Below are 72,089 nucleotides of genomic sequence, written 5' to 3'. Positions count from 1 at the left end.
ACAGGGCAGACTAAACTACCAAGCCAATTCTTTACCAGAAAGGAGACAAGCTACCGGGGACCGGTTTCTGGCATTTCAGCCTCTTCGGCCCGGCTTGCTTGAATCCTGATGGAGCAGTGAGAAAGGGACTCATGTCTGAGTATACCCTGCCACACCTATAGTGGCCAAAATCGATTTACAAAAGGGGGTGGTGATGAACCAGGAAAACCAGAATAGGCACACTGCGATGATACATCATGTACATGACGCTTCACCTCCCACAAACCTAGTGATAGCATCTGAGGAGTCCCCAACAAAGGAACCTGATCATAATTATAATACAGACTTATTAGCAAAAATTGGAGACCTCCTACAGAAAACCCTTACACCCATACAAGCCACATTGACAAACTTAGAAAAAGCTATAGCCGAGCTCTCAGCTTTGATGAAAACTAAGCATAACTCTAACCGTATTCAAGAGCCACAAAAAGTACAAAAGCCCGGGGCGGCTAAGCTCAACCCCTGTACCCACTGTAATACCGAAGCCCACAACCATGATAGCGGCAAAAAAAAAGTAGTAGATACCCTACCCGTAAATACCCTACCTGAAAAAAATAGTACTCCTTGTAACACCACCACCACAGCCATGAAAACTAAACTACCCCAAACAAAACAACCCCAAATATATCGAGAGAGAGAGAGACAAAAACAGGGCGAAACACAACCAGTAACTCTTCCACCAGAAGCGAGCCCATTTGTTGTTATTCTGACCGGTGTTCCAGAACTGACGGACCAAAAACCTGAACCAAACTGGTCTTTAAAAAACAAGATACAACACTGGCTTAGTATAAATCGCCCACCACCCCCCTATTGCTCCACCAGAATTCTAATGGTTAGAAGAGCCCCCTGGGTTGGTCATGGTAAAAAAACAATACAGGGTGACTGCATTTTAATCACCTTTGAAGACCCTAGAATAGTGGAATACATCTGCTCAGGGGAGGACTTAAACCTAAATGGGGGGATAGGCACAAAGCGTCTCTTTCTTTTACCCACCTAGATTTCCGGATGGTCCCTCACAAAATGATGGACCCTGGTATACAGTGGGCCCTCGCTACCGAGGAAGAGAAAGGGAAGAGTGGATAGGGCAAGAACAGTGGAGAAATTATAGAGAACCACCACGTTGGGAGGGTTGGAATGGAATACCACTAACGAATATGTATAGTGGCTTAGAGTGTGTGGACTGACCATCACAGCCAGACGATCAGGCCCTCAAAATTCCAGACAACCCCCCAACCCTAGATAACCTTTCAACTCCTGATGACCCAGTTACTCTCGGTAACTCACAAATTGATAACAGCCCTAAAAATGAACCTCCATCTCTGACCATGATCTCCTGGAACATCGCGGGATTACGGCCAAAAGTTGAGGATGGGAGTATCATGCACCCTGTACAAAGACACCAAATAGTCTGCCTACAGGAGACATGGTCGCCAACAGAACTCCACCTGCTGGGATATAAGACGTACTTTTCTCCTGCACTGGTGGGACAAAAGGGTAGGCCAAAGGGAGGACTAAACATCTACATTGCTAATACCATCCAAAAAATAAAAATAAACATCATTGAACTGGAACATAATTTCCAGATCATTTCTCTCCCTACCCAAAAATGAGTCTGTTGTCCTCGTCAATTTCTATAATAATCTCGAGGAACCACAGCTCCAGAGAGTGTTGGTGCACTTGCATGAGAAATTAACCAACCTAAGGCAGAAACGAGGCACAAAGGGCTTAGTATCTATAAGATGGGCAGGGGACTTCAACCTACATCATTGTACCCAACCAGAGCAAAAATGTGCAGGTATGGTGACAGAGGAAGGTAATCCTCTTACTCACTTTTTCCATAATAACATTGGCGGAATAATGAATGATCTTCTATCAGACCTGGACCTCCAAATAGTAAACACCCCAGATGATAGAACTAAATCTCTAGAACCGACTTATGTGGGAAGGGGATTTAGTACAACGGTTGACTATATTACAATATCGGCTAGCTTACAAACTAGAGTTAACCATTTTGAAGTCTTACCCAACACTTTAAGTGATCATTCTATCCTTAAACTGGAATTGATTTTAAACCACCAACAATCCCTACCTGTGACAATAGCTAGTGCACTGACCCAGGATAATATAAACCTGGGCCAATGAAATGGGTACACAATAAAGTGGGGGAAGATAAACCCAGGGGAACTCACCAAAGAGCTGATAAAATCGGCATACCCTCAAATCAAGAAATGTTTAGATATACTGACAGAAGACGAGGAACTCCTTAGCAACTTCGCTCAAATCATGAAAAAAACCAAATCCCTGCTCACAGCAAAACATAAAGCTGGCCCCCATCGAAGTAAAGGATGGTTTAACCATGAATGCACCCAGGCTTACTCAAAGCTCAAAATAGCACTAAATAAAGACGAAAGGGACCCTCACATCATATCCGCACTAAGAAAGGAATACTTTGCCATCAGGAAAAAGAGAAAGGCGGAGCTAAAGCAAGCCTTGTGGGATGAACTCCACTCTAGTGCCCAGGAAAAAAATAGCCAGACATTCTGGAGAGTAGTGAGAGCCCCATTTTTGGTTGATGAAAAAATCCCAAAAATCGAAGTTGCCATAGATGAGGCAGAATGGGTATCACATTTCTCAAAAATCTTCCAAAAACAATCAATAGAACAAGAAACCGAAGATAGAAACTTAGTAGTCCCATCCTACCCCATCCAAATAGACTTTGAAATCTCCGAAGTCCTTCTGGCCCTGAAATCAAGCAAAAATGGATAAGGTCCAGGACCGGACGGAGTCCTGGTAGACTTTTTTTAAGCATAATACAGATCTCTGGGCCCCTATCATTACCAGGGTATGCACGGCAGCTGCAAAGAAAGGAATCCTGGAGTCTTGGACAAGGTCCGTGATGGTTCCGATTTTTAAGAAGGGCAATCGCCAGGACCCCGCCTGCTACCGCCCAATATCTCTGTTGGATTCACTGGGAAAGATAGCAAGCAGGATGATCCTGGAGCGACTTCAGAAATGGGTGGAGGAGAGAGGTATCCTGTCTGAGCTGCAATTTGGTTTCCGGGAGGGTTTCGGAACTGTGGAACAAGCCCTAAACCTCTCCATTATCATCGGAAAGTACATACATGCAAAGAAGGACAAACTCTATATGGTTTACGTGGATTTGTCCGCCGCGTTTGACTGTGTTTCTCATACCAAACTATGGTCCCTCTTGTCACAAATGGGGGTAAACCTGCCACTTCTGAACTTTTTGAGGGAAATGTACTCCAAACCCTCTGCTAGAGTCCGTTTTGGTACAAAGGGTGAGCTGCCAACGTCCTTTAGAGTAGAGCGTGGAGTCAGACAAGGATGTGTCCTGGCGCCTTTCCTTTTCTCCCTCTATACCAACAACTTGGAGGTTGAGCTTCTGAAGGGCGCCCGGGACCTTCCACAGGCAAAACAACGCCCGATTCCCGCTCTACTCTATGCGGACGATGCCGTCCTGCTGGCGCGGACCCCTCGTGAACATCAGAGGATACTTAACAGATATTCTCTGTTTATGGGTACTCTAGACCTCCACATAAACGTGAAAAAGACCTTCGTGATTACGGCAGGCGCCGGGAGAAAACACCCCAAAGACTTAACCCTCAAAAACCAAAAAATAGAGTTCGCAACTGAATACTGTTACTTGGGTATTACAATAGACAACAAATTGTCCTGGAAAATTGCAGTGGAAGCAAGGAAACATTGCTTTAAGAGAGCAATAGCGGCTCTGGTGCCTTTTTCACAAAAATTGGGAAAACAACCGCCCCTGGAACTGCTAGCAATCTACAGAGCCAAATGCCAATCAACAGCACTAGATGGAGCTGGTGTATGGGGTCATATGAATGTTTCACCCCTGCAAATTGCAGAAAACAATTTCTTGAGGTTCCTTCTGATGGCCCCAAAGCAATCCTCAACGTACGCATGTCATGCTGAACTAGGCGTCCCATACATTGAAGACCTGGCAAGAATACAACAATTACTCTTATGGCGCCGCATCTGGACTTCAGAAAAAAATGCCCTCACCAAGACGATAGTGGCAGATTCTATGACACTAGACCATGCTCTAAGAATAAAATGGCTAGCTTACATCAGGAACTTTTTTATTGATCTTGGGGTAGAAAAATACTACTCCACTCCTGAAAAAATCAGTGAACTTTCAAAAAAACAATTAAAAGCCCTGGGACATTTGGAAAATCTGAGACTACAATCTGAAGCAGGCAAACCGTCTGTTCAACAGGCTGTAATGGTTCAATCCACTTTTTCTATTCAGCCTTATCTAAATCTTAAAATCAGTATTCTCAATCGTTTTCTTCTGACAAGATTTAGATTAAACTTATTTCACAGGCTAGTAGCTTTCCCTGTAACAAACACATGGGATTCGACTTTACCCCTGTGTCCCTGTGACGAAAAGTCAGTACAAACCACTCTACATACAGTCTTGTTTTGCAAATTCTATCATGAACATCGCAAATTCTGGTTATTGACTCTGTTAAAATCTTGGGGACTCAGGCAGTGTCGTCCCGCCATGTTGTGTTTACAGCTTTTGGACACTGAAATCACCTGCTATCATGTTCTTAATCTTCTGAAATGCATATATAGACACAGAAAAAACCTGTAAAGTAATTTCCTTAAATTCACAGTATTGTAAATAATTTGCGAAACCTATTGTACGTGAAATTATCCTGCATTTTAAAATTTACACGTTTAAATTTTTTATGATGTATTAACATTACTTTTATGGATTTCTAACATTGAAATTCCGAATAAAGAATGTATTATTATAGTGAAAGTGATGGATAGTGTAGGGGTATGATTTACTATTTTAACTCCAGGAAGGTGCAGCAGTAGGGAAAGTGATGGATAGTGTAGGGGTACGATTTACTATTTTAACTCCAGGAAGGTGCAGCAGTAGGGAAAGTGATGGATAGTGTAGGTGTGTAAATTACTATTCTAACTCCAGGAAGGTGCAGTAGTAGGGAAAGTGATGGATAGTGTAGGTGTGTAAATTACTATTCTAACTCCAGGAAGGTGCAGCAGTAGGGAAAGGGATGGATAGTGTAGGTGTGTAAAATACTATTCTAACTCCAGGAAGGTGCAGCAGTAGGGAAAGTAATGGATAGTGTAGGGTATGATTTACTATTCTTACTACAGGAAGGTGCAGCAGTAGAGGAAGTGATGGATAGTGTAGTGGTGTAAATTACTATTCTAACACCAGGAAGGTGCAGCAGTAGGGAAAGTGATGGATAGTGTAGGGGTATGATTTACTATTCTAACTCCTGGAAGGTGCAGCAGTAGGGAAAGTGATGGATAGTGTAGGGGTATGATTTACTATTTTAACTCCAGGAAGGTGCAGCAGTAGGGAAAGTGATGGGTAGTGTAAGTGTGTAAATTACTATTCTAACTCCAGGAAGGTGTAGCAGTAGGGAAAGTGGTAGAAAGTGTAGGTGTGTAAATTACTAACTAACTCCAGGAAGGTGAAGCAGTAGGGAAAGTGATGGATAGTGTAGGGGTATGATTTCCTATTCTAACTTCAGGAAGGTGCAGCAGTAGGTAAAGTGATGGATAGTGTAGGGGTATGATTTCCTATTCTAACTCCAGGAAGGTGCAGCAGTAGGGAAAGGGATGGATAGTGTAGGGAGGTAATTTACTATTCTAACTCCTTGAAGGTGCAGCAGTAGGGAAAGTGATGGATAGTGTAGGGGTATGATTTACTATTCTAACTCCAGGAAGGTGCAGCAGTAGGGAAAGTGATGGATAGTGTAGGTGTGATAAATAAATAAAATAAAGATAAATAAACATTTTAACACAAAATCTTTTCTTTCTCATTACAGATAATGTCATCTGACAAAACAGTAAGATACATCAAATCCAATAAAGGAAACAGACTACTGAAACATGCAGGATATATATAATGTAAGGAGAGAATAAGTGAACCCCGAAGGCATTGGAGGTGCGTGCAATATTTCTCAAGCCATTGCAAAGGCGGTTACTCTTGATGAAACAATCATAAGCACAACTGAGCACAACCACTCTGCCTCTGCGATGGACGCGCTGCTCCGGCCTGGAGCCCAGCATCCTTGGGAGGCCCCCGCGACGTACACGCTTCATAATTGTGGCGGAGGGAGTGGGGCACCTGCAGGGCTACCCAGATCGCTGCTGGTGCCGGTGGAGCGGCGATTGCTGAGTGCTCCTGATCCCCGCCGAGGACCCAACATGGCGGCCGCCCGTTGCCAGCTCGGGCTGTAGAGCAGCGGGGAGGAGGAGCGGAGACCGGGGGCGAGTCGGATGGGCGCTGTGCACCCGAGCCGTGTGTGGGGCTCCTGCCGCGTCCCCCGCTGACACCTCGTTGCTGGTGTCTGTGGAGCGGCGCTGGCTGGCTGCTATCGGTCCCTGCCGGGGACCCATCATGGCGGACGCCCGCTGCCAGCCCGGGCTGAAGAACGGCAGGGAGGAGAGCGGAGACCGGGGGCGAGTCGGACAGGCGCTGATCACCTGAGCGGTATGTAGGCCCCCGCTGCCACCCGCTGTCGCCCGCCGAGACTCTTGCCCCCCCCCCCATCCCCCTTGCTGACCACGCTGTGTAGCCGGTGCCTGACTTTAAGATGGCGCCCTGGGAGACACGCTTTCTCTGACCGGCAGACACAGGCTCCGGGAACACGAACACGAACGCAGAGGATAGTGCCCTGGTGGACTCTGGAGGACTTTTCTCGTGGACTAGACCCTCCCTCCATACCCTGCATCCTACCCACCCTTCATCTATGCTGTGAGTGCTGCTGTTTGTTCGGACAGTTTTCGCTGGACTCTAGCCCTTCCCTCCAGACCCTTGCATCCCACCCACCCCTCCTCTATGCTGGTACTAGTGTAGTGTTTGCAGTGGTCCTTTGTACTCTCTACCACCCCTATATATTACCCTTAGAGTGTTTCCAGTCACATCCCTCCTGTCAGGATAGAAGACAACTCTAACGACTAGTATCCTATGTGATTATTAGATTGTATCCATGTGTATCCCCTCCCTGTGTTTAGAACTATAGCTTTAACGACTAATCGCCTGTGGAACTGTTGGAATATAGCCAGGTGTTCCCCTTCCCCCGTGTGAAGAGATAACCCTACTCACTAGAGCAAAAAGAAATGTGTTCCTGAAATGTGTAACGTAACTGATTCTATGTAAAGTGCCTTGTAAAGGGGCAGCTGACATTCCAGGAGCCTAGTCCCGACAGCTCGACGACTTCGGAGGGTTGGAAGAGGTCCCCCGCTACACGGCGGAGGAGGGCACTGGACATCGAATGCTGTCTTATGTAAAGCGCACTGATAACCTAATCGGTTCAAGATCCTGAAATGTGCAACGTAACTGATTCTATGTAAACTGCTGTGATAACATGTAACGGAACTGGTGCTATGTAAAGCGCTCTGATAACCTAATCGGTTCAAGTTCGCGCTATAGAAAACTCTAAAAATAAATAAAATAAATAAATGAGATGAAAGATATTGCAAGCACCTCCAATGATACCTCATTCTATTTTAAGGGAGGTAGCTCAGCATGTCCCCAGTCATATAGCTAGTAGTATGCTTATAATTCCCAATTTGAGAAGAATAATTCAAAGACAAAAGCAGGCAAGTAACACAAATACAACCACTCCAAATACCTTTTCTGATATTAACATTCCACAAGAACTATTTCTTTTTCTAATGAACATTTCCTCCTGCACAACAACCAAAACCCTCAAAAACGTATACTTATCTTTAGTACACCCCGCAACCTTGTAAAATGAGAGAATAGTGAAATTTGGATGATGGATGGGACGTTTAAAAGCAAGCCCCATCCCTTCACTCAAATTTACACTATTCATGCTAAAATTAACAACAATGTAATCCCCTTAGTGTACAGTTTGCTACCTGACAAACAATCTACAACCTACACTGAGCTTTTATCAGTGATTAAAAGCAAAACCTCCAACAAAAGTCCTAGGAAAATCATTATTGATTTTGAATTTGCAATGATCAATGTGATCACCAAAACGTACACAGATACCCAAATTCAGGGATTTTTCCATTTTTCCCGGGCATTTTGGCGTAAATTACAAAAAAACATCCCTGGTTATAGATTATTCTAAGGATAGCAAACTACAATACGAACTAAAAAAAACGAACTGCTCTTTGCTTTGTTCCTCCTGAAAGTGTAGACGAGTACTACACTGCAATTACAGAATCTGAATTTTTTACTGAAAACGAAGACAAATTGGCACCCTTACTAAATTATTTTGAGGACACGTGGATTGGGCATCTAAGCAGGTCGGGTCGCAGGAGGAAGCCACGTTTCCATGTGGAGAGTGGAACTGCTACACGAGCTGTTTAGAAGGAGAAACAAAGACAAACAATGCCATAGAGGGATGGCAAAACTCCTTCAACCATACTATTGGAAAACCTCACCCAAATTTCTATCATTTTTTGGAAACTTTGAAGAAGGAGCAAAGTCTCCAAGAAATGAGAATCTCCCAAACATTAACAGTTAGTCTAAATCCATGAATCTACCAAAAATCAAAATAAATGTCTGAGAGACTATTGGCTATTTTACAATTTTCGTTGTGTGTGGCTTTAGACTACCTGGATAATGTTGCGAACATACTACATTTCTAACAAAATTAAAAACATTACTTTCCTGCTTTGCCCTAAATTTATATGACATTTCAATCTAATTGGCATTTTTCTTAATAAAAAAAATCAAAATAATAATGTCGGGTCACCTTACCTGAAGATGTCTTCTATCTTCTTTTTTCCCAAATTATATCCATAGAAAAGTGTAATCCAACCAGAAAAACACTCCATTTTTTTAAATAGTTATTTTTCCAAAAAATGCCCATGTTCTGTATTCTTCATTCCATTCTTAATATTTGAGTACAGCATTCCATGTGTTTTAAAAAAAGACAGTCCAAGATCGAATTCCATTTTTCAAAGTAAAAAACAAAATGTCCTGGCTGGCATGAGTCGGTGGGGTGGGGAAGGGGAGGTGGGTGTCACACGAGGAGGGTTAATTTGAAAATAAACGTACCTTTCCGGGTTCCGGGTCGTGCTCCTGACCTGCTCTCCTGCTGTCCTGCTTGAACAGGAAGCAGGCAGCCTCTCTCCCCTCCCCTAAGCCAAATTGGTCGGGTAGCCGACCAGCCAGGCGCCAATGAGGAGGCCATTTTCTCCATTTAGGCTGCATTGCAGCCTACATGGAGAAAGGGCAGAGTGCGCATGACTGGATTGGTCAGCCCCAACAGTCAGCGCCCTCAGCAAATTGCAAACCACTCCTCCCCTGCCCTAGAGCAGACCCGCCTACCCCCAAACAAACACTTCTGCTTTCTCACAGTGCGAAAGCAGAAACATAAAATGGTAGTTTTACCCATTTACGTGCAGTGAGGCGATGCTCCTCCGCCCTGGTGGAAGAGCAGCCCCTGCTCCAGTCCGTGATGGACATTGTCATGTCCAGATCTTATCCACAAAAATGTGCAAAGAAGAGACTATGGGTCTGACTACAAGTTTGGCGGTCAAACTGCCTGAAAATTGTATACTCGCCTGCCAGTAGCCCACAATGCTGGTGATCTTTACGAGTTAACCGCTGGGCCCGCAGTGTGGCTGCTGCGGTGGGCAATGGTTTTCCACATCTATCAATGCATGTGTGTACATTTCCATTGCACATGTGTTGAATGCAAACATATGCATGCTACATGTGGAAAAATGAAACGCACACAAAGGAGTAGGGAAAGAAAAATATATAAAGACAGTGGCATGTGCTCCCTGTGAGAAAACTGCTCTCACTCACAAAATTGTGACATGCTTTATCAAAGGGCATGCTACAAACACCCCTGCAAAAAACAATGCTTGGGGTGGAGCAAAAGGGAGGGGAAGACAGTGCAAACAATGACATTTCTTGGGATCACCGAAGAAAAGGTGCAGCCAGTGAAAGTTTAAAAAAAATTAGCTCGGGTGTGTACCCGCTCTCAACTTTATTCCGGGGCCATCTGGCTAGGTTTAAAAACGTGAAGGATGGAAGTGAAAGGCAAAAATTAGGATTCCTTCACCCCTCCTTACTGCCAAGCATTCAACCTGTTTCTGCTGTTAAAGGCGTGCCCATAAAAACAGGTCACTTCGGCATTCATCAGGACCCTCCGGGCCCCAAAAAGGGATGTCTCCTCTGATCCTACCTCTGGTATCTGTGGAATATGTTCCTAGTAATGCAGAGATACCTTGATCAACACACAATTCGTGGTGGAGTTTAATAGATTGAGTCTCTAGAAATAGGGAGGTGTTGGGGAGTGACCCCCTGTAGTCAAACTTACGTCAAGGTGGGTGCACTGCTCTGACAGTTTACAAATTCTTGCCACAAAGGTGGAAAAATACCACCTACCCGTTGCCAGAGTCCAGCCCATATGTGGCCAGTCCGGCAATGGTTATATGGTACAAAAAAATGGACATGCCTGTAGATCGCCCCAAACATGGTCGGATTCTTCGGGGGGAAGATGGTGCTGTGAAAGGGGGACCTAAAGATAGGGACCCACGTCGACCTTTGTCTGGAAGAATAGGAGAGGAGTGAGGATGCATCCCAAATCCTTAGTTACTGCAGACTCGAAACTGGTGGTCAGACCACTGCAGTAGGCTTGTCAGAAAGCCAACTCGTAATATGGACGGTGGTGGAGCTCCTCAGTATCACCCTATGGCAGCTGCCTTTCCCTAACGGCGACTCCAGAGGTTGGCGGTGGGCTGCTGGTGTTGGCACTTTAGCAGCGGTCTTTGGAAATGAAATCCGCCATCTCGGAATACGGAGGTTGGACAGTCGAGCTTGTCTCGATCGGATCGCCGGTACAGCAGGTCAGGGACCGCAAAACTCATAATAAGTCCCTTAAATTGGAATAACTTACATAGTTTGTATTATCTTAAAAAGTGCCATCTTTGCAGTTCTTGAGGGTTGATTGTTTCTTTGTGGATAGTGAATGTACACCTCTGCACCCTAGCAATGCTTCCCCCTTATAATAACACTATTAGGTTGAAATCAAAAGTGCATTACACTCAAAGCACAACTCTCAAATAAGTTTTCGGAGTAATGAAGGGGCACAAAAATTATATTTTACTTATTTTAAATTTGTGAAAAAGTAGGTCAATTTACAAACTGAGATACTATTAAAAAATATCTAAAAATGTTGCATGTATTGGACATTTGTTAGCTATTCATTTTGGTCTTGATTTGCAAAGATTCGTGTATGAGGAGAGTGACTTAGTTTTGTAGTACTACTGATTTCAAATTCCGGAGTACTACACAAGTAAGTCACTGTAAAATCTTTAGTAACTGGGCTCTTTGGGGCCACCTGCGTGAAAGAGCAGGAATGCGCCATATTTCACATCATCAGCTCATTCCTGCCGTTTCCTTGCACTGGTGCACAATGTGCTGCCTAGCGCTAATTCAGGCAAACTTGGACTGTTGTGCAAGGGTGCCTACGTTGGAGACAGGATTGTTTTTGTGCAGGAAGGGGCACCTTCCTGCAGCAAACAATCCTGAGGCATTTTCTACTTTCTATGTGTGCCGCAGAAGGCAGCACACAAAGAAAGAGGGAAAAACTAGGAGAAATACAGATATTTCTCCTTGTTACGCCTCACCTGGGGAGGTGTGGCATTTTGATGCATTCCCAGGTCACCAGTAATGGTAAATCAGGGAATGCGCCAAAACACAAGGGTGGGTGCATGGGGTCACCCATGCATCACACATGGAATGACCCCCTGGCCATGGTAATACAACACAGCCATTTGTGCTTCGTTACTCTAGATGTAGCAGGCCATGTAAGGTGACCTTGCGTAACTTGATAAATCCAACTTAGTAGTTGCGTCGCGTGGTGCAAGGGCGACGCAACTCGTTGATAAATATGCCCCTTTGTATCTAATTTTCAGGCTGAAACCTGAAAAAAAAAGTAGCTGAATATCTATCCATAATTCTCGTTTTTGAGTCCCTATCTTCCTCGCCCCAGTCCTACACACATCAGGAAAGTCCTCCCTCAACTTTTATATAACTGGGATGAAGGCTACTTTCTTTTATCACCTAGTGGTTGTAGCCCATCGTCCCTTTCTATACTCGGGCTCGCCACCATTAACCATAGTCCCTCCTCCCCTGCCCCGCCTTCACCACAAACATCTAGATATTTCTTTTGTTTCCATTCTGAAAAAATTACCCATGCTCTGAGGTGAACATTTTCCTTCCCATCTTGATTTTTTGTATTTGTGCCCACTTGTTTTCTCGGGTACCTGAGAGATGAGCAAACGTTGCTTTGGCAATCACATGACAGAGGAGCATGAGCCGTGTGAAGCAAGGCGGCTCTGTCTTCCTTAATTGGTGTATTTTGCAATTGATGTATTTTGCAACTCTAGATGGGGAACTTGAACTAAAGAGGTGGGAGGTGCTGCAGTACCCCCAGATACACTTGTAAGGGTTTCAAGCAGGAAATGAGAAATCAAAAGGGCTCTCAAGTGTTTTTTACTCGGAAGGCGTTCCAACTCACAAATAAAATAATAAGATTGACAATCTTGAAAAGAGAGGAAGCAAACTTTTTAGTAGGTTCAAAACAAACCAAAACGCATTGATTTAGCATTTTATGATGCACACAACGTTAAAACTGATCTGTTTTATTATTTTTCTCTTTTAATTATGTCATTTTTATTTAAAATGTCCAAAGTTACAAACCCAATGGCATTCTACTCTGTGCCATAAAACGCAAACCTAATATAATATTATATCATGGTGTCATTTACCCTCTACCTTTTACTGACACTATTTTAGAGTGCTATGTAAAAGGTTAAAATGTGCAGAAATCAGATTTCTGTATGGTACTACCTAGCTAGTTCTGTGGTAAAACCACTTGCATGAAGTAGTTTTCAAGCATCGATGTTGAGGTAAAATAACATCACAGCATGCACAGAATTTTTACTACCAGAAACATGCTGCTGGTAAATGCAGAGGTACAAATTATACAAAAGCATACAGTAGCAGTGCAATGTTGTCTCATGTCTCAGTTTTACCAAATATGCTTAGAGCCTCATTTATGAGGTTTTACTCTAGGGCAGCATCGCAGGCCTCCCTGCTGCGCTGCCCTACAGTAAAAGGAAAGAGCAGGAACGCACCATATCTATCAGATACGGCGCATTCTTGTCTTTTTACCCTGCACCGGCGCAGAATGGGCTGCAGTGAACAAACGCAGGCACCATTGCACTATGGTGCAAGGGTGCCTGCATTGCGGGAATTATTATTTTTGTGCAGGAAGGTAAACCTTCCTGCTCACAAACAATCAGAAGAGGCTTTTTCCCCTTTCAATGTGTGCTTCAGAATGCAGCACACAAACAAAAAGGTAAAACGAGGAGAAATACAGATTTTTCTCCTTGTTGTGCCTCCCTTATGGGGAAGCATACGTTTTTGGCACTGTCTCAGATTTAAGATGTCTTGTAAATCTGGGGCAGTTTCAAAAAGCCATGGATGTTGCTTGGAACGCCCCCAGCAACACAAAAAGTGATGTTTCGGTGGCTCAAGGGGCCTCATAAATGAGGCCCTTAGTTGTGAGGTAAAGCACCACAGAAAATGTATTACCGCTACAGAGATTAACCTTCCAATTTAGTGCTCTGTCTTTAAGTGAGCAGAATAGTTTTTCTTTCCCCCATATTTTTGAAAGTTTAATATGGTACATTATTATTTGACCTCTTATTGTGATGGCTGCAGAGGAGCTCTATTAGCTCAATGGACTGAGCAGCAAAGCCAGGATGCCATGGTCCTGGGTGCAAAGGGAAAAAAACACAGTTGATGGACAGAATGCAGAACAATGTCTTACATTCACCCCAGTACAAAGATCTGGGCCTAAATCCATCGTTTTATTGCACTCCACACCACCCTAGGTCAGACACTGGCTATATGCAAATCAGCCTTGACCCTGTGCCTCATAGGAACAGTCCAGCCCGAACTACCAAGCCATGTCTTTCCTAGACCGGAATCAAACATCCAAGGACCGGTTTCTGGCTATCAGCCTTCTTCAGCCTGGATAGCTTGACTTCAGAGATGTGGAGAGCCTGGGACTCACGTCTGAGCATACCCAGCCCACTCGGGGTGAAAATTGCAAAAAACACAGTTGATGGACAGAATGCAGAACAATGTCTTACATTCACCCCGGTACAAAGATCTGGGCCTATATTTTTGAAAGTTTAATATGGTACATTATTATTTGACCTCTTATTGTGAGGGCTGCAGAGCAGCTCTATTAGCTCAATGGACTGAGCAGCAAAGCCAGGATGCCATGGTCCTGGGTGCAAGCAAGGAAAATAGCCAACTTTCCTGCTGTTGGGGTACTAAAATACAGCAATTTTCTGGGCTCAATGGCACCAAAGGACTCTGGGACTCGGTGCACTGTACCTGCTGCACCAATGGTAGCTAGGCTATGGGGTTCACACTAAATTCGGTGTCTAGGCATTGGAGAGCGAGAAGCGCCGGACGACAGCGGCGCAAACCCATGTGTTTATTAGTGGATTAACCCACTGTCTCCGCGGATATTCATAATAGCTACAGAAAAAAACAATATGCAAGAGTGATTGCTCTGACCGCTCATCGCAAGGTGAAGGACCAGGTTTTATAACCTAGCGGCGCCAGGGAAAACGCCCGATGCCTTCGAGTTCCCCTGTCTCGGCAAACAGAGACACGGGACGCTTCTTGATGACGTCAAAGACCAAAGTTTATTGGCTGCAACCAGGAACAGAGGTCTACGAAGCACAACACGGGTGGTTTGCTAGAGACTGCACAAATTCAATGAGCGGAGCATGGTCTTTTATGCCAAAAATAACATTCCAAAGGTGGCATCGATTACATACAAATTGACCAATCAGTTTGTGACATTTCAAACATATCGTATAACGACAATCCCACTTTCCGTTGTCCAGCTCACCAGAAATGACCAAGCACATTCCAATTTCTTGTTCGATCAGGCCAGACAAACCCATCATAAAACCCTCAACCTAAATCAGTAATCATGTCGTAAAGGAAGGAGCAGAAACAGATTGGAAGCAAGATAGAAAGGTGGGTGCAGTGTACTGTAAACTTCGGCACGTCCTGCTCTTTGATCTTTATCTGACCAGCTGCTTAACAAGGAACTGGCTCAGCGAGGTCAGCCTCGGGCAAGGAGTCAGTTCGGCCAGGTCATTCAGAAGTCAGCTAAGGTGTACGTGTCTCAAGGACTCGTTCGGCCGTAGTCATCGGCCTATGTGAGGGCAGCCACACAAAATGGCTGCCGTACACAAAATGGAACCCGAAGGTTCGAACTAAATCCCTAAATACATAGTGTTCTCATTGATCGATTAATGCGAAAACACTCGTACATACCGCACTCGTGATTTGCGGTCCGCTGATACCAAAATCGTTTATTTCCGACGACCTTATTGATCGGGTTCGGAACCACCAAACCTTAGACCCTCGAACTACGGAACTACAGACCCTCCTTTTGCCCTTACATAGGCAACAAACCCAAACTCATGTCAGTCTGAATCTAGATCTATATTCATCAAATCATCGATATGTTGCTGTAGCATCATCCTAGTACTTATTACCTCTCTCCGGACAGGTCTCCTTGTACACGAAGTAGCACAAAGGCCACAAATAGCAGGAGCACACTGTACACAGAGACAGAACAGGAAAAGTATAGCTAAGACCATCCCAATGACCATCAGAATCTTCCATCCCCAAGTGGATATCAATCCCCATAACCATCCCATCAACGACCAATCTCCTTTATCCAAATGGACAGAATCGGAGATCTTATGAAGCTTGGAAATGGCCTGGAATACTGTTGGAGCGTTGTCTGGAATGAAAACGCAGCAGCTCGATTGAATCAGTTTACATACTCCACCTCTGTCTGCTAGTATGACATCAAGGGCAACCCTATTCTGAAGTGTCATAAGTCTATCCGACTGGAACTCAGCAGTCAAGTTACTAAGGGCACTGGCAGTTTTGACTATGGTGGACTCAACCACTCTCGTCAACTGGCGAATATTCCTGCTGTTAGCCATCGGTCCCCAGAACGGCAGAAAACACTTAAAGAAATCTCCCAACTCTTGCTCTGCAGTGTGTTCCTGACTGAAGACACCTCTAGCAACTCTTGTCTTATGGTAATCTGCCGCAGCTGTAAAAGTGGAAGGCAACAGGAAGGAAACAAAACATGTGCCCGAAAAGTCGGGGGGCAACCATGTATATGCTTTGTCGTAGCAGACAAAATAAGTACCCTTAGCAGCTAGAAATGCTGGGGAAGACTGAGACGTAAATACATAGGTGTAAGTGCAAATGCTCTTCCCTAGCTGAGCTCTCGGATTCTTGCCATTACCCTGCAGACAATAATGACCCTGATGGGGCAGTATCCAAATCGGTGGAGAACTCTTCGCTCGCTGGTTAACACTCAGACTAACTCCATATCCAGTAACGTTCCAACCAATATATGCTTGTGTCTCATCTCTCGGAATAGTCTCATACGAACTAATCCCTCTAATCATATCGACTATACCCTTGACCAGAGCACTATTCTTTGGGTTGTCTTTCACTGAACGTTGGAGATAGACACTATGGGCATAGATAAACATCGTTATGTAAGCCCAAATAGAACCATTTAAGCTAAAAGGCAAACCCAAGTACGGAATACCTTTATCGGTCGTATGGGGCATTAGACCACAAATCCAACAGTTCGTTGTATTCATCACTAACTGGTGTTGGTGCAAAAGTTGAATAAAGGAATTATTGGCAAATTCCAGTCGTCTAACTACCTCATGTTCAGGCAAAAAATGAAAAGAATGAGAAGAAATAGTAGGTGGAGGTGTAGGTTGCACAGTGGGAATAAACGTCACTTTAAAAGAGAATGTCACATAACCAATTAAAAATATCATTAAACTCAATAGCAAAAACAAACCTGGTATTAAAAATCTTTTCTATGTGATTAACTTGCATATCTTATTCTTAAAATTCATTGTCCTTACAGGTCTCTCCAACTTGAAGAAATCCATCCTAACTAAATATGCTGCTCGCAATGGTAGGGTGTTCTATGCTAAGGAATGCCTCTGGCAACTCCCTTAGGCCAACCAGAACCTTCGACCTAGTGTCTCAGGCTTGCACTCCAGAGACTTGGCACTGCGACCCTACAGCTGAACCCGGATGGCGGTTCGAAAAACAAAAATGAGTAAATCCTCGGTGGAGAGTTAACCTGCAAACAGAAAAATCATAAAAACTTTATTTATTTCTTTATTAGTCCCATGACTCTTGGTCGCAAATTATAACGATCTTTTCCAGGCAATGTTGGATCTTTGAACAAGAGTTCAGGCTCAGTAGTGTTCAATCGATTCAAAGGAGGCACAGTTTCTTGCAAGAGATCGTCACTTTCTTTCTCAGAGTTTGTTCCAATCAGACAGGCATCACTGAATGGCAAAAATCGTGGCACAGTTTCTGTTTCAGAGTCTGGGAGTCCTTCCTGGACCCACCAGTCATACGGTAAGGGCAATGGAGCCCGCTTGCAATGTACGCCGTGGATCCAGTGTTTCTTGCCTTGCACTCAAACTGCAGAACGTGTAGACAGGAGCACTAGATATGGTCCTGTCCAGCGGGGCTGCTCGTTCTTGCTCCGCTGAAAGTTCTTCACAAAAACCCAGGCACCGGGTTTAATGGCATGACCTGGATCTTCGGAAGCCTGTGGCAGGCTATCGTAAACCTGTTGGTGTAAAGCACTCAGTTTAGCCGTCCGTTCGTTCAAGTAATCAAGCAACACAGGATACTCGAGGTCACTAAACTTTGTTGGTCTTGGTACACCCCAAATATTTGCCGGGTGACCAAACACAACCTCATACGGACTCAAACCCATTCGCGAATGCACAGTCATCCTTGTGGACAGGAGCGCTAAAGGCAAAGCATCTGGCCACTGTAAACCAGAGCTCGCTTGGATTTTGGCTAATTTTAACTTCAAAGTGTCATTATAGCACTCGACTAAACCAGCTGATTTGGGGTGATTTGCAGCGTGGAATTTCTGCCGAATTCCTAATCCCTCACATACTCTCTTCATTACTTGACCCACAAATTCACTCCCATTGTCACTCCAGATAATTCTCGGCAAGCCAAATCTAGGGAAATATTCCTTGATTAGGGCTTTTGCTGTGGACAAGGCAGTATTGTCCTTCAAAGGATAAGCTTCCACCCATCTAGAGAAGGAGCAAACAACCACCAAGACATATTTCAGGTTGTTGCACCTCTCCATGTGGATGAAATCTAGCTGCAAAGCCTCGGATACGTAGGAGGAGCAAAATGACCAGCTGGTGTTGGAGTTCCCTTACCAGGATTGAACATCAAACACTCCATACAGTTCTTAACCAAATTCTCTGCACATTTGGGAATCCCACATTCTGCCAAACCGGAGCCAACAACTTACAAATCCCTTTCACGCTGATATGTGCCATCCCATGAGCCATTGTAACAACTGGAAGCACATACGCGTCAGGTAACAACCATCCTTGATGCTCGGACAAATCAGTCCAACAACCATTCGAATCCAATCTACCCTTACTTTCTCTCCATTCATTCAACTCTTTCTCTGTAGCTTCAGCTTGGATGGATTTCACACTCTCAATCTTATCTTCACACATACTCTTCTCTGGAACCCATCTTGCCGGACCTGCAACATACATTCGACATCACATTTCTCGCAGTTTCTTTCGCAACTTCATCCGCAAATGCATTTCCGCGACCAACATCATCCGTACCTTTCTTATGGGCACTGCATTTCACAATCGCTACTTGCAATGGCAAAGTAAGTGATTCAAGGAGTTCATTCACCAACTGCCCATGTTGGATCTTCGTTCCATGCGAAGTCAAGAACCCACGTTCACACCACAAACGTTCAAAGCTATGAGCCACACCAAACGCATACTGGCTGTCAGTATACACATTCACTCGTTTACCTTTCGCCAACACACATGCTCTCGTTAATGCAATCAATTCTGCTGCCTGCGCTGAATTATGTGGTATACGTGCAGCTTCAACAATCGTATGCAAAGTCGTAACAGCATATGCCGCAGTCGTATCACCATTCGGTAGCTTAAAACAGGAACCATCAACCCACAAAGTACCATCACACTCTGGAAGAGGAGTATCCCTAAGGTCTATTCTCCCTTTCGTTTCTTCCTCAGTTCTCAAAAAGCAATCATGTTGTTCTTCAATATCATCTGTCTCAACTGAAATTGGCAACAACGTGGCTGGATTCAACGTGTTGCATCGTTTAATGTGCACATGACTCGCTAACAACGTCAACTCGTAACCCGACAGCCGAGCACTAGTTAAGTGCTGTGTCTTGGTACGGTTCAACAAGGTATCCACTGCATGTGGAACTATTACTATGAATGTGTTGTCCATAACCAAACCAGCAGACTGTCGAATTGAAACAGCCGCTGCCGCCGTAGCTCTCAAGCAATCGGCAACGCTCTAGCTACCGGATCCAAAGTCGACGAAAAATACGCACATGGACGTTGCTTATCGCCAAATTGCTGAGTCAACACTGATAATGCACATCCCTCTCTCTCGTGGACATACAATGTGAAAGGCTTACTGTAGTCGAGAGTACCCAACACAGGAGTCGAACACAACGCATTGCGTAATTCGGAAAAGCTCTTCTGACATTCGTCAGTCCAAGGAATAGGATTTGGGGTATCCTTAACAGTAAGAGCTATCAAAGGCTTCGCTAGCAAAGAAAAATTAGGGATCCACTGTCTACAGTACGACGTAATACCCAAAAACGCACGTACTTCTCTCTGTGTTGTAGGAACACTCATTTTCGCAATAGCTTGAATTCTCTCTGGGGTCAGTTTCCTTCCCTCCTTCGATAAGAGGTGACCTAAGTAGGTTACTTCTTGTCGACAATATTGCAACTTGGAGAGAGAAACTTTGTGATGAAAATCAGACAAGTGGTGTAATAACGACAAGGTGGCTTCCCTACAAATCTCTTCATTGTCAGCGGCGACTAGCAAATCGGCAACATATTGAATAAGGGCAGCACCATCGGGTAAAACCAACAGATCAAGTTGTGTTTTCAAAGCTTGGCTATAGATCGATGGACTCTCGCAATAACCTTGAGGAGCGCGCTTAAAGCAGAAACTTCGTCCTCCTAAAGAGAATCCAAAGACATCTCTACTTTCCACGGCAATCGGGATGCTGAAGAAAGCATTCTTCAAGTCAATCACCGAAAACCATGTGGCTGTAGCCGGAATAAGAGTCAACAAAGCAGTAATATCAGGTACAACAGGAAATTGTGGAACAACAATCTTGTTCACTTCGCGAAGATCGATCACAAACCTATATACAGGAGGCTGTGAAGAATCAGTTCTCTTCAGAACAGGCAAAACGGGACTATTGCACACATTACCTCTTGTTTCCTCAATCCCACCTTTTTCGACCAGATCATAAATAATCGCCAAAAGTGCTCTCTCACCATCACTCGAGATACGATATTATGGAATGCGTGGTAGCTTAGCATTCGCCTTCAGCGTCACAACGTATGGAGGAATCTCTAAAAGACCTACATCATTCGGACCAACAGCCCACAATGAATCTGGTAAAGAAGACAATTCAGGTGGAAGTCTGTCTTTCGATATGTACATCGAAGAGATCACTCTCTCACCCAACGTAAGATGTACTCCTGACGGAAAACAATACAACGTCGCATACAATCTCTTCAATAAATCCAATCCCAACAAGTTCTCAACACAACCTGTAGTCCAAATGAGGGGTGCTTCAAACTTACGAGGTCCAATAGAAAGACAACGGTGCAGAAATCAGATTCGTAACCGGGGCGTCAGAAAAACCTACAGAAACGTTCTCAAAGCCAGACAAAGGTGCGCCAGGGAGTTTAGAGTGTATTATAGAACTCTTCGTAGCACCAGTGTCTAACAGAAAAGGCTCTGCACACCTGATGCAATCACTTCAACATAAGGTCCACTCTGATCTACTGGAACTGAAACAACTCCCTCTCTTTGTCCATGGCTGTCCTAACAATCATTACCATCCACTTCCTCACCTTCGACATAGTAATCATCCGTATAGTACTGTGCTGTCCTACCAGACGAACCCTGCTGTTGATCAAAACTATTCATTGAATTCTGTGGAGGCAAAGTATGTCCTCGACCTCTACCTCTACGCACTTGTTGAGCACCTCGACCTCTTACACCAGAAGCACCATTCGTGCGCTGTAACAAAACCGGACAACTATTCTTAAAATGGCCCTCTTCTTTACAATACGCACACTGATTAGGCCCATACGGAAAACGCTGTTGAGAAGACTCGTTCCTTTGCGAGTTTCTCGAATATTGCTGATTCTGCCGATAATCGCGTTGATTATTAGTACGAGGTGGATAAGCTTGTTGTAGAAGAACTTTAGTCTTCAATACCTTAGTCTTCTTATCCGCTTTCTCTAATTCATCTTTGCACCTATTTTCATAGTACTGGGCTGTAGCTAAAATCTGGGCTGACGTGGAAACAGCCCAAGCACTCTCAGAATCTTTCAGCTTCGTACACATTTCGGGAAGCAGATTATGTACAAATTTGTCGACGAACAATCTCTGGCCACCCTCAGTAGCCATATCCTCACCACTATGATCCACAAAGGTCTCTTCAAACCGCGTGAAAAAGTCGCACACCGTCTCGTTTTTTTTCTGCTTACAAGCAGACAACTTGTCCCAATTAACACGCACTTCAGGCATCAAAGTCTTCATATAATTAATTATCCTACCAGGAAGTTGAGTAATGAGATCTTCAGGCTTAGCACCTCCAACCTGTATATCATTCGCAGCACTAATATTAACCCATGTATCACCTAATTCTTGGTCATGATCCGTATGTCGAATCGTACTCCAAATGGGCTGTGGGACAACATTTCCAAACAACATATCTATGTCTGCTAAATTCATGATGCACAAACCCACAGTCTGAGTGAGCTCTTTGTAATATCCTGCTGGAGTTTTGCGCGGATCAGGCAAAGACTGCTTAATTGCCAAAACTTCAACACGCTTCCAAGGAACATGTACCCATACTCGTTGAAAATGTACAACAACAGCTGGATTAGCATTAGGGAGAGGTGTGGCGCCGCGGCCAGGGTGACTGACTCCAGAATCTGGGGATCACGTTTCGATCCCCAGGGTCGGCGGCAGATTAGCCCAGCACCATGTGACTCTGGGCAATAGCTTGCTTAATCTTCCCGACGACCCCCAGCGCCTAGAGACCCTTACGGGTGATTGTGCGCTTTACAAATGTGGATTATTATCAGCAGGTCTCCAGACTGGAGGAGCCTCACGCATCGGATATTGACGCGCTTTTCTCCTAACTAACAAATCAGGCTCAAATAATCGCTCAGAAGGAGTGTCGCTACGAAACGCCAAGATAGTCGCAACTGCTCTTCCAACATCACTCGGACCCACAACGGTCCCTTCCGCAAATTCTGAACGTATTCGGTACAACTCATCAGGAGCTTTACCTACTTCCTCAACCCATTGTTCATGGAGGAATCCACACATCATCTCAAAGACGTACCGCTGCTTTGGTGCTTCCCATTGAAGGAAGACATCCATTACACCCTCAAGATCATACTGAGAAGCGTACATAATCCACTTACGCGCCAAATGGTCCAAAACTGTACCTTCATGTATATCAGGCAATTGACTACATGATTGTCTACGCTCACTAACCGGAGACATACCCAATTGTCCCAACAAAAGAAAAAGGAAACCAGAAAAAGCAGCAGTCATTTTCTATCTAGCAGAAGGAGAAGGTGAAAGAATAAGAGAAGACGGAACAATAGTAGAAGAAAGTCGGAACAGAAGGAGTATTATAGGTAGGCGTAGGAGTAGCAGACGGAGAAGGAAACAAAGTTGCTGCCCCTGAGGAGGCTGCGCCAAAGGAACAGTAGCCAACGGAAGAGGAGCTGGCTGTGGAGGAATTGCAGGTGGCAAAGCAACCGGAGGCTGCACAACTACAACTGGTGGCGGTGGTGCCGTAGCATCCTGTGCATAAGGAGGTGGCGAACTCAATAGATGCGACATTAAAGGATCTTTCACAAGATCTTTCTTTTCTTCCTGCTCTGTACATGGCAAAACTGGGTAGCATTTGTCTACCGCTAACTTCCTAACCCTGAGCATCTGCTCGCTCTCTTGCTCTTCCTCATTATCCCTATACGCTATAGCAGCTTGCACCATTGACAAACCTCGTTCTCGTTTATTCTTCTTCGCTAATTTAATTTCTTTCTGTTTGGCTTCTTTGTGCCATATGCGAAAGGAGTCAAACATTGCCGGCCGGGCTTTCTTCTTGAACAGTTTAACTTCGAGATTATCTAGAATCTCAGTTTCAAAACTACTATAACGGGGCCACTGTAGGACACCGTCTTTTCTCGTATATTTTACCCAGATGTCATTATAACTAATGGTACCTACACCATGCTTCACATAGAGATCATATGTAGGAGTTCCAATCGGAGGAACCGGACACGAATCCTCTAACCGGGAATCCTTAAAACAACCACAACTAAATATCTTTCCAAGTCTGCTAAAACCAGGCATCTTGCTCACTAGTCTAGCTTCAAACTACAAGGGAAATCTGAAAACGATAGTCTCGTGAATACACGAGTCCCTTGGCTTTGGGGCCTGCAGGTAACAAATCAAAGCGATCCACTAAAGGATACCAAAACAAACTAAGGACTGGGAGACGCTCCACTCATACTTAACTGAAATGTCGATGGCGTCACCAGAAGACCCGTCAATCGTCTTGCTCTACAAATCGTCTAGGGCTCCAAGACAGGGCGACAGTCAGGGCAGCAGTCCTTCGTAGCTGTCGGAAAGCGGGGAACCTCGCAGCAAAGACTTTCGGACCACGACGACATACAGGGGTCGATGAAGTGGTTGGCCTTCCTCCAGAATTTCCACACGAAGCTCTCCACGATCTTCGGGCTTGGACCGGTACTGCTGAAGTCGCCCCACGTGGGCGCCAACTGAAGGACCAGGTTTTAGAACCTAGCGGCACCAGGGAAAACGCCCAATGCCTTCGAGTTCCCCTGCCTCGGCAAACAGAGACACGGGACGCTTCTTGATGACGTCAAAGACCAAAGTTTATTGGCTGCAACCAGGAACAGAGGTCTACGAAGCACAACACAGGTGGTTCGCTAGAGACTGCACAAATTCAATGAGCGGAGCATGGTCTTTTATGCCAAAAATCACATTCCAAAGGTGGCATCGATTACATACAAATTGACCAATCAGTTTGTGACATTTCAAACATATCGTATAACGACAATCCCACTTTCCGTTGTCCAGCCCACCAGAAATGACCAAGCACATTCCAATTTCTTGTTCGATCAGGCCGGACAAACCCATCATAAAACCCTCAACCCAAATCAGTAATCATGTCGTAAAGGAAGGAGCAGAAACAGATTGGAAGCAAGATAGAAAGGTGGGTGCAGTGTACTGTAAACTTCGGCACGTCCTGCTCTTTGATCTTTACCTGACCAGCTGCTTAACAAGGAACTGGCTCAGCGAGGTCAGCCTCGGGCAAGGAGTCAGTTCAGCCAGGTCATGCAGAAGTCAGCTAAGGTGTACGTGTCTCAAGGACTCGTTCGGCCGTAGTCATGGGCCTATGTGAGGGCAACCACACAAAATGGCTGCCGTACACAAAATGGAACCCGAAGGTTCGAACGAAATCCCTAAATACATAGTGTTCTCATTGATCGATTAATGCGAAAACACTCGTACATACCGCACTCGTGATTTGCGGTCCGCTGATACCAAAATTGTCTATTTCCGACGACCTTATTGAACGGGTTCGGAGCCACCAAACCTCAGACCCTTGAACTACAGAACTACAAAGGACAAGGAGAAAGATTACTAGACCAGTCATTTCGCTTCGGGAAAGTTAACAATCGATGAAAAATGTTGAAACAAAACCGGATTAGTAAATATTTCTCCTAGTCTGTATTAGTGAATAATAGATAAGGCTGGATCCCACGAGAGGTCTGAGCCGCTAAAAGATGGACGTTTGAAGGCTTGGTAATCTCCTTGGTTAGTCGAAGCTCACGCAGATGGGATAGGCATAGGGTTTTCAAGTTTGCCCGTGTTATATCTGCTGTGGTTTCAGGGTGTAAAAAATAGGTTTCTAGATTTACATCTGCTAAGAGGTTGCACACATAGACCAACCATGGGATGGATTTCCGATTGTCGAAAGCTAGGCAGTCTGTAATTAGGGAGCGGGTCAGTTTGCATTAATTTGTTCGCCATATACGGTGCCATAGGAGTATTGGCTGGATAGCAATGGTGTCCGATAAGTAGTCCAAGCCTAATTCCAGGTGGCAACCGTAAGTCTGAGAACTTTTAGGGACAACCAGGTATCTTAGAAAACCATTTTGCACATTTTTGCAAGGTATCAGTTGCAACGTAGCCCCACACCCCTGCTCCATATGTTGCCTCTGAGCAACACTTTGCCTGATATATTTGGAGCATCTCTCGGGAAGGACGTTGCCCCAGGTTCTGTGCAAACGATACCAACGCCGTAGTAGCTCTAAGGAATGACAGTTTCCTTGCCTGTATGGCTTGCTGCCAGCTAGACTTATTATCAATCAGAATGCCCAAGTAGGGATAAGAGTTTGTGCATTCCAACTTAATGTTATTGACGTAAATACTTTTGGAGTGCTTTGCTCTTTTCCCTATAAGCATTACATATGTTTTTTAATATTAACGTTAAGGTCTAAGCTCGCCATGAAGTGGCAGTATCTATTAAGAAGACATTGTAGCTGGAGGGGAGTCCTGGCCATGATGACTGCGTCATCCGCGTAGAGTAACGCGGGGATTGGACGGTGGTCTATCGAGGGCAGATCTTGGCTACCTCCTAACATGGCCGCTTCCAAACCATTTGTGTAGAGGTTAAAAAGAAAGGGAGCCAGAACACATCCCTGTCTGACTCCCTTTACCACACAAAATGGTTTGGTAAGCTCCCCACCTAGGCCATATCTTACTTTTGCCGTGGCGTCTGAGTACAAGTCTTGCATACAGTAGACAAGAGGGGGATCTACACCCATGTTCAAAAGAATTTTCCACAGCTTGCCATGCGAGACACAGTCAAACGCTGCGGACAAATCGACATAGGCCAAATGCAATTTACCTTTCTTTGCCCCTACATATTTACCCATTATTAGTGAGAGATTGAGTGCCTGTTCCACCGACCACAACCCCTCGCGGAATCAATACTGTAAGTCTGATATTATGTGGTTATTGGAGATGAGGCGGGGCTAGCAGCTGGCGAAGATGGTCACAGCCTAACAGGGCTCCCGACCCCCGCCCGATAATCCGTCCTTTTCTCCTGCCACAGCTCTGGGATCCCCGCCGAAATCCGGGTGAGCCCAGAAGACACTCCTGTGCCTGCTCCGGTCGAGGCAGCGGGCCGCAACCGACACTGGAAAGGACACGGACCGGCGACGGAGCCTCCGACTACCCGATCGCAAGATGGCGGCGATCCCGTGGACTGCGATATGCCGATCGCTGACCCGCTGGCCCATCCACCCCTGAGGCCTGCCAGCGAGGGCTGACCTGGCAACTGGCGAAGACCGGAGGAGCGAGCGGCTGCCGTTGGAACCCCTGACCCGGAGCTGCGCTCGTCACCACTTCGCGGCCCCAGAGAGGCTCCTCCCCGCCCGGAGGAGGACAAATTGACGCCCCGGCTTCAGAGGGCCCACAGCGGCCGGAAGCACCGGGAACCGGGCTGGGCCGCTGTTCTCGCCTTCCCTGGCCGCCTGGGTGCATCGAACTACAGGGGCTGCTGGGGCGCCGACTACGAGCAGCGGCCCCCGCCCACGGCGATGCTCCGGAACTGCGGCAGCGCGTTGCGCTTTCTGAGCACACAGGCGCTGCTCCTCCCCGCCCGGACAACTGCTGAATCGAAGCCCCGGCTTTCAGCGGCCTGGGGCGGCCGCGGCCGAAGGGGGCCACGTAGGAGCTTCGAGACTAGCCCTGAAGGGAGGAACGCCGACGCGGGTCTCTGAAGCCGAGACCTACGAGGACGGGCTGAATCAGATCCGCCTGCCCACTGCCATTGCCTGAGACTGGAGACGCTGGGGACACCAGCCTAACGACCCCACCGAGCAGACACGAGCCCCACGGCGGGAAACACACACACAGAGGAGGGCCCCCCCGAGTCTCCGTTTGGAGGAGAGGACGCCCATCTGATAAGCCGGCGCCGGTGGGCGAACTGCCCTGAGTGTCAGCCCTGCCTAGGGAGCCACAAACTGCAAAGCATCGGGGTCCCCGCAGACTACAGCTGCTCTTTGGCTACCAATAAGAGGGCCCGGACCTGATCGGCGCAGGGCCGACGCCGGTGAGTGACATACTGGGGGACCCCTCCGGGTCTAGCCTCCGGTGCTGGTACGCAGCGGCCACCGGGAAGCGGGCAATTCCGCACACACCTTGAACGCTGCCTTGCCCCCACGAATGCCGAATTGGGCACACATCATTGGTGGGAGTGCGGAGGCGACATCACCTGGCGACCCCAAGGGTCAGGACAATAAGGAGCGCTGGGAGCTGCCCAGAGGAGAGTGATAAGAAGCGGGGGCCTGGATATCTGGGGGCTGCGGTGGGACTGAGGCCCTGAGTGGGAAACTACGACTGCTACTGAGTGCACCGGCCTGTCGGCCCCTACTGACCGCGAGCTGCTTACCTTGCTAGTACGCGTGCCAACTACCGCCCTTGGTGTTGAAAGGGCCCAGGACCGCGAGCACCAGCACAGAATGGGGGAAACCCAAAGGCCCGAAGGGAGAAGGGGGCACTAGCTCAGAGGCTCCTGACGATACACTACCGACCCCACCAGGCCTACAAAAGATGCAGGACCGAATCCTAGAAGCTATCGCCGCCACAAAAGACGCCCTACACCAGGACATAGCTCAAGTGGCCACAAGCCTGGGTCTACTGCGAGCGGACCACGGGAAATTGTCGGACAGGGTCAAGACCGCGGAAGCAACCCTGAAAGAGCTGGTTCCTGCGCAAAAATCCGTGGAAGGCCGTTTAACGGAAGCCCTAGACAGAATACAAGCCCTCGAGCGGCGGGCGGAGGATGCAGAAAACCGCAGCAGACGCAACAATGTACGCCTCATGTGCCTTCCGGAAAAAAAAGAGGGCCCTAATATTGTGGACTATCTGACGACCTGGCTGCAGACGGAAGTGGCACCTAAGGGACTCTCTCCTTTCTTCACCATTGAAAGGGCACACCGGGTACCAGCCAAACCACCCAGTCCGGGACAGTCACCTCGACCAGTAGTAATCAAACTACTACACTACAAAGATAGGGACTGGCTACTGCAAAGAGCGAGAATAGCGGGCCCCTTCCAAGTAGACAATTGCAGGGTGACGTTATTCCCGGATTATACCTTCGAGACCCAGAAAATACGAGCCTCTTTCTTATCCATCAAAAAAGAACTGAGGACGGAGGGCCTGCAGTACTCGCTACTCTTTCAGGCCAGGCTGAGGGTGGTAGTAGATGAGAAGTCCCTGTTCTGTCCTACCTCAGCGGACGCATGGGCCTGGTGGGACACATACAAAGCTGGAACTGATGGGGCGTGGATGAGAGAGGATGAAGAGCGGCTGCAACAACCGTTGAGAAGATCTCGAAGGGTGCGGGGACGCAAACGAAAGACTGGGAAACCAACGGTCTCGCAAACATGTCTCCTTCAGTCACACCACAACTCTCCATTGGACGAACCACAGCTGCGTTCACTTTATCTACAATAAGACCACAACTCACAACCATCCTCAACCTACTCTGCGAAGAAACTGGAACAAAATCACCATCGACCAGATCTCCTCATCGCTTCTTCAAAACCCCCCTGCCCACTCCTCAAACCCCGACCAAGCAGCCATTAACCTCACCCAATGGCTATCCAACAGCGCCGACATCCTAGCACCGTTGAAAAAACGTCAAATCAAACTAGGCAGCAAAAACGCCTCCTGGTTCAACGATGATCTTAAGAAATCGAAGAAACTCTGTCGCTCCCTCGAGAAGGCCTGGAAAAAAGACCCAAACACCAGCACCAGGGACGCCTTCAAAAACGCCACCCGCATACACCACCAACTAATCCGATCTGCCAAGGAAGCCGCATTCAAAGACCGACTAGATAACAACGCCCACAACAGCAAGGAATTATTCAACATCGTCAAAGAATTTACCAACCCCTCAGCCAACTCGAACGACATCACCCCCTCTCAAGCCCTCTGCGACTCCCTAGCTTCGTTCTTCCACAACAAAATCGCAGACATCCACAACCGCTTCGACAACCGACCCGGAGACCAACCCACCCAACATTCTGCAGGACCTTCACCCCCCTTGAACATCCTTAATGACTGGAACCCAATCTCCACTGAGGACACTATCCACCTGATGAACTCCATCCACTCAGGATCCCCCACAGACCCATGCCCTCACCACATCTTCAACAAAGCAGACTCCATCATAGCACCACACCTCCGAGACGTCATCAACTGCTCCCTCAACTCCGCCACCTTCCTGGAAAGCTGGAAACACGCCGAACTTAGCGCCCTTCTTAAAAAACCCACAGCTGACCCCACCGAACTCAAAAACTACCGCCCCATCTCGCTCCTTCCATTCCCAGCCAAAGTCATCGAGAAAGCTGTCAACAACCAGCTCGCCGCCTTCCTCGAAACCAACAAATCCCTCGACCCCTCACAGTCCGGCTTCCGAGCCAAACACAGCACGGAGACCGCCCTCATCGCAGCAACGGACGACATTCGAACTCTACTGGACAATGGAGACACAGTCGCCCTCATCCTCCTCGACCTCTCCGTAGCCTTCGACACAGTCTGCCATAGCACCCTTCTACAGCGCCTCAGAAACATCGGAATCCAAGGAAAAGCACTGGAATGGATCACCTCGTTCCTCACCGGAAGAACCCAGAGAGTTCGCCTCCCACCATTCAAGTCAGAGGCCACTGAAGTCATCTGCGGCGTACCACAAGGATCCTCACTCAGCCCCACCCTCTTCAACGTATACATGAGCCCCCTCGCGGCCATCGTATATATTTACAACAAGGGATGGTGAGGGACAGAGTCTCTGAATTAAGCAGAAAGCTCTCACCCAGTCAAGAGATCAGGGCTAGATCCAACACCGTTTTTTAGCTCACTGCACCATCCCAGTTTCAGAACCTGGCTGTATGCAAATTAGTCTGTTCCTGTCCCAGTGCATGATGGGAACAGGGCAAACCAAACTACAAAAGCCAATTCTTACACTGGGAAGGAAACAAGCTCCCGGGGACCGGTTTCTGGCATTACAGCCGTCTTCGGCCCGGTTTGCTTGAATCCTGATGGTGCAATGAGCAAGGGTCTCACATCTGAGAATACCCTTCCACGCTTAGGGTGGACAAAAATATTTACAACAAGGGGTGGTGAGGGACAGAGTCTCTGAATTAAGCAGAAAGCTCTCACCCAGTCAAGAGATCAGGGCTAGATCCAACACCGTTTTTTAGCTCACTGCACCATCCCAGTTTCAGAACCTGGCTGTATGCAAATTAGTCTGTTCCTGTCCCAGTGCATGATGAGAACAGGGCAAACCAAACTACAAAAGCCAATTCTTACACTGGGAAGGAAACAAGCTCCCGGGGACCGGTTTCTGGCATTACAGCCGTCTTCGGCCCGGTTTGCTTGAATCCTGATGGTGCAATGAGCAAGGGTCTCACATCTGAGAATACCCTTCCACGCTTAGGGTGGACAAAAATATTTACAACAAGGGGTGGTGAGGGACAGAGTCTCTGAATTAAGCAGAAAGCTCTCACCCAGTCAAGAGATCAGGGCTAGATCCAACACCGTTTTTTAGCTCACTGCACCATCCCAGTTTCAGAACCTGGCTGTATGCAAATTAGTCTGTTCCTGTTCCAGTGCATGATGGGAACAGGGCAAACCAAACTACAAAAGCCAATTCTTACACTGGGAAGGAAACAAGCTCCCGGGGACCGGTTTCTGGCATTACAGCCGTCTTCGGCCCGGTTTGCTTGAATCCTGATGGTGCATTAGCAAGGGTCTCACATCTGAGAATACCCTTCCACGCTTAGGGTGGACAAAAATATTTACAACAACAGGGCAAACTAAACTCGCGGCCATCGCACGCCAACACAACCTCAACATCATCTCCTACGCTGACGACACTCAACTGATCCTCTCACTCACCAAAGACCCTATCACCGCCAAAACCAACCTACATGAAGGAATGAAAGAAGTAGCCGAGTGGATGAAGCACAGCCGTCTGAAACTGAACTCAGACAAAACAGAAGTCCTTATCTTAGGTACCTCCCCCTCCGCCTGGGGTGACTCTTGGTGGCCAGAGGCCCTTGGAAAAGCACCCATCCCGACGGACCACGCACGGAACCTGGGCGTCATCCTGGACTCCTCATTCTCTATGAACAGACAGGTCAGCGCCGTCTCATCATCTTGCTTCAACATTCTTCGCATGCTCAAAAAAACATTTCGCTGGATCCCCACCGAAACCAGAAAAACGGTCACCCATGCACTGGTTACAAGCCGCCTGGACTACGGAAACACCCTATACGCCGGTACCACCGCAAAACTCCAGAAAAAACTCCAACGCATCCAGAACGCATCAGCCAGACTCATACTAGAAATCCCACGTAAAGACCACATCTCTAGTCACCTGAAAAACCTCCACTGGCTCCCCGTCAATAAGAGGATTACTTTCCGCCTCCTAACCCACGCACACAAAGCACTTTACGAACTTGGACCTGACTGCCTCAACACACGACTTTCCTTCTACACCCCCTCCCGCCAGCTACGATCCTGCAACCAAGCCCTTGCTACCGTACCTCGCATCAACAAAACCACCATGGGAGGTAGATCCTTCTCCTACCTGGCAGCTAAAACCTGGAACTCACTCCCCACTCACCTTCGTCTCACTCAAAACCACCTAGCATTCAGAAAGCAACTTAAAACTTGGATATTCGACAAGTAATTCCCCACCCTTCTTCAAGCGCCTTGAGACCCTCTGGGTATGTAGCGCGCTATATAAATCTTTTGACTTGACTTGACTTGACTGAACGGAGGGCCGCACTACAGGCAGTTATTGACTTATCGGGCGCTGTCTTGACTCAATCGGAGCGGGCCTCGGGCTCAGAGGCCCGGGCAACGGACTCAGAAACAGAACTATCTGAATTTGGCAGCACAAAAAGCCCGGAGATCACACCGCAAACTTCGGGGGAGATTGTCGAAGGCTAAGAGTGCTCTGCCGTCCCAGTTCTACCCTTTGCTGATGGAACTTGGCTGACTTAGCGGCCGGAGCAGACAGATCTTGGACGATAATGTTGTGAGTAACACTGTTTTGGGGGCGGGGGAATGGGACTGAGGTTCAAGAACCCGTAGCCAGTTCGCGCCTCTTAGGGCCCATAAGGCCTCCGCAGTGAAGACTGCGGATTAGGTGGGTAAAAGGGCACGGTTGCCCACACATGGTTTGGATGGGAGCGACTCTAGCACAGTTAGGTCCTGTTCTGGGGGAGGGAGGGGGGCCTGAGGCAGTTGGGGTAGCCCGAGGCACAGTTTAGGGAGGGGGGAGGAGGGTTGTTTTTGCGGGGAGGAAGGAATGTGTCATCATAAGCGACCGGGGATACAGACATATTGCACAATACCACACTGCATGGAATAATGACTATTACAGGAATGATAAAGTGTGTGACCTGGAATGTGAGAGGGCTGCACACCATGACCAGACGACACAAGATACACGCATATCTAGTCCGCAGGGGGATCCATATAGCGCTGCTGCAGGAGACACACCTGACGAAACAGGAGGGAATAGCACTGCAGCGCAGGTGGAGGGGACACTTGTTTAATACTACATACTCGGCCTTCGCTAGGGGGGCCTTAATTTGGGTAAGGGCGGGTACCCCGTTCCAGGTCACTCGGCAGGTGGTGGATCCAGAACGGAGGTTTGTGGCGGTGGAGGGAACCCTCAGAGGGCGCCACATAGTACTTTGCAGCACGTACGCACCTAATCTAGATCAGGCTGCATACTTTGCGCGGCTCTCTGGGGAACTGGCTAGCTACCTTGCAGGCCCCGTTCTGTTGGGGGGGGGACCTTAATTCGGTAGTGGATGTTGACCTAGATAGGTCGCACCCTCCCTTACACTCGTCCCCAGTACGCAGACTGGCGAAGTGCAGGTTAGACGGGCAGGAACAGTGGGGATTAACTGATGCTTGGCGCACACAACACCCACTAGGGCGAGATTACTCATTCCACTCCAGCCTCCACGACCTCCACGTTCATATAGACGCCTTCTTGTGCTAGTCGCTTGTGCTCCCTGCAGTAGCCCACACCGAATACCTAGCGCGCACGATTTCGGATCATAACCCCCTATTATTATCCCTTGACTGGATGACTGAAATCTCTAAGGTCCCGACATGGCAGCTCCGACCAGACACACTAGATGACCCACCATTCCGCGAGGCGTTGGGGGACAGAATCAATCAATATTTTATGGAGAATGAAGGGTCCACCGACTCCAGAGCCACGGAATGGGACGCCCTTAAGGTGGTGATACGAGGGCACTGTATCGGAAAATTCACGGGGGCCCGCAAAACGTTGTTAGATGACTTGGATAGAGCGGATCGCAAGCTGCGGGAGGTTGAGCTAGCGCGCCCAGACCGGCCTGACCTCCAGGGGGACCTCTGCGCGGCAAGAGAGGCGGTGGCGGTAGAACTGGAACGCCTTCGCAGTTATGATTATAAGACTTATCTGGTGAAAACGCACGCTGAGGGGGACAAGGCGGGGACCCTGTTGGCTTGGCTTGCCAACCCCACCAGACGCAGCCACCCGATTCTGGCCATTTCAGAGGGGGAAGGCTGCATGCGCACCACGCAGTTAGGGATCCTAGATAGCTTCAGGACCTATTATGAACAACTATACAAGAGCGAACTCGGTGACAAAGAGAGGGATATAGCTGCTTTCCTAGAGGACCTACAGCTGCCGCGACTAGACCAGGCCCAGGCGAAAGCCTTGGGTGGCCCGATAGAGCTAACGGAAATTAGAGGCGCGGTGAAGCGAATGGCCCGTAATAAGACCCCAGGTCTGGACGGCCTACCGATTGAGTTCTATGGGCGATACATTGATCAACTAGCCCCGCGGCTTCAAACCATTTATGCCGAAGCTAAGATTAACGGACGACTACCATGCTCCATGCGTGAAGCTTTAATGATTCCCCTACTGAAACCGCGGAGAGAGAGTACCGACACTGCGTCCTACCGTCCGCTGTCAATGTTGACCACCGATTATAAGATTCTGAGCACGGTGCTGGCAAACAGACTATTGCAACACATGCAGACTCTGGTCCATAAGGACCAATCCGGGTTCATTCCCAAGCGCAACACCAGCCACAATATCAGGAAATTGACCCGCCTATTGGGCAGCCCACTGCCGGAGGCAAGACCTCCCCTGGTATTGGCAGTAGATATAGAGAAGGCTTTTGACAGCCTGGAGTGGAAATACCTCTATAGGGTGCTGCAGTGCTTTTGGCTCGGGGAGGGCTACATATGATGAACGAAAGTATTATATACTGAGGCGAAAGCAAGAGTGAGAGTAGGCACCCTGATATCGGACCAATTTGAAGTGCTCCGTGGCACCAGGCAGGGCTGCGCGCTGTCTCCACTGCTGTTTGCCTTGGCAGTGGAACCTCTTGCGGCGATGGCTAGGAGGGGCGACTACTATGAGGGCCTGGCTCACAGTGGAACTCGCCATTTTATCTCGCTGTACGCGGATGACCTCCTCCTTTTCTTGGAAGACGCCAATGAGGCAGTGTCGGGAGCGGAAAGACTCCTTGCACGCTTCGGGGAGATATCTGGCCTGAGGGTTAACTGGGCCAAGACCTGCCTGTTTCCCCAACGTAAGCATGAGATCCAGGCCTTCCTCCGGCCATTACTTAGATGGGAGCCTGACTGCTTGGAATACCTAGGGGTACATATTTACCATGGAGAGGCAGACATGCTAGGAGGAAACGTCGGACGCTGTATCCGTGTTTTAAAAGGCAATATGTCCTTCTGGGCCACTCTCCCGTCATCAGTAACGGGCTGCATATCTCTGCTCAAGATGATAGCCTTACCCCGATTGCTGTATTACTTCCGGACCTTGCCTGTTTGAGTCCCGGCTGCGATTTTTCGACAGCTGCGATCAATGATTATCTCCTTTTTGTGGGGCACGGGCAGGCGAAGAGTTGCACTATCCACCCTGATCTGCCCGAAGGACGAGGGAGGCCTGGCTGTCCCAGATTTTGAGCTCTACTACCTCGCGGCCCAGCTCCAGACCCTAACGCAAGAAATTGCAAGAGTGTACCGCGGACCAGAGCAAGACCGAGACAGCGGCATCCCCCGACATGTGCTAGCCTTCATAGCCCTGCGACAGAGGCTACCACTCAGAGACCTGTCCTTAGAGGAGAGAACTCTCCGCCTGTGCTGGAACCTCTCGTCGAAGCGTGCGGGGATTAAACACCCATACGCGCCCGAGATCCCTCTGGGCATGATGACGGGACTCCCACACGGGGGAGATTGGTCGCACCTGCAGAGCTGGGAGGAGGCAGGGTTGCAGGTGGTGGGAGACTTGTTCGAAGATGGAGCATTGGTCCGGTATCAGACGCTGCAGGAGCGTTTTGACCTCCCACGAGGCGACTACTTATTGCATGCGGCAGTAGTGCGAGCCATACAGGGGCACTGGGGTATGGGGCTAGTGGAGCCGCCGACAGCCCAGGCCAGCCAGTACACTATGATGTCGGCAGGCACCTATAAGGCGGTCACGTGCCTATACTCGAGAATGCTGAGGGAAACACTGCAGCCGCTGGCTACTCTGAAGGCCAAATGGGAATTGGACCTACAGATGGAGATCCCTGACACCACGTGGATGCAACTGGTGGGACGGGCTAGGAAGAGCACGAGGAACGCACGTTTCCAGCGAATCCACTTTTATATTCTCCACAGGGACTATCTTACTCCGAGTAAAATACAGAAATACTTTGGGGCGGAGGAGGCCGCTTGCCCACGCTGTAATACATTGGGAGCGGATCTGACACACATGCTCAGAGAGTGCCCCCACCTACAGGAATACTGGAGGGACATTGGCGACACCTTGAACGAAGCAGCACACAGGGACCTTCAATATACTATGGCGGTCAGCATTTTACACTGGTTTCCGCATACACCTAAAAATAAGATGTCGACCAGGTTCATCGATATGGGCCTCCTCTTGGCCAAACGGGAATTGCCAAAGGGGTGGAAATCGAAAACAGGCCCGACACATCGGAGATGGCTCGCTGAGTTCTTGAAATGGGCGGCGAGCGAGAGCACGATTAGGTACCAGTTAGCACGTAGAAGAGCAGACGAGCGGGCCTTGGAGGCAGCTATGGAATGGGAACTCTTAGTGCAAGCACTGCGAGATAGCACATTAGATGAGGAGGAGGATGAAAGAGACGCGACAACTGATGCCACCAACGAACACGGGATGACAGCACCAGCACCAGACACGCTCACACAGTAGACAATTGAGACCTCTTGCTTGCAGTCATACAGACCCACATTCCTGACCGGGAGCGATTGGTGACACTTGGGGGGGGAGGGGAAGATCTGAAGGGAGCGGGGGGAATCTTTTACCAGTAGTGTAGTTGAGCGTTTCATTTATAGACACTACAGGAAGGGGGGTGGATAGGGTCAAAAATTAAAAGCAGACAGTGGATCCCCCCACATACACCGTACAGTGACTGCCGATTGTGAGGACTGCACCGATTTGTGATTTTTGCCGCCCGACCTCCGGGTTGTGGGCTGAAAGGCTGTGTACAATAGGCGGGGATATGATAACGAGATGGGGGATCTCACACTAATGATACTTATCCTGATTGACATATTATGTGATTGGATCTGCAATAAAAACGGTTTAATTAAAAAAAAATGTGGTTATTAGATGCCCAGTCCTGGAGTCTTTGGAGGACTAGATGCCCGCCACTTTACCTGCTGCGTCAAGGAGGTAAATAGGTCTATAACAGGCTGGATTACTGCGGTCACCTTTTTAAATATGGGGAGCAAAATTGAGGTTGTCCATGATTTAATTGGGCCTATTTTGGTTACAGCTTCGAAAACCCTGGTAAGGATTGGGGACCATAGGTCAAGATTGTATTTAAAGATGTCCACAGGCACCCCATCAGGTCCTGGAGCTTTCCCGCATTTAGAAGCCATCAAGGCGGTAATTACTTCCTCGTGGTTCAAGCATAGGTTTGGCGTGGGAGTTAAGCAGTTACGAGAATCACCCCTCCCTGCTGGGTCAGTGGACTGATGTTTAGTACCCTCTGTGTGCCCGAAGATCCTAGAAAAGTGGCTGATCCAAGCAGTTTCGTCCACTGCCACTTCTATTCGGGGGATTGAGATTGGGTCTGTTAAAAAAGGGGCTTTAACAGTACGCCAGAAGGTAGTGGTATCCTTCAGTACGCAGCTCTGATGCAATTTATTCCATAACCCTTTTTTAATGTCTAGTTTACACTTTTTTAAGACCTGATTGTAATCCCTTCTTAGTTTAATAATTTCCTCCTTCTCCATGACAATCCTGCGTAGAGCTTTTTTTAAAAGAGAGTAAGCTCGCCTGGTGGCGGTATTAAACCAGCCCTTTTTAGGGTTCTTGTTACTTTTCATTTTGCGTAGCAGTTCATCCTTAATTGTGTTACTAATTTCCAGGAAACTGATCAGTATCTGGTCAGGTTGAGAGTCCAAGATAAGGAATACTTCCACTTGCGGCAGTGTTCGTCTCAGCACTTTGGCTGTAGTTTCAGCAGGATCAATTTTTTCCCCATTTTATTGAGTACCCATTCAATTTATCTACCCTCAGTGCGTGTTGAGTTAATAGCGTGGGCAGATTATGTTTTTTACGCGAATCAGATACTATTATACTCGTAGTGTTAGGGAAGTGATCACTACTAGCATTGTTTCCTGTTCTGAAACTACGCATTTGTTCTTTCATGTTTTGGGAGACTAGTACGAAGTCAATTAGGCTGGACAGGCCCCTACCATTAAAAGTGGGGGAAAATCCAACTGGAGGGGCTACAAGCTCATTTGCAAATCCTAGCTTCAAAATAAAGAGAATTTCAGTTAAGCGCTTCCCTATGCTGGTGAGTGGAAAGTGAGTTAGATTAATCCCACTCTCGTCCGTTATTCCGCATTTTTTAGTGTCACTTTCCTTACATAAAGTTATATTAAAATCCCCTCCCCAGACCACATTAAAAGGTGTACCCGTGTGTTTGTTCCGTTCTTCCATAAGGAAAAGGTCCATTTTATCCAACACAGAGAGTACATCTTGGTGCGTTAGGTTGTTATAAAAATGTATTATGTAGTAGACTGACGTTTCATTAGGTAGTATTTTGAGGATTTGGAAATAAGGAGCCTGCAATAGCTCTTCTATGCCTGCGCTTGGAAATTCATTTGAAATATATATTAACAACCCACCTTTTGCTCTGCCTGAAGCAGAGGGTTGGGCAAATGAGTTAAATGTCTTGTAGCCTTGCAGGTGAATAGGAGAGGTCACCCAGGTTTCTTGAAGACATATGATGTTGTATTACCTTATTACAGTTAACCAGGAAGGGGAATCTATCTTTGAGCGCAACCCTGCCACGTTCCAAAATATCATATTAAGGTATATGTTAATATATATTGGGTCTCCCAGGTTTAAGTTTTTTAGTGGTACGCCTACAGTAGTTCCCGGAGATCCACACTGGGAAAGCGCGGAGTAATCCGCTTTACTAGGAGGCAAGTCTACAGGGACTAAAACAGTATCCAAGATTGTGAATTTAGGAGCCCCAGGTATATTGTTGTTAATTATGGGCTTACATATGATTTCATCTTGGATGGTACTATCAGCGGGAAGTAAGTCAGACACACTTCCTGGGTGGCAGACTGGTGTTACCAGTCATTCGTTATCGTCTAAGCCCGATAATGGACTGAATCTGTTCTGGGTAGCAACAACTTGGGGCCAGATATATTGGCCATATGGATTTCTCCGTGCAGCAGGCTTCGGGTTGTTCCTTACAGGGGGGTAGAATGTTAATCCCTAACGGGTCTAAAATATGATTAGCACCTATTTCCAGTATCTCTTTTACCAAGAGAGGGGAGGCAAAAGTTATTACTATGCAGTCCCCTCTAAGCTCCTTTTCCTTAGTACCTACCCACTTCACCCTTTGGATCATCTTAAATTCATCAAACAGGTATCTACTTAGGCCTACCCGAGTACTTAGCCAGTGCAGGGATTTATTTTTTTAAGGCGTCAGGGGATTACTTTTCTGTGCCACTTTAATGAGGCACATTAGCCATAACCAGCACGTACGGGGTCGCATCTGGGGGCAAATCTAGATGCTGATAATCTACATTGAATTGTCTCTGGTGATTAGTTTGGTGTAATGGGTATTGCTGTTGTCTTGTAATGCTTGTAGAGGGTGGGTTAAACGTACCATCGTAGAGAGCTAGTGGGCTGATTGAATTTGCTTTACCTTGTGATACGATCATATTAGATGGCCTGGTTGTTATGGGTAGTCTGTCATTTGTTCCTACAAGGAAATTGCACTTAGCGCTAGGATGAACGGTTTGTGTAAAAGAGTTCTTCTTGGGGGGCGGGAGCTGGCTCTGTACGACCCTTGGGTTTGGGTTTATGGGGTTAGTCGCTGGTTTGTTCAATGGCTCTAGTGAATTTGTTAACTTTGCAGTGATAAGTTCCTCAATTTTCACCAATCTGGCTGTCAATTGATCGAACCTAACTCTTACAAAGAGGTCTAGGCGCTCGACAAGGGAACCCAATTTCTGTAAATCCCTTTGCGAGTTGTAACTACTGGAAGTTGAGTTCTTTCTGGCTGCTTGATGCTTCCTGTAACCCTGGCATTTCTTTCCTGACATTGTTGGATTAAACAATTTCTTTGGGGGGGTGGGGGGGTTGAACTTGTGCACAGGATCGAGATGTGTTATTCTCTAGCTCTTTAGGGATGGCTTCTGCTTCAACCGGGTTCTTGGGTCTTTTTGAGGGAGGTTGGGAAGGGGAATCATTAACAAGGGTAATAATCTCGTCAGAACTTGTTTGAATGCAGCCATTTACATGTTGAGCAGGGGGAGTTCCTTGGGCTTTTACAGCCCTACACGAGGAGGCGGAGGAATTATGGCTCAGTCTAGATGTTGTGCTCTCTAATGATTGCTCTACTGAGGCAATCTGTTTATCTAGTATCCCCATCGCCCCTGTTAGATAGTTCAGTAGGGTCTGTTGTGAGTGGGAAGGGACCTCACTGGTCTTCGAGGTTTTAGGACTCGTTTGTTTTCTCTTACCCATGCTTACCTAAAGAGTTAGCAGCTATAATTAGATAGGTGGTACTGTAGAGTACAATGTTTAAGGGTGCAAAGTTAGTGCAACAATACATTCGGTGGGAGGAACCTAATAGGGAACAAATAACAAGAATAGGTACGGTCCTGGGACAGTCCCGAGCGTGCCCACCTCACCCCTGTAATATAATGCAACTCAATCCAATTGTATCTATGTGGATGTATAATAAACATGTCCTTAGTTCTACTCTGTAACACAGATATCTGGAAATACCAGGAGGCGACTTATGCAGAAACAGCAGGTAAAATCAATATAAGTCCAATATGTACCTCGAGTCCAACAGGTCAGGGACCTGCCCCAACCCGACCTCCTCTGGCCTCTGATGGCCGTGGATTTGCCCGGGTCGTGGATTTCCCGGGTTTAGCCCGGCGCAGACCCGCGCGCGGTACCGCACAGTGATTTAAAGTCCTCCGGGCGTAGGTATGACGTCGTCAGGCTGCGTCGGCTGATGGGTCCTGGAAAGTGGAGATCCCTGCTCGGTGGCCGCAGATGGCAGGAAGCGGCGGCGGGGGGACTCTCAGGGCCAGGGACAGCGTTCTACAATGGGAGCGAGCAGAATGCACATAGAAAGAAGTAAAAATGACGAGAAATAAACATACTTCTCCTCGTTACGCCTCACCTGGAGAGAATACGGTTTTTGGTGCATTCCCAGGTCTACCAGTTCTGGTAAATCTGTGAATGCATCAAAATCCATGGATATTGCATGGGAACACCCGCGCAACTCCCAGAGAAACGCCCCCCTGGCGCAGAGACATGCAAAGCAGAGATTTGCGCATCATTGCATTACTTGAGATTTATGAAACCACTGAGGGCCATGCAAGGCTTCATAAATCTTATGTTTGATTTGCGTCACTCTTGCTACTGAAAGGGGCTCGTAAATATGCCCCTTATTGCCTTAATTTCTGTTATTTCATTGTGGTAAAGTAAGCAAATATTTGTATTTCAATCAAACTCTTGAATTAACAGCACAGTGTATTTAGCTGACAAAAAAATAAAAATTGTAATTTAAATAATAAATAGCACAACCTCCCATTATGCAGATTCCCGATATTCTTTAACATGTGCTCCAAAACAGCCACTGGATTACATTTTACTGCCCACAATCCCACTCAATAGGTCCGGTCCGACTTCTTTGGCACACCCACTCCGCGAATGGCACTTTTCCCTGCCCATTTACTAGTGAAGTGAGATTTCCTGTCGAGTACAATTCACATCTCAATTTAATGATGAAGAGGGAACATGTTTCTCGGCGCCTCTCGTAAAAGAACTAGTTTGGACCGTAGAGTGCGGGACTAAACGAAAAAAGCTTCCATTAAGGGGATGGAGTGTGTGTGTGTGTCTGTGTGGGAGGGTCGGAGATATTAAGAGGAAGAGCCAAAGAACATTTAGATAAAAAACGTAACGTTTAATTTTTACACATAGTTGGACCACACATTTTCCCAAAGCAACCACTACAAACTACACTTGTCAAACATACATGCCCAAAAAACAAATCGACATTATTTTTTTTTACTTTTGTATTACCAACTGCAAAACATTGATTTTCAGGAAGGTGGCAGTGTTGCACAGCTCATGAATATCAAAATTATTTTTCAGCCCAGAATAAATAACCTAACTTGCTGTGCATGAGAAAACAAGCAGTAAAAAAAGGGTTGCCACAACAGGCCAGTCCAGGACAATATTCTGTCAATGCCACGTGTATCCTAAAAAGAATTTTTCCAGCTGCTGTAAACAAGACCGGTCTGCAGATGCTGACTTAAAAAAAAGAATGACTGTCTGGACTTAAAGACACCTGTATCCACCACGTGAATTTATTAACATAAGTATATAAGGAAGAAATGAGTAAAACATATCTTTTATTAGATTGCCCCCAATGTAAAATAATTTCTGCATATTTTCTTTTCTGTAGACTGCTTTGAATTCCAGTTCTGTTTGATCAAGTAATTACTGGTCGCAATTCAAAGCCCTACGGTGTTTACTGAGCATAATTTACAAGGGGGAGGGGGTGGGGGAAGCTATGCTCTAGGTGGAGAACTATTGGCAGCAAGAAAATGTTTGAAATAAAGAATGAGAATCACATTTAGATCGAAACTTAGTTGTAAATCCCTTACAGGGGTAAAATGAAACATTGTGAAAACTTTTCAATTATTTTTTAATTATTCTTTTAAATTAAAAGGTGTGACACTAATGTAGAATGCACATTTAAGAACCATTTATTTCTAGCACATTATTTCAAACAAAAATGATATCGACCATTAACTTTCAAGAAAAAAATACCTACACCTCCAAGAAATAAAGTACAGCTCACTAAACCCACTTTCAAGAAAAAAGTAACTTTAGCTTACCCTCATGTGGCGCAACCATAATTGTCGTTAAAACTGAATACATTTATTGTGACCATATAAACACTAATTCTTTATAAATTCTAATGATGTGTTAACATGTAGGTAGGTGCTGTTACCTTTAGTGCACTGGAGAGAGAGGTTAATCACTGTCATTTTGCTGCTAGCCGGTTATTTCAATTAGTTCATCCTCCCTTTTGTTCTTTGCTGCTCTGAGATGTTACTTTTAATGAGGTCATTTGTAATGATGGCGTCCTTGATACGGTACGTCAGTGAAGCACTAATGATAGTGCTTTCTCTCTTTTATTTTATTTTTTGAACACCTTGAGCCTTGCGGTTTCGGACGTGGGGAAAAAGGACGACTTCCAGAGAGGTGTTTCCTGCTGAAGACTCCACCGAGACTTTCTCATTCAAACTGATTGTGTATCAACTTCAATTAAAACACATTTAAGCATCATCTCAAACGACCCTTGTGTGCTTCTTTTGGTGAGACCATTACAGAAAGCTATTGTATTTAATATAACTCTTAAATCGGCTTACATGCCGCCCTCACTTTTCATCGGTTGATGTGCTTGCCACTTACTTTTCCCCCAATTTCTTTTGGCTGTAGCATACCATTTCCTGCTGTTCCTCTCATGTTTTTCTCTTATCAGAGTCCCGTGACACAGTACTGTTTTCATCTGCTTTCGTGAAACTTAAGTTTGGCCTGCACATCACTTGCTCTGTTTTTTTTTTTTTTTTTGGTATGTTCTTATATAGCGCTCGAATCACCCGGAGGCATCTCGGCGCTTGCATTGGGAACCCGTCCTGGCTTTTCCCTGTGAGATAGCCCTTACAGGGCATCCTCAAGGTGAAAACCAGGCATCCCGCCGCGGGGGGGGCTGTTGTGGAGATTAAGCAAGCTTAATGCCCAGAGTTGCATAGTGTGAGCCCATGATTAGGGCAGGCACCGAAGCAAGAATTATCGAGTCCGTGGACATTTGAGCACAAGACCCTGCCGCGCCGGGAATTGAACCCTGGTCCCGGGTCTGACCTCTGCTTCAGGGTCTGCCTGCTCTAACCAGTGAGCCACACTTCTCCACTTCTGTGCTTGTTTTTCAAGTGCTTGCATTTCTGTTAGGATGCTTAGTTGGTTAGTCAAACGTTTTCGTTCGCCGTCCGACCTGGTATCTAATTATTTCTCTTCTTTCTGTTTCACTCCACGCTCCAACTTTCATTTCTTCCATAAGGCTCATTTTCCAAGTCTCGCTTTCAGCCCTGAGCCCCACCCCCGGGTTTTACATGCAGCAGTGCCTGCAGAGAAGGCCCCATACTCATTTAATTTAGCCTTTTTTGAGGTTCACCCCGGTTCCCCATCATGCCAAAACTACTGTTGTACCACTGGGACACTTCCAAGTCCCTTCCCTGTTTTTCCCTAGTCATGGTTTAGTCTTTTTACATGCGAGACACTCAGCGTCCTCGTCATATACTGGTAGCCGCCAGCTACTCGCTCGCCTCCAAGACACCGGGGTAAGTGCATCAACAAACACTAGTAAGGAATCAGTATGAATCAAAAAGCAAAAACGCAATTTTAGCAATTTTATTAGTATTCATTTGTATTATTACTTCTTCAAGTTGTATAAAAAAGTGATTCTTTTTTAGAAGTACAATGAAATCCGGTGGTCAAATTTAATTGGAGACATTTTGATACACATCTTTGTTTCATATACCTTGAATACATACAATTTAATTCTGTTGCTTTGGAATGAGCAAGATAGGAACTAAAGTGTTGATGCATAAAAAAAATTGCTGATACATTCACGTGTGCACTTTTCACCAGTCTTGTCCTTACACACGGGCCTGCACATCAATGGGTTGTAATAGTGTAATACTAAAGTGCAACAACGCACTGAAAGCTACCTAACGCATACACTAGATGCACCGGCTCCTTCGTGCTTATTTGTTGTGCCACTCCATCTTGTGCTGTTAGAGTGGTTTCCTGGATGCCACATGTGCATCATCTTTGAAGGGCGGGAACTAAATCCTCAGAATAACAATTAAGACTTGTTTCCAGAAGTTGACTGCTGACAGTTGAATTGTCTTTTAGCCCAAGAAAACAAGGTGCAATAGCACTGTGAAATGCACGAGAATGTGTGCACTTTCAGCCTTGGGGGAAAAAAGCACCAGGCTCTTCAGGGCTAACTAATCCTGTGAAGCTTCCACTTCGTGTTCTCCAAGTAGAATTTGGTTCAAAGGAAGAAAGTTGCTGAGTAAACAACATTGCTTCAATGGGAGTGCTTGCCTGATTCTATTAAGTAGACAACACCCCCAGATATATGTATTTATCTTTTCTCAAGTGAACTTTTTTCTCTCGATCTCTTATTTAGTTCTCCACTCTATCTTACTCTCATCTCACTTAATACGCTCCCTTTTTTTACCCCTCTCTCAGCCTCCTTCCTTCTCTCTCTTTTCTCTCCCTCGCTCTTTCTAGCATTAGGTGGTTGAATTCACAAGTGTATGCAAGGGACGAATGTACACAGCTGATTACACAGAAAGAGCCGGCACTGTTGTGTCATTGAGCTAAATCAGTCATCTGCTTAGTTTGTTTACTTGTTGGTATTGAAGGACCAGGTTTTAGAACCCAGCGGCGCCAGGGAAAACGCCCGATGCCTTCGAGTTCCCCTGCCTCGGCAAACAGAGACACGGGACGCTTCTTGATGACGTCAAAGACCAAAGTTTATTGGCTGCAACCAGGAACAGAGGTCTACGAAGCACAACACGGGTGGTTCGCTAGAGACTGCACAAATTCAATGAGCGGAGCATGGTCTTTTATGCCAAAAATCACATTCCAAAGGTGGCATCTGTTACATACAAACTAGCCAATCACATGGTGGCATTTCAAACATATCACATGACGACAATACCACTTTCCGTTGTCCAGCCCACCAGAAATGACCAAGCAAATTCCAATTTCTTGTTCGGTCAGGCCGGACAAACCCATCATAAAACCTCAACCCAAATCAGTAATCATGTCGTAAAGAAAGGACCAGAAACAGATTTGGAAGCAAGATAGAAAGGTGGATGCAGTGTACTGTAAACTCCGGCACGTCCTGCTCTTTGATCTTTATCTGACCAGCTGCTTAACAAGGAACTGGCTCAGCACAAGGGAGTCAGTTCGGCCAGGTCATTCAGAAGTCAGCTAAGGTGTACGTGTCCCAAAGACTTGTTCAGCCGTAGTCATCGGCCTATTTGAGGGCAACCACACAAAATGGCTGCCGCACACAAAATGGAACCCGAAGGTTCAAACGAAATCCCTAAATACATAGTGTTCTCATTGATCGATTAATGCGAAAACACTCGTACATACTGCACTTGTGATTTGCGGTCCGCTGACACCAAAATAGTCTATTTCTGACGACCTTATTGAACGGGTTCGGAACCACCAAACCAGATCCTCAAACTACGGAACCACAGGCCCTCCTTTTGCCCTTACATAGGCAACAAACCCAAACTCATGTCAGTCTGAATCTGGATCTATATTCATCAAATCAATAATACGTTGCTGTAGCATCATCCTAGTACTTCTAGTACTTAGTACCTCTCTCTGGACAGGTCTCCTTGTACACGAAGTAGCACAAAGGCCACAAATAGCAGGAGCAGACTGTACACAGAGACAGAACCGGAAAAGGATAGCTAAGACCATCCCAATGACCATCAGAATCTTCCATCCCCAAGTGGATATCAATCCCCATAACCATCCCATCAACGACCAATCTCCTTTATCCAAGTGGACAGAATCGGAGATCTTATGTAGCTTGGAAATGGCCTGTAAGACTGACGGAGCGTTGTCTGGAATGAAAACGTAGCAGCTTGATTGAATCAGTTTACATACTCCACCTCGGTCTGCAAGTATGACATCAAGAGCAACCCTATTCTGAAGTGTCATAAGTCTATCCGACTGGAGCTCAGCAGTCAAGTTACTAAAGGCACCGGCAGTTTCGACTATGGTGGACTCAACCACTCTCTTCAACTGGCGAATATTCCTGCAGTTAGCCATCGGTCCCCATGTGGTTCTGAAATTCTCAAACCTGTCTGCATTTTAATCTTGCCCTCACGGAAGGCCAGTGCTGTGGGCCCAACGAACAAGTGGCTTTTTGTGCATATATTAATTTGGGTTTCTCTGACTCCGAATGAACTGCAGAGAGAGTAACCCTTTTCACCTGAAACTGACCTTTTGCAAAACCAGTTTCGCTAGCTGATCATTGTCTGAGTTTTTCAATCACTGTTCAGGACCTTGTTAACCATTAGTTTCCTTGTGCATATGTTATCTTAAACAACATCTAAATGGTTTCTTTCCTTAACACCTTGGCTGCTATGGCTTTTCCCCTCCTGTGCTGGAAGTTCCTAAAGTCCATGGATCATGACGAGCTCAGCTCGTCATAAGCACAGCTCCAGTGTGCCTCATGACGAGCTGAGCTCGTCATGAGCAGCGAAGGGGTTAAAGACTTTCTTTTCTGAAACTTGGGTTTTTGCTATGTGTCGTGACTGCCATCTAGTGTTACTTTTTATGTAGGATTCAGAAGTTAGTTTGTGAGCAAAGCAGTCTGACCTGTTGTGAATCACATATACACATTAACCAGGGATTTCTTCGTGCACTGGAGTTAATTTTAGAAGCTGGCCTTTCACCTAGGAATTGACCCTGCCAAGCCAATTTCCCTGCAAGATCGTTATTTACCTTTTCCAATCACTATTCAAGACATTTGTTAACTTTTAAAGTTTCTTTATGTATTTGTTATCTGGCACATTATCTGAAACTACTTTTTCTGACTATTTCTCCATTTCATGGGTTATGCTTTCAATTAAGGGTTTGTGCGGGCCTTCCAGATTATTATTTAGATATGCCTAAATATTAACTTGTGGGTTGGGACACTGTAAAATGAGCTTTACTGTATGATGCTGTGTGATGTCATGTACTTTCTATTGGTTGAATTTTGGTGCAGGGGTGTGCATTTTAAATGTACCTTTTTGTGTATAAATAGGGATGTCTCGCCTTAGTAAAATTGAGCAGTTTCTTGAGTTGTACACCGTGTTGTATTGCTGGGATTTCTGCTACTAGCTGCAGCTAATAAATTTGAACTCTGACACCACCTAGAAGTATTCCGTGTCTCTGTATACCAAGGCAAGGGAACCTAGAGAACTCTGGGCGTGTCCCTGACGCCGCTGGGTACTTGAAAACTCGGTTCTTCAGTTGGCGCGACCAACGCGGGCCGACTTCAGTGGTACCGGTCCAAGCCTGAAGATTGCGAGGAGCCACGTGAGGAAATTCTGGAGGAGGGCCCCCACTTCATCGACCCCTGCATGTCGGCGTGGACCAAAGGACTTTTCTGCGAGGCTTCCCGCTTTCCAACGGCTGCGAAGGACTGCTGCCCTGACTGTCACCATGTCTTGGACCCTCCGATTGATGTTTGTAAAGCGAGACGATAGACGGTCTTCTGGTGGCATGACAGATATTTGGTTAAGTATAAGTGGGTCGCTCCCACGACTTTGTCTGGTTCCTTGGTTTTGATTTGATTGTCTTTGATTTGGCTACTGCAGTATCCAAAGCCAAAGGGCTTGTATATTTACAAGTGTATCATTTTTTTATTCCCTTTGAAGTTTGAAACCAGACTAGTGAGCAAGATGCCTGGTCTTGGTAAATTTGGTAATTGGTTTGTTTGTGGTAGTAACAGGGATTCCCGATTGGAGGATTAATGTCCGATACCTCAGGTTGGAACTCCGACTTATGAACTTTACTCAAAACACGGAGTGGGCCCTATTACTTATAATGAAGTATGGGTCCACTACACTAAAAAGGGTGGTGTCTTACAATGGCCCCCACATGGTAGTTTTGAAACAGAGATTTTAGACAATCTAGAAGTTAAGCTATTTAAGAAGAAAGCCCGTCCGGCAATGTTTGATTCTTTCCGCCTTTGGCGTAAGGAAGCCAAACAGAGAGAAATTAAGCAAGCAAAGAGAGATTGGAAAGATAAAAATATGTCAGTATTACAAGCTGCTAGACAGTTTAAGGAAGATGGGGAAGAGCGTGCGAGTGAAGTCTTAGATAGACAGCGTTGCATGGCCATAGATAAATGTTACCCGGCCTTGCCGTCTTCTCCTCCGAAAGTGATGGAAGACCCTGAAAAAGATCCTTTGATCTCTCATTTATTGCGATTGCCTCCTCCCTATGTGCAGGGTGCTACTGCGCTTCCATTACCCCCAGTTGTCCCACCCTTTGTTGTTCAACCTCCTGCTGTTGTTCAGCCACCCGGTGCTCCACAGATGGTTTTGCCTTCTCCTGCGCAACCCATTCTAGGGTCGCCAGCCTTGCTACCAGCTTTGCCTCAAACTCCTTTGCCTTCTGCATCTTCGACTTCTACTATTCTTGTCCCTACGCCTTCCTTGCCTCAGAATACTTATTCTCCTGTTCTTATGTCTGCTTCGTCTCCTTCTGTTCGAAAACGAATGACAGAAACTGTCTCTAATTTGTTGTCACCATTGTTTGGGTCACTGAATATGACCCCTGTTTCGGAACGTAAGCAGAGTCGTAGTTAGCTTCCTAGTTCTGAGGAACGGACAGTGTTGGATTTGTTGGCTCGTAGGTGGATTTTAAATGCTTCGAGGTATAATTTGCCAGCAGTTATGGATGTTTTCTTTCAGTGGGAACCGCCTAAGCAAAGGTATGTTTTTGATGTAATGTGTACCTTTTTGCGTCAGGAATGGGAAGATAATGAGTTGGGTCCGATTCCGCAGGATGTGCTTGATGTTCAGTCAGATTTTGCCAAAGTGATGATAGTGGAATCTGATGTTACGGATGCCGTAGAGACGATACTTGCTTTCAGATCTCGGCTTTCGTCTCAGACATTGTATGAACCTGATTCCTCTGTTAGGAGGAAAGTGAAACAGTACCCTATGAGAGAAGTTCCTCCTGTATGGAAAGAAGCAGTTCAGGCTAATGTAAATTTGGGTATTCAGGCCGCTCCGGCTCATTTTCAGCGAGTATGGGTACATGTCCCTTGGAAGAGAGCAGAGGTCTTGGCTCTTAAGCAGACCTTACCTGACCCCTGTAAGAATCCTGCTGGTTATTACAAGGAGTTGTCCCAGATAGTTGAAGCGTGTATTATGAATTTAGCTGACATCGATATGTTGATGGGTAATGTAGTCCCTCAACCCTTGTGGGTGAAGATTCGTCATGAGAATCATGCTGCTGAATTAGGTGATACCTGGGCGAATATTGTTGCCGCAGATGGTAGACAGGAGGGAGGTGCTAAACCTGAACCTTTAGTTTCAGAATTACCAGGTAGAATTATTAATCTGATGAAAACGATGATGCCCGCTTTACGAGTGAATTGGGATAAGTTAGCAGCATGTAAGCAGAAGAAAGACGAGAGTGTATCTGATTTCTTCACTAGGTTTGAAGAAACGTTTATTGATCATAGTGGTCAGGATATGAGTACGGAGGGTGGTCAAAGGTTGTTTGTGGATAAATTTGTCTTTAATTTGCTTCCCGAACTTTCTAATAAGTTAAAGGACTCTGAGAGTTCATGGGCTGTCTCTTCGTCGGCCCAGATATTGGCTACTGCACAATATTACGAGAATAGGGATAAAGATGAGAAGGATAAAGTGGAGAAGAAAACTAAAGAGTTAAAGACGAAAGTTCTTTTGCAGCAAGCTTATCCGCCTCGTCAGAATCAGCCTCAGTTTCAGCAACCTCCACAATTTCAGAGATTGTTACAGAAGCCGAGCCTTATGTTCAGCGATTCTTCCCTGGCCCTAATCAGTGTGCTTATTGCAGAGAGGTAGGTCATTACAAGAATAGTTGCCCGGCTTTGTTACAGCGTGCAAATGGTGTATCTGGTCAGAGAGGTCGTGGTAGTTTTCAGCAAGCTCCTAGGGGTAGGGGACGTGGTGTGATCCCTCAGAATGAGCGTTCCTCTTCCCTACAGAATTCTGCGAATTATTTTGACAGACAGAATGTGCCGAGTGGTCAGTCTGCCCAGTATTATGTTGAGGATTACTATGTCGAAGGTGAGAGTTCTGGTTATAATGATAACTAGGACAGCCAAGGACAAAGTGAGGGAGTAGTGTCAGTTCCAGTAGACCAGAGTGGACCTTATGTTGAAGTAAATACATCAGGTGTGGTAGAACTTTTTCTTTTGGATACTGGTGCGATGAAGAGTTCTATTATGCACTCTAAACTTCCTGGCGCACCTTTGTCTGGCTTGACCAATGTTTCAGTAGGATTTTCAGGCGCCCCAGTTCGTAATCCGGTTTCTAGTCCTTTGTCCCTTTCGATTGGCCCTTGTGAATTGGAAGCTCCACTTATTTTAACGACTGGTTGTGGAGAGAATCTATTGGGTTTGGACTTGCTGAAAAGATTGTATGCGACATTACATTGTTCTCCTTCAGGAGTACAACTTACCCTTGGTAAGAAAGTGATTTCCCTAATGTATTTGTCTAAGGATCGTTTGCCACTGGAATTGCGTTCGCTTCCTGATACACTTTGGGCTACAGGTCCAAATGATGTTGGTCTTTTGCAGATTCCACCTTATGTTGTCACGCTTAAGTCAAATGCTAGGCTACCTCGTATTCCACAATACAAGATCTCGAGCGATGGCGAGAGAGCTCTTTTAGCGATTGTTTATGATCTGGTTGAGAAGGGTGTAGTTGAGGAAACAAGAGGTAATGTTTGTAACAGTCCTGTTTTGCCTATCCTTAAACGTACTGATGCTTCTCAGCCACCTGTGTACCGGTTTGTGATCGACCTTCGAGAGGTAAACAAGATAGTCGTGCCACAGTTTCCTGTGGTACCTGATATCACTGCTTTGTTGACTTTGATTCCTGCTTCGGCAGCTTGGTTTTCTGTCATCGATTTGAAGAATGCTTTCTTCAGTATTCCTATTGCTGAGGAGAGCAGGGATGTTTTTGGCTTCTCATTAGGAGGCCGAAGCTTCCGGTTTAAGAGAGCTCCCCAAGGTTATTGTGAAAGTCCCTCCATTTATAGTCAGGCGTTGAAAACTCAGCTTGACGGTTTTGTGTTACCTGTTGGTGCTACTCTTATTCAGTACGTTGATGACTTGTTGATTACTGCTGATGATGAAAAGATTTGTGAAGAGGCTACTCTTTCTTTGTTGCGGTATTTGTCTGACCTTCATCATAAAGTGTCACCTTCAAAGTTGCAGTACTGTCGCCGAGAAGTGACCTACTTAGGTCATCTCTTGTCGAAGGAGGGAAGGAGATTGACCCCAGAACGAATTCAAGCAATTGTGCAAATGAATGTACCATCCACACAGAGAGAAGTGCGTGCCTTCTTAGGTATTACATTGTATTGTAGACAGTGGATCCCCAATTTTTCACTGTTGGCGAAACCTCTGTTAGCATTGACTCTGATAGATACTCCGCATCCTCTTCCTTGGTCTGACGAATGTCAGAAAAGTTTTTCTGAACTACACGATGCATTGTGTTCGGCTCCTGTGTTGGGTACTCCAGACTATAGTAAGCCTTTCACGTTGTACGTGCACGAGAGAGAAGGTTGTGCGTTGTCAGTGTTGAGACAACCATTTGGGGACAAGCAGCGTCCATGTGCGTATTTCTCCTCTACGTTAGACCCAGTTGCTAAGGCGTTGCCGAGTTGTCTGAGAGCTACAGCTGCAGCGGCTGTTTCTATCCGACAGTCTGCTGGTTTGGTATTGGACAACACGTTGATCGTGATGGTCCCGCATGCAGTGGATACCTTATTAAACAGGACTAAGACACAGCACCTTACTAGTGCACGTCTGTCAGGTTATGAGTTGACACTGTTGGCTAGTCATGTTCACATTAAAAGATGTAATGTGCTGAATCCAGCTACGTTGTTACCGATCTCTACAGAGACAGATCCTCAGGAACAGCATGATTGTTTTCTTCGTACAGAGGAAGAACCGAAAGCTAGAGTTGACCTCAGGGATACTCCCCTTGCAAATGTTGATGGTACCCTATGGGTAGATGGTTCGTGTTTTAAGCATCTGAATGGTGAAACGACTGCAGCGTATGCTATTACAACTTTACATACAGTTGTTGAGACAGCACGCATACCACAGAATTCTGCGCAAGCAGCAGAATTGATTGCACTGACTAGAGCGTGTGTGTTGTCAGAGGGAAAGCGAGTGAATGTTTACACCGACAGCCAGTATGCATTTGGAGTTGCCCATAGTTTTGGGCGTTTGTGGACAGAGCGTGGGTTCCTCACTTCCCATGGAACGAAAATTCAGCATGGGCAGTTGGTGAATGAACTTTTGGAATCTCTCACTCTCCCAAAGCAGATTGCAATCATGAAGTGTAGTGCGCATAAGAAAGTTGTGGACGACGCTGGTCGGGGGAATGCGTTTGCGGATGAAGTTGCGAAGGAAACGGCGAAAGATATGATGAGCCGTATGTATGTTGCAGGCCCAGCTAATTGGGTTATGGCTGGTGGAATGTGTGAAGACACAATAGAAAGTGTGAAAATGATTCAGGCTGAAGCGACTGAGAAAGAAGTGAGTGTTTGGAGAGAAATTACGGGTATGTTGGATTCGACAGGTTGTTGGGTTGAGTTGTCAGAACACCAGCGATGGCTGTTGCCAGATGCGTATGTGCTCCCAGTGGTTACAATGGCTCATGGAATGGCTCACATAAGTTCGAAGGGAATATGCAAGTTGTTGGCTCCAGTTTGGCAGAATGCTGGAATTCCGGAATGTGCAGAGAACGTGGTGAAACATTGTATGATTTGTCTGAAGTATAATCCTGGTAAGGGAACTCCAACTCCAGCTGGTCATTTTGCTCCTCCGACGTATCCGTTTGAGGTGATACAGCTAGATTATATACATATGGAAAGATGCAACAATTTGAAGTATGTCCTTGTGGTTGTTTGTGCCTTTTCCAGGTGGATAGAGGCCTACCCCCTAAAGGATAATACCGCCTTGTCTACAGCCAAGGTTTTGCTGAGAGAGTACTTCCCTAGGTATGGTTTGCCGAGAATCGTATGGTCGGACAATGGGAGTGAATTTGTGGGTCAAATCATGAAGAAAGTGTGTGCTGGATTGAGAATAAATCAGAAGTTCCATGCAGCAAATCACCCCCAGTCTGCTGGACTTGTTGAATGTTATAATGGTACCTTGAAGCTGAAATTAGCTAAGGTACAAGCGAGCACTGGCCTTACATGGCCGGATGCCTTGCCGTTGGCTCTTTTGTCAACAAGGACGACTGTGCATTCTCGAGTGGGACTTAGTCCGTATGAAATTGGGTTTGGTCGTCCTGCGAATGTTTGGGGTGTGCCTCGTCCTAAAGAATAAAGCAGTATTGAGTACCCTATGTTGGTGTATTACTTACATGACTTGACTGCTAAATTACGTGTTCTCCACCAACAGGTCCATGACAGTTTGCCGACAGCTACTACAGATCCAGGACATTCAATCCAACCTGGTCAATACGTCCTCATCAAGAATTTCCAGCGTACCAAGAATTTGGAGCCGAGGTGGACTGGACCGCATTTAGTTTTGTTAGAGACTCGAACTGCTGTTAGAGTAGCTGGCAAGAAAAACTGGGTGCATGCCACCCATACGAAAAAAGTTCCTTTGCCTTTACCGTATGATCAGTGGGTGAGGGATGGTATAGCTGATACAGATTGCGAGCGATTCCCCACATTTGTGCCTTTTAGTGATGCTCATTTGACATGGACACGGTCAGAACGCGAGGATGATGATGTTCTGCAAGCTGCTGTGCCTCCTCATCTAAAGATTGACACCACCAATCCAGAACTTTTGTTTACGGACCAAACTGTGCCGACTAAATCTCGTTACAACCTCCGATCTCGGAATAAATAAAGGGACTTTGAACATTATTTTTTTTTCCACACTGAGATCAAAAAGAGACAATTGAGTATTTTGCATTTGACTTTTGTTTTTCTTTTTCTCTTGCTTTTTCTGAAATTGTATTATGGTTTTCTGTTAAATTTTTTATTGGTTACCATTTGCCAGTTGCCGGGTCACGTAGGAGTACCAACGGTTCAGTTTGTGACCTGAGTAGTGGCAGTAGGTCTGCAGGACTTGCAGTGTCCCTACGACCTGCTAATAATCACAGCTGAAGTACTCTGTCAAGATTGCGTGAGCGACATTAGAAAATGAAGATTGTATTGAGGAATGACGATAAAAAGCAAGAGATGAAAAACCGATATTATAGAATGTTGTTCTCTAAGTGTGGTATATCTTTATCTATTTTAATACTTTTATGTATTCTATTAGCTACTATATTCTGGTTTGTTTCTCCTACACAATTGACGTCTGCACCAACTTCTAAACCTACTCTTTCTTTTTCTACTGTTTCTTCACATGAGTTTCATACGCTACCTGAACATGAACAGACACGAAGATCAGAATTTGTGAACAATTCGTTTATACAGATGTTGCATCAGCATCAGCTAGTCATAAATACCACGAATTGTTGGGTGTGTGATCTTATGCCACATACTACAGATAAGGGAATGCCATATTTGGTTTTGCCTTTTTCGCCTAACGGGTCAGTTTGGGCACTCCAATCAATGTTTATCTATGCGAATGAAGACTCTCCTGTACGTTCCGTCAAAGACAATGCAAGTAATAATGCCTTGATACAGGGAATAGTTGATATGATTAGAGATATCGATGCGTATAACGCTATCCCTAGAGATGAGGTACAAGCATATGTTGGTTGGGATAAGACGACATATAGTGCTAGCTTGACGGAGAAAGGCAGCGAAGGTCTCCTCCTATTTGGATTGTACCCCACCGAGGTCATCTTTGTTTGCAAGGTAATGGTCAGAATCCGAGAGCTCAGCTTGGTAAGAGTGTGTGTGTTCACACATACATTTATACGTCCCAGAAATCTCCTCCGTTCGTGCCAGCTAAAGGCACGTATTTTGTTTGTCACGATAGAGCATACACATGGTTGCCATCTGATTTTTCTGGCACATGTTATGTGGCATTTTTGCTTCCCCCTACATACACTGTTTTCGACTACCATAAGACAAGATATGGTAGAGGTGTAATCGATGCGAAAGATACTGTCGCACAAGAAGCTGGAGACTTCTTTAAGGGTTTCCTACCCTTTTGGGGTCCTATGGCTAATAGTAGGAATATTCGTCAGCTTACAAGAGTGGTTGAGGCCACTATAAATGAGACTGCAGGTGCCCTTAGCAATATTACAGCTGAGCTTCAAGCGGATCGCCTTATGACATTACAGAACCGTTTTGTTTTGGATATTATACTTGCAGATAGAGGTGGGGTATGCAAATTGATTAGATCTAGTTGCTGCATTTTCATACCAGATAATGCCCCGACAGTGTACCAAGCCATCTCTAGATTACATAAGATCTCTGAGTCTATTCACGTGGACAAAGGAGTCTGGTCATTGATGGGATGGTTATGGGAGTCGTTGTCCAAATGGGGATGGAAGATTCTGACGTTCCTTGGTATGGCGTTAGCTATCCTTTTCTCGTGTTGTTTATGCATCCAGTGTCTGTGCTACGATCTGTGTGAGAAGACCAGTTCCGAGAGAAGTGAAGGATAATAAGATGATGTTACAGCAACACCTTGATGACCTGATGAGAATAGATATAGACCTAGATTCAGATTGACATGAGTTTAGGTTATTGCCTACGTAATGGCAAAAGGAGGGTCTGTGGTTCTGAAATTCTCAAACCTGTCTGCATTTTAATCTTGCCCTCACGTAGGCCAGTGCTGTGGGCCCAACGAACAAGTGGCTTTTCGTGCATATATTAATTTGGGTTTCTCTGACTCTGAATGAACTGCAGAGAGAGTAACCCTTTTCACCTGAAACTGACATTTTGCAAAACCAGTTTCGCTAGCTGATCATTGTCTGAGTTTTTCAATCACTGTTCAGGACCTTGTTAACCATTAGTTTCCTTGTGCATATGTTATCTTAAACAACATCTAAATGGTTTCTTTCCTTAAAGACTTTCTTTTCTGAAATGTGGGTTTTTGCAATGTGTCGTGACTGCCATCTAGTGTGACTTTTTAATTAGGATTCAGAAGTTAGTTTGTGAGCAAAGCAGTCTGACCTGTTGTGAATCACATATACACATTAACCAGGGATTTCTTCGTGCACTGGAGTTAATTTTAGAAGCTGGCCTTTCACCTAGGAATTGACCCTGCCAAGCCAATTTCCCTGCAAGATCGTTATTTACCTTTTCCAATCACTATTCAAGACATTTGTTAACTTTTAAAGTTTCTTTACGTATTTGTTATCTGGCACATTATCTGAAACTACTTTTTCTGACTATTTCTCCATTTCATGGGTTATGCTTTCAATTAAGGGTTTGTGCGGGCCTTCCAGATTATTATTTAGATATGCCTAAATATTAACTTGTGGGTTGGGACACTGTAAAATGAGCTTTACTGTATGATGCTGTGTGATGTCATGTACTTTCTATTGGTTGAATTTTGGTGCAGGGGTGTGCATTTTAAATGTACCTTTTTGTGTATAAATAGGGATGTCTCGCCTTAGTAAAATTGAGCAGTTTCTTGAGTTGTACACCGTGTTGTATTGCTGGGATTTCTGCTACTAGCTGCAGCTAATAAATTTGATCTCTGACGCCACCTAGAAGTATTCTGTATCTCTGTATACCAAGGCAAGGGAACCTAGAGGACTCTGGGCGTGTCCCTGACACCGCTGGGTACTTGAAAACCCGGTTCTTCACCTAGAACGGCAGAAAACCCTTAAAGAAATGTCCCAACTCTTGCTCTGCAGTATCTTCCTTACTGAAGACACCTCTAGCAACTCTCGTCTTATGGTAATCTGCCGCAGCTGTAAAAGTGGGAGGCAACAGGAAGGAAACAAAATATGTGCCCGAAAAGTCGGGGGGCAACCATGTATATGCTTTGTCGTAACAGACAAAATAAGTACCCTTAGCCGCTAGGAATACTGGGGAAGTCTGAGACGTAAATACGTAGGTGTCAGTACAAATGCTCTTCCCTAGCTGGGCTCTTGGATTCTTGCCATTACCCTGCAGACAATAGTGACCCTGATGGGGCACTATCCAAATCGGTGGAGAACTTTTCGCTCGCTGGTTAACACTCAGACTAACTCAATATCCAGTAACCTCCCAACCACTATATGGTTGCTTCTCATCTTTCGGAATAGTTTCAACTGCATTAGTCCCTTTAACCATGTCGACTATACCTCTAGCTACAGCACTATTCTTCGGATTGTCTTTCGGTGAACATTGGGGATAGACACTATGGGCATAGATAAACATCGTTCTGTAAGCCCAAATAGAACCATTTAAGCTAAAAGGCAAAACCAAATACGGAATACCTTTATCGGTCGTATGGGGCATTAGACCACAAATCCAACAATTCGTTGTATTCATCACCAACTGGTGTTGGTGTAAAAGTTGAACAAAGGAATTATTGGCAAATTCCAGTCGTCTAACTACCTCATGTTCAGGCAAAGGATGAAAAGAATGAGAAGAAATAGTAGGTGGGGGTGTAGGTTGCACAGTAGGAATAAACGTCACTTTAAAAGAGAATGTCACATAACCAATTAAAAATATCATTAAACTCAATAGCAAAAACAAACATGGTATTCAAAATCTTTTCTGTGTGATTAGCTTGCATATCTTATTCTTAAAATTCATTGTCCTTACAGGGCTCTCCAACTCGAAGAAATCCATCCTAACTAATATGCTGCTCACGATGGTAGGGTGTTCTATGCTAAGGAATGCCTCTGTCAACCCAGGGCAACTCCCTTAGGCCAACCAGAACCTTCGACCTAGTGTCTCAGGCTTGCACTCCAAAGACTTGGCACTGCGACCCTACAGCTGAACCCGGATGGCGGTTCGAAAAACAAAAATGAGTAGATCCTCGGTGGAGAGTTAACCTGCAAACAGAAAAATGATTAAAGAAAACTTCATTTGTTTTTTATTAGTCCCACGATTCTTGGTCGCAAATTATAACGATCTTTTCCAGGCAATGTTTGATCTTTGAACAAGAGTTCAGGCTCAGTAGTGTTCAATCGATTCAAAGGAGGCACAGCTTCTTGCAAGAGATCTTCACTTTCTTTCTCAGAGTTTGTTCCAATCAGACGGGCATCGCTGAATGGCAAAAATCGTGGCACAGTTTCTGTTTCAGAGTCTGGGAGTCCTTCCTGGACCCACCGGTCGTAGGGTAAGGGCAATGGTGCCCGCTTGCAATGTACGCCGTGGATCCAGTGTTTCTTGCCTTGCACTCGAACTGCAGAACGTGTAGACAGGAGGACTAGATGTGGTCCTGTCCAACGGGGCTGATCATTCTTGTTCCGCTGGAAGTTTTTAGTGAGAACCCAGTCACCGGGTTTGATGGCGTAACCTGGATCCTCAGAAACTCGTGGCAAACTTTCATGAACCTGTTGGTGTAAAACACGCAGTTTAGCCGTCAGTTCGTGCAAGTAATCAAGCAACACAGGATACTCGAGGTCACTAAACTTTGTTGGTCGTGGAACACCCCAAATATTCGCCGGGCGACCAAACACAACCTCATACGGACTCAAACCCATTCGCGAATGCACAGTCATTCTTGTGGACAGGAGCGCTAAAGGCAAAGCATCTGGCCATTGTAAACCAGTGCTCGCTTGGATTTTGGCTAATTTTAACTTCAAGGTGCCATTATAGCACTCGACTAAACCAGCTGATTGGGGGTGTTTTGCAGCGTGGAACTTCTGTCGGATTCCTAATCCCTCACATACTCTCTTCATTACTTGACCCACAAATTCACTCCCATTGTCACTCCAGATAATTCTCGGCAAACCAAACCTCGGGAAAAATTATTTGATTAAGGCTTTCGCTGTGGACAAGGCAGTATTGTCCTTCAAAGGATAAGCTTCCACCCACCTAGAAAAGGAGCAAACAACCACCAAAACATATTTCAGGTTGTTGCACCTCTCCATGTGGATGAAATCTAGCTGCAAAGCCTCGAATGGATACGTAGGAGGAGCAAAATGACCAGCTGGTGTTGGAGTTCCCTTACCAGGATTGTACCTCAAACACACCATACAGTTCTTAACCAAATTCTCGGCACATTTGGGAATTCCCACATTCTGCCAAACCGGAGCCAACAACTTACAAATCCCTTTCACGCTGATATGTGCCATCCCATGAGCCATTGTAACAACTGGAAGCACATACGCGTCAAGCAACAACCATCTTTGATGCTCGGACAAATCAGTCCAACAACCATTCGAATCCAATCTACCCTTACTTTCTCTCCAGTCACTCCACTCTTTCTCTGTAGCTTCAGCTTGGACGGATTTCACACTTTCAATCTTATCTTCACACATACTTTTCTCTGGAACCCATCTCGCCGGACCTGCAACATACATTCGGCTCATCACATTTCTCAGAGTTTCTTTCACAACTTCATCCGCAAACGCATTTCCGCGACCATCATCATCCGTAACTTTCTTATGGGCACTGCATTTCACAATAGCTACTTGCAACGGCAAAGTAAGTGATTCAAGAAGTTCATTCACCAACTGCCCATGTTGTATCTTCGTTCCATGCGAAGTCAAGAACTCACGTTCACGCCACAAACGTCCAAAGCTATGAGCCACACCAAACGCATACTGGCTGTCAGTATACACATTCACTCGTTTTCCTTTTGCCAACACACATGCTCTCGTTAATGCAATCAACTCTGCTGCTTGCGCTGAATTATGTGGTATACGTGCAGCTTCAACAACCGTATGCAAAGTCGTAACAGCATATGCCGCAGTCGTATCACCAGTTGGCAGTTTAAAACACGAACCATCAACCCACAAAGTACCATCACACTCTGGAAGAGGAGTATCCCTAAGGTCTATTCTTCCTTTTGTTTCTTCCTCAGTTCTCAGAAAGCAATCATGTTGTTCTTTACTATCATCTGTCTCAACTGAAATTGGCAACAACGTGGCTGGATTCAAAGTGTTGCATCGTTTAATGTGCACATGACTCGCTAACAAGGTCAACTCGTAAACCGACAACCAAGCACTAGTTAAGTGCTGTGCCTTGGTACGGTTCAACAAGGTATCCACTGCATGTGGAACCATTACGATTAATGTGTTGTCCATAACCAAACCAGCAGACTGTCGAATTGAAACAGCCGCTGCCGCTGTAGCTCTCAAGCAACTCTGCAACGCTCTAGCTACCTGATCTAAAGTCGACGAAAAATACGCACATGGACGTTGCTTATCGCCAAACTGCTGAGTCAACACTGACAATGCACATCCCTCTCTCTCGTGGACATACAATGTGAAAGGCTTACTGTAGTCGGGAGTACCCAACACAGGAGCCGAACACAACGAATTGCGTAATTCGGAAAAGCTCTTCTGACATTCGTCAGTCCAAGGAATAGGATTCGGAGTATCCTTAACAGTAAGAGCTAGCAAAGGCTTCGCTAACAAAGAAAAATTGGGGATCCACTGTCTACAGTGCGACGTAATACCCAAAAACGCACGTACTTCTCTCTGTGTTGTAGGAACACTCAGTTTCGCAATAGCTTGAATTCTTTCTGGGGTCAGTTTCCTTCCCGCCTTCGATAAGAGGTGACTTAAGTAGGTTACTTCTTGTTGACAATATTGCAACTTGGAGAGAGAAACTTTGTGATGAAAATCAGACAAGTGGCGTAACAATGACAAGGTGGCTTCCCTACAAATCTCTTCATGGACAGCGGCGACTAGCAAATCGTCAACATATTGAATAAGGGCAGCACCATCAGGTAAAACCAACAGATCAAGTTATGTTTTCAAAGCTTGACTATAGATTGATGGACTCTCGCAATAGCCTTGAGGAGCGCGCTTAAAGCGGAAACTTAGTCCTCCTAAAGAGAATCCAAAGATGTCTCTACTTTCCACGGCAATCGGGATGCTGAAGAAAGCATTCTTCAAGTCAATCACCGAAAACCATGTGGCTGTAGCCGGAATAACAGTCAACAAAGCAGTAATATCAGGTGCAACAGGAAACTGTGAAACAACAATCTTGTTCACTTTGCGAAGATCGATCACAAACCTATATACAGGAGGCTGTGAAGAATCTGTTCTCTTCAGAACAGGCAAAACGGGGCTATTACACACATTACCTATTGTTTCCTCAATCACACCCTTTTCGATCAGATCATAGATAATCGACAAAAGTGCTCGCTCACCATCACTCGAGATACGGTACTGTGGAATGCGCGGTAACCTAGCATTCGCCTTCAGCTTCACAACATATGGAGGAATCTCTAAAAGACCTACATCATTCGGACCAACAGCCCACAACGAATCTGGTAGAGAAGACAATTCAGGTGGAAGTTTGTCTTTCGATATGTACATCGGAGAGATCACTCTCTCACCCAACGTAAGATGTACTCCTGACGGAGAACAATACAACGTGGCATACAATCTCTTCAATAAATCCAATCCCAACAAGTTCTCACCACAACCTGTAGTCAAAATGAGGGGTGCTTCAAACTTACGAGGTCCAACAGAAAGAGACAACGGAGCAGAAATCGGACTTGTAACCGGGGCGCCAGAAAAACCTACAGAAACGTTCTCAAAGCCAGACAAAGGTGCGCCAGGGAGTTTAGAGTGTATTATAGAACTCTTCGTAGCACCAGTATCTAACAGAAAAGGCTCTGACACACCTGATGCAATCACTTCAACATAAGGTCCACTCTGATCTATTGGAACTGAAACAACTCCCTCTCTTTGTCCATGGCTGTTCTAGCAATCATTACCATCCACTTCCTCACCTTCGACATAGTAATCATCCGTATAGTACTGTGCTGTCCTACCAGACGAACCCTGCTGTTGATCAAAACTATTCATTGAATTCCGTGGAGGCAAAGAACGCCCATTCTGTCCTCGACCTCTACCTCTAGCCGCTTGTTGAGCACCTCGACCTCTTACACCAGAGGCACCATTCGTGCATTGTAACAAAACTGGATAACTATTCTTAAAATGGCCCTCTTCTTTATAATACGCACACTGATTAGGCCCATATGGAAAACGCTGTTGAGAAGACTCGTTCCTTCGCGAGTTTCTCGAATATTGCTGATTCTACTGATAATCGCGTTGATTATTAGGACGGGGTGGATAAGCTTGTTGCAGAAGAACTTTAGTCTTCAATTCCTTAGTCTTCTTATCCGCTTTCTCTAACTCATCTTTGCACCTATTTTCATAGTACTGGGCTGTAGCTAAAATCTGCGCTGACGTGGAAACAGCCCAAGCACTCTCAGAATCATTCAGCTTAGTGCACAATTCGGGAAGCAGATTATGTACGACTTTGTCGACGAACAATCTCTGGCCACCCTTAGTAGCCATATCCTGACGACTATGATCCACAAAGGTCTCTTCAAACCGAGTGAAAAAGTCAGACACCGTCTCATCTTTCTTCTACTTACAAGCAGACAACATGTCCCAATTAACACGCACTTCAGGCATCAAAGTCTTCATATAATTAATTATCCTACCAGAGAGTTGAGTAATGAGATCTTCAGGCTTAGCACCTCCAACCTGTCTATCATTCGCAGCACTAATATTAACCCATGTATCACCTAATTCTTGGTCATGATCCGTATGTCGAATCGTGCTCCAAATGGGCTGTGGGACAACATTTCCAAACAGCATATCTATGTCTGCTAAATTCATGATGCACGAACCCACAGTCTGAGTGAGCTCTTTGTAATATCCTGCTGGATTTTGTTCGCGGATCAGGCAAAGACTGCTTAGTTGCCAAAATTTCAACACGCTTCCAAGGAACATGTACCCATACTCGTTGAAAGTGTGCAACAACAGCTGGATTAGCATTAGGATCAGCAGGTCTCCAAACTGGAGGAACCTCACGCATTGGATATTGATGCGCTTTTCTCCTAACTGTCGAATCAGGCTCAAACAATCGCTCAGAAGGAGTGTCGCTACGAAACGACAAGAGATTCGCAACTGCTCTTCCAACATCACTCGGACCCACAACGGTCCCTTTCGCAAATTCAGAACGTATTTGAGACAATTCATCAGGAGCTTTACCTACTTCCTCAACCCATTGTTCATGGAGGAACACACACATCATCTCAAAGACGTACCGCTGCTTTGGTGCTTCCCATTGAAGGAAGACATCCATAACACCCTCAAGATCACACTGAGAAGCGTACGTAATCCACTTACGCGCCAAATGATCCAAAACTGTACGTTCATTTGTATTAGGCACCTGACTACGTGATTGTGTACGCTCACTAACCGGAGACATACCCAATTGTCCCAACAAAGGAGAAAGGAAACCAGAAAAAGCAGCAGTCATTCTCTGTCTAGCAGAAGGAGAAGATGAACAATAAGAGAAGACGGAACAATAGTAGAAGAATCCAAAGTCGGAACAGAAGGAGTATTATAGATAGGCGTAGGAGTAGCAGACGAAAGAGGCGGCAAAGTTGGCAGCCCCTGAGGAGGCTGCGCCAAAGGAACAGTAGCCAACGGAAGAGGAGCTGGCTGTGGAGGAATTGCAGGTGGCACAACAACCGGAGGTTGCGCAACTACAACTGGTGGCGGTGGTGCCATAGCATTCTGTGCATAAGGGGGTGGCGAACTCAATAGATGGAACATTAAAGCATCTTTCGCAAGATCTTTCTTTTCTTCCTGCTCTTTACGCAGCAAAACTGGGTAGCATTTATCTACCGCTAACTTCCTAACCCTAAGCATCTGCTCGCTCTCTTGCTCTTCCTCATTATCCCTATACGCTATAGCAGCTTGCACCATTGACAAACCTCGTTCTCGTTTATACTTCTTTGCTAATTTAATTTCATTCTGTTTGGCCTCTTTGCGCCATATGCGAAAAGAGTCAAACATTGCCGGCCGGGCTTTCTTCGTGAACAGTTTAACTTCGAGATTATCTAGAATCTCAGTTTCAAAACTACCATAACGGGGCCACTGTAGGACACCGTCTTTCCTCGTATATTTGACCCAGATATCATTAAAACTAATGGGGCCCCCACCATGCTTCATATAGAGATCATATGAAGGAACCAGACACGAATCCTCTAACCAGGAATCCTTAGAACAACCACAACTAAATATCTTTCCAAGTCTGCTAAAACCAGGCATCGTGCTCACTAGTCTAGCTTCAAACTTCAAGAGAAATCTCAAAACGATAGCCTTGTGAATACACGAGTCCCTTGGCTTTGCGGCCTACAGGTACCAAATCAAAGCGATCCAGTAAAGGATACCAAAACAAACTAAGGACTGGGAGACGCTCCACTCATACTTAACTGAAATGTCGATGGCGTCCCCAGAAGACCCGTCTATCGTCTCGCTCTACAAATCATCTAAGGCTCCAAGACAGGGCGACAGTCAGGGCAGCAGTCCTTCGTAGCCGTCGGAAAGCGGGGAACCTCGCAGCAAAGACTTTCGGACCACAACGACATACAGGGGTCGATGAAGTGGCTGGCCTTCCTCCAGAATTTCCACACGAAGCTCTCCACGATCTTCGGGCATGGACCGGTACCGCTGAAGTCGCCCCACTATGGGTGCCAACTGAAGGACCAGGTTTTAGAACCCAGCAGCGCCAGGGAAAACGCCCGATGCCTTTGAGTTCCCCTGCCTCGGCAAACAGAGACACGGGACGCTTCTTGATGGCGTCAAAGACCAAAGTTTATTGGCTGCAACCAGGAACAGAGGTCTACGAAGCACAACACGGGTGGTTCGCTAGAGACTACACAAATTCAATGAGCGGAGCATGGTCTTTTATGCCAAAAATCACATTCCACAGGCGGCATCTGTTACATACAAACTAGCCAATCACATGGTGACATTTCGAACATATCACATGACGACAATCCCACTTTCCGTTGTCCAGCCCACCAGAAATGACCAAGCAAATTCCAATTTCTTGTTCGGTCAGGCCGGACAAACCCATCATAAAACCTCAACCCAAATCAGTAATCATGTCGTAAAGGAAGGAGCAGAAACAGATTTGGAAGCAAGATAGAAAGGTGGATGCAGTGTACTGTAAACTCCGGCACGTCCTGCTCTTTGATCTTTATCTGACCAGCTGCTTAACAAGGAACTGGCTCAGCGAGGTCAGCCTCGAGCAAGGGAGTCAGTTCGGCCAGGTCATTCAGAAGTCAGCTAAAGTGTACGTGTCCCAAAGACTTGTTCAGCCGTAGTCATCGGCCTATGTGAGGGCAACCACACAAAATGGCTGCCGCACACAAAATGGAACCCGAAGGTTCAAACGAAATCCCTAAATACATAGTGTTCTCATTGATCGATTAATGCGAAAACACTCGTACATACCGCACTCGTGATTTGCGTTCCGCTGACACCAAAATCGTCTATTTCCGACGACCTTATTGAACCAGTTCGGAACCACCAAACCAGACCCTCCAACTACGGAACTACAGTATTTGTTTTAAGTATATATCCTTACACACCACCCAAAGGTCTCTTTTGAATCCTAGCATAAGAGCACAGTGACTAACATTACAATAGTAAAACCAATGGCAGGAGGTAGGAATAAAGGGCAGGGGTGTAGTATTTGGCTGACTAGCGACATAACAATGGGCCTGGCAGACAAGTTGTAGCTGAGTTAACACCTTTTGGATAGTGCAAGCATAGGTCGCTGATTGCATGTCAGCCTGAACAAGTTAGCCTACTTCTGAGCTTTGAGTCTTCTTATGGCGCTCTAAGCAGATTGTTCCTACATGTTCCTCGTGGATAAGAATGCCTTTCTTACACAGGTCACAGATTTTGGAAAATCCATCCAAGCTAAAACTTACAACCAAAATAACGAATTATTAATCACACAGGCGAAACCCATTGCATTTCCCAATGCCTGTTTTTTTAGGACTCTGCACACTTTACCACTGCTAACCAGTGATAAAGTGCTGGTGAACACTGGTGCTCTCTGCTGTAAACATGGTAAGATTGGTGTACACCCAATTGCCACATTTAATTTAATGTACTTGTAAGTCCCTATTAAATTGGCACTGAATGTGCAAAAGGCCTGTCAATTAAAGGCTACTAGCAGGCCTGCAGCACTGATTGTCCCAACCATTTAAGTAGCTTTTTTAAGTATGTCTCAGGCCTGCCATTGCAGCCTGTTTATGTAGATTTACACTGCCATTTTGACCTGGCCAAATAAACTTTCTTCTATGCCCAAACCTTCCTTTGTAGTACATATGTGTCACCCCTAGGGTAGGCCCTAAAGAGCCCATTAAGCAGGGTGCAGTATATTTAAACATTTTGGCATGTACCTTTCACATGTCCTGGTAGGTAAACATGCTTAGCTTTGTTTTCCGTTACTGCAAGGCCTGCCTCTCCCATAGGATAACATTGGGTTAACTTGTTACATTTAATAATTGCTAACTTTTAATTGGAAGCAATTAGGAATGTACTTTGGTGTCTAAAGAATTGTCATTTAAAATCCCCTTTAATGGTAAAACCATATTTTAAGTCACAATTCTGAAAACTTCACTTTTAGAGAGTTGGAATGTTGCTGTCCTAATCATTTGGTGTCTCCAGCCTGCTCTTTGATAATGAGACAAAGGAGAATAGGTGTTTGCAGGATGGGCCATCTTTTACTTGATGAGGGTGAGGGGCTGTAACCTACCACACTTCCACATCACAAAGACTCTGCCTGAGCACACTCACAATGGGTATGACACTAGTCTTTTGTGACCCCAGACAAGCTGGAGCCAGGACAGGGACTCAGGACATTTTTAAGAACCGCTGGAGTGGAAACCTCCAGAACCTTCTCCTAATTTAAAGCTGGCACAAGGTGGTATAACTTACTCCTCAGATCCAACTCTTCAGTAAACCTCTGAACCTGTGGATACCACAGAAAAAGGACTGCTCTTCTGCTTTGCTGCCAGAAGGGCCGCTACCCTGCTTGCTAAGAGGGAAGACTGGATCTGCCCCCTTCATCCCTGGCTAAAGTCCAAGGGACTCCTGTTCTGAGCTACAGGGACATAAGCAACAGAGGCTCCCTCCATCTGCCCAGGTGACCGGCTACCTGGACCTGCAACTGGACCTCCTTGAGCCCTTCTGGCCTCTGCCGGATTAAGGCTTATCCCCAAGAGATACCCCATATATTCTGAACTCTTAGTGTGGCAAGAGTGAGCTCCCTCTCAAAGAAAAGGAGAAATCCTGAAGTTTTAAGCTCTGCGCAACCGGGTCTGCTCATGCGAAGATCATACCACCAGTGCCACAGCCATTGGCAAAGACATCCAGTAGGAGGAGATCTACACTTTGCACTACAGCATCGACATCCCGCAGTGTCTGCCAACGCAAAGCTTCAGCATCAACCATCTGTGACGCCTGACAGGATCTTCATGCTGCAGTGACGACTGCTCACGACACCTAGCCTCCTCTTCGCGCTACACCAACAACCATCTGCTCTCCCTGCTCCTCGCAGCAACCTCCACCAGGAACGGAACTCTCCGCGTTGGAGTTTTGAAGGTAAATCTCTCAAAAGGACTAACCTGTTCCCTGTATCCAGTCCATGTTCCAATGTAGTGGGCCTGAACTTATAACTTTTTCCGGGTATCGCACTTTGTGCTTTTAGGCACTAGGCTTACCTGAAATCTTGCATAGCTCCAGTTCTACTGATTGGATAATTGTTGTTTTGGTCTCAAATAATTTATTACATTTTACTCTATTTATTTTAATTGGTGTGTGATCTTAGAACCACAGCGACCAACAATAACGCCCGGCAGCGCGAGATCTAAACTTTTCACTACAGCATCGACAGCCTGCGGTGACCGCCAACGCACAGCTCCAACAATGACCGTCTGCAACACCTGACAGGATCTTCACGCTACAGCACCAACCATCTGACACCTGGCTTGCTTTTCGCCCTACATCTACGACCATCCGCAAAGCTCTCCCTGCTACTTGCAGCCCCATCCACCGCAAACAGAACTCTTTACTCTGAAGGTAGATCTTTCAACAGTACTAACCTGGTCCCAGTGTCCAGCCGCGCTTGATCGCGGATGGCCTGAACTTGTGACTTTCACCCGATCTCGTTGACCAGATAACCATAAGTGGCCCTTAGTGCTTTTAGGAATTATACTTACCTGAAATCCTTAAAGTTACATCTCTCTGGTTCTAATGATTGGATTCTTGTTGTTTTGGTCTCAAATATTTAATGACATTTTACTCTATTTGTAAATTGGTTTGGGATTTTTCTAGAGTTTTCACATTATTACTGCTTGGAGTGCTGCCTAAATACTTCACACATTGCCTCTACATTAAGCCGGACTGCTTTTGTGACCATACTTGCAGAGATGGAATTCGAGCTCATCAACCTGGAGTACTGCACTCTGGTTGAACTCAAGCAGTCCTGTAAGGACTGCCTAATAAGAAAGGCACTAAGAAATTGGAGCCTCAGAATGCTCTGAAGGCCTGGGTCGAGGTTCACCAGTTCACGACAGCAACAAATGATGGTAATAAGGATGATGATATGGAGGAGCAGGAACAGGGTCTGGACGCAAGCCCTGAGATGCAGCACTCTGGGGAGGGGGGATGACTCATCTCCCGAATTGGAACTCCCTGCCAGAGTGGAGAGTAGTGTGTCTTCACAAGGCCTGTCCACAGAGAAGTTGGTGAACAGGAAGGCAGAGAGGAAGTTTTGGCTGCAGATGTCCAAACTAAAAATGGAGGCCAAGCAACAGAAGCTGAGAGAGCCTTGGAAGAGAAGAAATTTGCCATGGAGTAGAGGAGAAGGGCCCATGTGTCAAGTCTCAAAAAGCTGGATATCAGTCAAGCCAGTGGAGTCCAGCAGTAATGGTGGCAGCATACCTGCAGTATGTGAGGGGGACACAAAAGTTCACATGCCTAAATATCTTGTGCCCAGCTATGTGGTAGGGTATGACATAGACAAGTGGTTTCCTACCTATGAGGAGCCTCTTAAAATGCACATGATACAAGAAAAGGTTTGGGGGGCATCACTCTGGAAACACATGCCTATAGTTTGGTGGGATACCTTGCTTACACTGGAGGTGGGGAACCAGAAGAGATACATTCCAATTAAAGCCATCCTTGTCACCAAGTTTGGACTCATCCCAGAAAAGTACTGATTAGGTTCAGGGATAGCCAAAAGATGCACAACCAGTCTTGGGTGAATTTTCTTGATTTTGACAGCAAGGCACTGAATGTTTGGGTGTGGGGCAGTAACTGATGAATTAACTGGGTTCATCAATCTGATACTAAGGGACATATTTACTAGAAAATGTCGGAGCACAGAGCTGCGCCAAATCTGGCGGTGCCCAGCTCTGACATTTTCAAAAGTCAGGGATGCACCGTATTTAATACAATACAGTGCACCCCAGTGTTTTCCCTAGTGCTGGACCTAAAATTAGCTGCCTAGCACCTGCACAGGCTCTTGCACCATAGTGCAAGGGTGCCTGCGTTGCATGGAATGTTTATGTGCACAAAGGTGTCCCTTCCTGCACATAAGCAATCCATAATGGTTGTTACTTCTATGTGTGCTGCATTGTACAACACACATAGAAATAGCAAATCGGCATTATTTAATGATTGTTTATGTGCCGGAAGGGACACCTTTCTGCGCATAAACAATCATTAATGGCCTTCTGCTCGTTCTATGTGTGCTGCAGAATGCAGGACATATATAAAAAGCAAAAACAAGGAGAAATGAAAGCATTTCTCCTTGTGCGCCATTCTAACGCCTGCTCTTGCATGGAATTAGTTTTTGGTGCTGCGTCAGATTTGCACCTCCTTCCAAATCTGGGGCAGTGTCAAAAAGCAATGTGTGTTGCAGTAGATCGCCCACAGCAACACCCATTGTACGCCCCTTTGCCGCAGAGGACTGCAGCAGAAAGGGGCATATTTACTAGTGGTTGTTAAGCCACGCTAAGTGGCTTAGTGCAACCTTGTAAATATGAAAAATGGCGTACGCCACCGGAACGTCAAAAAGGGATCCTCCTGTGGCAATAAGGGCTTTTAAATATGCCCCTAAGAGAGTACATGCTCAATTTATATTTGGTGGAGCTGTGCTAGCACCTGGTTGAGAGCAAGCTCATTGATCTAAGAGAGCTTGCAAAGGAGGCAGACCTCTGGATCAGTACCAGAGTGTCCAAGAAGGTAATTGGGAATAACCCAACTACAAATGTGGTTAGTAACAGCTCCTCCCCTCATCAAGTCAGAGGAGACCTATCCTGCCACCACCTATTCCCCTGTGTCTCACCGTCTGGGAGCAATACACAAAGGCCAGCTGCCAGCTACACCTATTCATGTGACCCAGGAAACAGGCTGCAGGCGTTAAATGGTTAAGTAAAAAAATGCCAACTCTAAAAGTGGTATTTTCAGAGGTATGCCTTAAAATCTGACCTTGCCATTAAAGGAGGGTTTAAATGACAATTCTTTAGACACAAAATTCTACATTCTAGAATACTCTCAATTGGAAGTTAGCACTTATTACATGTAGTAAGTTAATCCAATGTTATTCCTTGGAAGAGGTAGGCCTTGCAGTAGTGAAAAACTAATTTGAGGTTTTTACAACCAGTACATGTCCAACTTTTTAAATACACCCTCCCCATGGACTGTTTAGGGTCTACCCTGGGGGTGACTTGTATGTATTACAAAGTAAGGTTAGAGCCTGGCAAAAGGTTTATTTAGCCAGGTCAAAATGGCAGTGTAAATCCGCATCCACCGGCTGCAATGACAGGCCTGAGGCATGTTTAAAAGGCTATTTAAGTGGTTGGCACAATCAGTGCTGCAGGCTCACTATTAACATTTAAGTTACATGCCTTGGTACAGGTAGTACCCCTTTACTAGGGACATACAAGTAAATTTAATTTGACAATTGGGTGTAAGCCAATTTTTCCATGTTTAAAGGATAGAGCACAAGCATTTTATCCCTGGTCAGCAGTGGTAAAGTGTGGAGAATCCTAAAAACCAACAAAAACAGGTTTGGAAAACAGGAGGGTGAAGGAAAAAGGTTTCGGGGACAATGTTGCAGAAATAGGCAAATTAAACAATTACCGCCCCCCAAGCCAACAGCTAGGGTAGACTAATAAATACCTTGACGGCCATCCCTGCTCAGGAGATGGAGCATGGATGAAATCCCAGTTATGCAGGGGCACCTGTCAAGTCTACGCCTCTCTGAACTCAGTTAGATTCTTGTCTACACTGTCCTGAATCACTGGACTGACCCATGGAAACCTCCTTCTCTTTACTTG

The sequence above is a fragment of the Lissotriton vulgaris genome, unplaced genomic scaffold, assembly GCF_964263255.1.
Source record: "Lissotriton vulgaris unplaced genomic scaffold, aLisVul1.2 SCAFFOLD_2039, whole genome shotgun sequence".
Taxonomy (NCBI): domain Eukaryota; kingdom Metazoa; phylum Chordata; class Amphibia; order Caudata; family Salamandridae; genus Lissotriton; species Lissotriton vulgaris.
This window is presented reverse-complemented; position numbering follows the sequence as displayed.